We start from the raw sequence: 72,089 nt of genomic DNA, 5'->3' as shown, positions 1-72,089 counted from the left end.
TAAGTAAAAGTATGTAAGTATCATCAGGAAAATGTACTTAAAGTATTACAAGTAAAAGTACTCAATGCAAAAGAAATCCTCCCAGAAACTGGAAATGATCCAAACAGTTCTGTCAATCAACTAAGTGTTTAATCAGCGAATCATTTCAGCTGGACTTGTAGGTGTATATATTGTTGGGTAGTTTAATTTATAATAAAACATATTTTATAAACCACATGTGTTTTGTGTGGAAAACTTTTAATTTGTAAAGTAACTAGTCAGATTAATGAAGTGGAGTAAAAAGTACAATATTTCTTTCTGAAATGTAGTGGAGTAGAAGTAAAAAGTGGCATGGAAAGAAAAGTCTCAAGTAAAATACAAGTACCTCAACATTTGTACTTAAGGACAGTACTTGAGTAAATTAACTTAGTTACATTCCACCACTGATAATGACTATTGGTAGTAATGGGCTTTACTGGCATTTGTACCCCCCCAAAAAAATACATTTAGCTTGCTGCTTAAAACCATCTACTGTTGGCAGCCTTAAGTGTTATTGCGATAAATTAAAGACAACATTTTCATGTTTACTTGTATGTCTGACTAAAGTGTCATGTCTGTTGGGTGACGGTCAATAGTAAAAGCAGTTATTAGTGTGGAATTTTGGCCAAATGTGTATCAACTTTATATACAGTAATGTCTCGATAAGTTGTTTATCTTTTTATGGCATATAAAGTCAAACTAGCTGCTACATTATACAGTTTGTTGCCTCTGTAAGGTCCAGACTGTGTGGATGGGAAGAAACTTTGGAATGACTAGTGACAACATTTAGGGAAGGCAAATTACTGGTCAGCCACTGTCCCCATGTTCTTTCAGCTGTAATGATATGCTAGCTTTTGGGTATACAGAGACCAAATCTGAGCCAGGGTACACTTAGATGACTGAGAGTGCCTCCTGAGCAGAGCTAAATCTGGGTGAAACTGAGAATGGGTCCCGCATAAAGTATATAATTCAACATTTGAGGTTGGTTGTTCTTGCTTTCTAATCAGGGGAACATGTCAGATAAAAATATGTCAGACTAAGAGGTGTGCTGAAAGAAATGTTTCAGAAAGACATTGTCGTGGTGCCACTCACAACGGGGGATTTAAAACTTAATACAACAGCACATTTTCTTGGGAATTCTGCATTTCACATTAAATGTAAAGACCTAAATCATCATGAGCCATATTAAAATGTACTGTAGTGTCATGAACACACCTTGACACTTTGTATGTACACTTTAATGCACCTAAACAGAAGGAAAAACATAATATTCTATAACACAATGAGGAAAAACATATTGTAGTTACACAAGTTTGGGGAAGTTAAAGAAGAGCCCATTTAACTGACACTGCCCAAGTAAAAAGTTTAGAAAAGTCTGCATTAAATAGTCTATAAAAATGTGTTATTGGTGCACATTTATTTTTGACCCACTGTCATTCAACCATGATACTGATTGAGAATTGAGCTTTGATTATAAAGTGATGTGGCCTAGGTTTTAAGCTGCATTTTACAACATTCAACAGCTTCAACACTTCAAATGAATTAAGAAACCGTCCAGACTGATCTCATGAAGTGGCGTATGTATGACACGCCAATTCGTATGCCATTATTGGCGTGTTATCAAGACGCATACTCACTTTTTAACGTGTTTATCAACGCCATTTGGCCTCCATTGACTTATAAGCCCCTTGCGATTGCGTTTGAATTTACGCCGTAGCGAGTAGTATGAAAGGGTGAAAATCCGCATAGGGAGGTTGGTCGGGGTGGAGGATGTTTAAAACACAGGACTTTCACCCAGGAGACCGTGGATCGTGTCCTGCGTGTCACATTTCCTAAACTCAACCATCGCTTTCTTCTTTTACTAAAGCCAACCTCGTTCTTCTTTTCCTAAACCCAACTCGCGTGTCACGTTTCCTAAACCCAACCTGAGTGTCACGTTTCCTAAACTCAACCGTTGCTTTCTTCTTGCGATAACACGCCAAGTGGTGTGTATGTTTACGTCCGCTGTATACAACGCCGTCCCCTGTATACAGCACCGTCCGCTGTATACAACGCCGTCCCCTGTATACAGCACCGTCCGCTGTATACAGCGTAGACATACACGCGGATAGCTCAAAATGCGTACAGATAACACGCCACTTGGCTTAAGAAAGTGGGCGTGTATGTTTACGCAAAGTCATGATATCACGTTGCAGAGTCTGTGCAGCAACTGGTATTGAATTTAATCATGTAAAACATGCAGGAACTTTATTAATGACATCTTTTGTGTGTGTGCGGGAGCAGTGTACCTAAAAGGGGTGCAATATTTTAACTGGTAAGATTGCAATGCGCCACCTCTTGATTTCACTGCCATGACAGGAGAGGCTGTGCAGTCTGTGTGTGGGAGGATTAACGAGCTCTTGTCGGTGTGCCAAGAGTGAACGTGAGAGGGCCGAAATGTGTCAGCAAAGGGAAAACAGTAGATGTAAGGGAAGAGGCGTCCAGGGGAAGACAGAGAAAAAAGGAAGAGGGAGGGTAGTATTTTCATTCTGCAGCATCACAGCGATTTATCCTGCCGCCTTGGCATGTGCATGTTTTGTTCGTACAGTAATGGCCCGGATGTGACTGAGCAGAGATGAAAAGGTCTTTGAAGGCACTTCAGAGGACAGACGGACAGAAATGAGCTCATGGCCATAACAGCGCAGCTTGTTTTTATTTGCTGGTTTTCCCTGAACTCATTAACTGCCTGCTGTATCTGTGTACAAATGCTACAGCTCTGCATGTTCAGCCTCTTGTTTTGGAAATCAATAATTAGTTTTTTCTGTTTTTGATCTTTGGTGCTTCCGTCCTTCGGACAGCCGAGCCTCACCCCTCACACAGGGTCCTGATTCTGTTCTCATCCTCCTCCTCACTCCCTCCACTTTCATCTCCTTTGAATCTCTTTTGCCGTTGTATTTTGTCTGGCATTTATATGTTTCTTACTTTTTGTTATTTCTCTCAAATTTGTTAAGAAATGTATCTTCATTTATCCAGGGAATTTTCAGCAAAGCCCTGTTCGCACACAAATACACATGGAAGCTGCCCAGTACAACACAGTCGGTCACTGAGCAGCTTCAACTGGAGCTGTTGGGGGTTAAGGACTTTGCTCAAGAGTCCTCAGTTGTGTTTTTAATGGCAGGCATTGCTCTTGCACTTTCTCCACCCAGATGTATCCTGCCCCTGTGAGTCTGGGGATTGAACTGTCAAACTTTCCAGTCAAATGCCCACATCTATAACCTGTAGGCCACCGTTACTCAACTACTATTTGACTAACTATTCAGTGGACCTGCCTGTTTTTTGAACACTGATACCTCATTGTCAGCTCACTTTTGATACCTTGATATCATTTTGTCAATCCAACCATCAAATAACTTTTGTTCTGTACATCTGTGTCCTATAAATGGCCCGAGTATAATTGGGCCTTTTGTTTAATGCTTTTTTTCTGAGTTCATCCAAGGCACTCAACAAAGTTCAATCTGTAACTTCACCATTGCTAGTGTACTAGTGCAAATGCTTAATCTTGGTTATTGGATGTGTTTTGCTACAGAATATTTGGGGCTTGTATAGTTGACTATATGACGGACGTTGTTATACAGAGTTTGACTTTTTCTTCCAACGATGCACAATTTTTTAACACAGTTGCTACACTAATAATTCTACTAGGATCATTTTAATCCCATTCCAAGTGTTAGAAAGGCTCAAACACTCAATCATCCGACACTGGGTTTGCGTGAGTCATGGGAAAATTAAATTGTGGGCACTTAATATAACCCTTTCCACTTCTACTGTACACCGTATTCGTTCACATCCTGTAACTTGCATCTTGTTCCGTCCCTCAGCCCTCTTTGTCCCACCTCCCAGGTGTCTTCTTCTCCTTCATATCCTTCGCTCACTGAGCTTTCCTGCCTCCTCAGTTAACGTCGTCTTCATCCCCTCAGTCACATCTTTCTCATAATCCCATGGTTCTCTCTGCTCCACTACTGTACCCAGAGAGAGGGCCCTGGTCTCAGCAGCTTCATGTCTCACAAAAGACCCCTCTGTTTCCCCCCTCTGTGTTTCCTCCGCAGCCACCCCACCCCCTTCCTCAACACCCCTGTGGTACATTCCCTCCCTCTCCCCTGGTGCATTCCTTATTGACCTCGGCCGGCTGAGGAGTCCCTCTGTCAGTGGCGTCTGTGAGAATAGAGCTGAGCCTCAACAGGATAAGTCAGTCTAGAGAATTTGTCTTTAAATATGAGTTGAGTTCACTTTATTGCTATTACAACTTGCCTCGGTGAGCTGATAACAACAGGACATTTAACACAGCATATTCATAATAATATTAAGATTTTAAAATGTGCAAAGTACCATATGCAAAGTGTTCAAGCTCATTTAAATATACACAACATGACCAAACATGTTAAAAGTGTCACATAGAAAATCTAATATTTGACAACATGGAGGTCCGTTGGAGACATTTCTTAAAGTATAGAAATGATGCATTGCATGAAAAAAAAAAAGGTACACTCTACACAAATACAGTTTATTGATGTTTATCCACTGTTAGAACAGTTTTTTAAGGAATTGTTTTGAGGTGATACAAGAGCCAATCAGAAACGAGTGTTTTACACAGCAGTGGGATGTATTTGGTTGTTCTCAGTCCCTGCATACTGACAGACATACAATGGTATGTCTATACAAACTACAAATGTGTATTAAAAAAAGCTCTGTGTGTTAAAACAGGCCTACATATATCATAAACGTGTTAGTTGTTTTTATTTTCAAGGTGTATATTGTTAACCCATCCCACACAAGTAAGACTGTGTTGGTTCAGTTCAAATTATACTCCACAAAATGTTACGTCTTAACTGTTTAAAACAGATTATAGTTTTATAGCACAAAAACTCTTTCCTGTGTGTTTTGACATTAAAATATTTTCAAATGGAGCATTTTGTTACTTCAGGCAGAGCACTGATGTCCCGTGTGCATCAGGTCATTTACTACCATCATCAGGGCAACCATTATAATCTGACAAAAACACACTGCTTACTGCTGCAGCTTTCACCCCAAACGAACCTAGCGGTTAATAACTGATGTGTACCCACTCTGTCGTTCTCTGGGACATGTTTTCATGCTAATTGAATGTGTTTGTAGCTTGAAAGAAGCTAGCGCGGACCGCTGATTAGCTTACAACGCTAGTATTCAGGGCACAGGGAAAGTAAAAACAAATCACTATTTATACCACTAAAAAGGCTTAAAATATCACCACACTTCAACGGTAGCATAATGAGGGTCCCTAAATGTTAACCAAAGCATTGAGAACTTTGTAAGTGTACAGACAGTTTATTAAAAAGATTATAAAGACGCGTTCTCGTATACAGGCGGCCGTCGTCTTGGTAGCTACTGTCTTTCTAAACTATCTTTTTAATAAACTGTATATACACTTACAATGTTTTCAATGCTTCGGTTAACAAGTAGGGACCCTCATTATGCTACCGTTGAAGTGTGGTGATATTTTGAGCCTTTTTAGTGGTATAAATAGCGATTTGTTTTTACTTTCCCTGTGCCCCGAATACTAGCGTTGTAAGCTAATCAGCGGTCTGCGCTAGCTTGTTTCAAGCTACAAACACATTAGATTAGCATGAAATCATGTCCCAGAGAACGACAGAGTGGGTACACATCTGTTATTAACCCCTAGGTTCATTTTGCACCAGAATTGTCCTTTAATGTTAACTTTGCTAGTATCTAATGTTAATGTATTGTTAGTGCAATTAGTTTCCCCGACAGAATGCTAAGAAAAAAGCAAAGCCAAACCTAAAAGTAAATTCCTTGATGTGTCAAACTGAATGCCTTCTTACTTTGTGATCAAGTTGACACGTTTCCCTAATGATGGATATCATACAGTACCAGTCAAAAGTTTGGACACACTTACTCATTCACTTGAATGGGAAAGCGTGTCCAAATTTTTGACTGGTACTGTATTTCCAAATGAAACACTCTTCTTCTCTGTACAGTTGTCGTGAAACCAATTCCTCGCGATCGACAGACAAATGCAGTACTAATACCTCAGGTCATCTTAGAGCTCAGTTGAGCAGCTGGTGTGAAAAAGCTCCTGGCTGTTGCTCTGGCTCCTGTACAGTTCTGTGTAATGGTCAGCTGGGCCAGGTATAGCAAGGTGTCACGGCAATGGCAAAATGACCCACCTGACCTTCGCCTCGACCTCGCAGTGTCCAGCTGACCAGTCTGGGTTAAAGCCAGGCCTCACTGCCCTCTGTTCCTTCACTGTTCAACCAACTGAATACTTTTAATGCTTCACATACTTGCTGCTCCTCCGCTTTCATCCCTTACAATGAACCCACAAGACAGACCTGTTCTCAGTCAGAATCTTCTCCTTCTGAAAATGCTCTCCTGACCTGGCAGAGTCAACGTGGAGCTCTTTCTTAACCCAATACAAGTTTTTTTTAATGCAACCACAGCTTGTGATGGTGGGAGCGTTAAACCTCACCAAGTTCTAGAGTTCTAGAGAACACTAGTCAAGTTGCTCCTAGTCTTGCATTGCCAGACCTTCCTCCACAGCGCTGCGGAGGAGGGTCTGGCTAGTCCACACAGCATTGCGGGATAGGAGAAAAACGTGCTCTAGTTTATTGGCATTTCTTTAAACCAATCACAATTGTTTGGGCAGCGCTAAGCCCCGGATGGAGCAACGGTGCCTCTGCAAAATATCCTCGGAAAGGAACCTGTTTTGGTGGAACGTGTGTACATTCAGAGGTTGTTTTAGTCGTGCAACAGAAAACTCAGATTCTAGCTAGCTGTCTGGATTTACCCTGCAGAGATCTGAGGAGCAGTTAACCATAGTCCTCATAAATCCACCAGAGTTTAAAATGCCAACACAAAGAAAGAGGAAGGTAACGGGACATCCGGCCGAAATCAGGGACATCAGGCGGAATTTCTGGCAGCACCTGAACAATCCCGGAAGAGAAACGTCGTCGATATAAACTAAGTTCCTCCTGATTGATTTGACCCATTGTTTCTTTGTGATTATCACATAGGATGAGCTGTAGAAATTAAATTGTGTCATTGGAAGTATTCAGGATTAGGCCAGTTTGCTTAGTGCTCTTTTCTTGGTGTGCCGTTTTCATGTACTTTCTGTGTTTGACTGGGGGTTTTCTCTGGATTTTCTTCCACTCCAAAGATGAGCAGGTCAGGTGGCATGAAGAGTCCACCTGTCTGTCAGTTAGAATCGACCCTGTGTTGGAGTGGTCTCTGTCCAAGATAACCCCTTCCGTTCAGCTCAATGTATGCTGACACAAGCCCAATGACTCGGAGTATAAATATGTGGTAATTAACCCAACAAAGTACGAGTCAGAGCAGTTGGATTGTTCCAAGTTTAAGCAGGGTGGTAATATACAGTTTTACCTACCTATAAGATATTTTTGTCAGGTCTCTATTCGGCCAGGTATGTGTTATTGTTGCAACACCGTGCATCAGGATTGTTAAAAGCGGCCTTCCACTAGCGATCCGACTGGGCTTTTCCTTGTCAGAAAACACACCTCGAACTTGTGTAATTTGTGCACAGAGATGTGAATCAACAAACTTTCCAGAGTGAGCACTGATGTGGTGTGAAGAGGGCAATTTTTACCATTAGGTGTGCTAAAGATTCAGAGAAAATGTCCTTAAATGGGAGATCGACATAAGAATCATTTAAAGGACCCACAAAATGGAGTTGAGATCACAACTGTAATCCCTAGTTTGGTGTTAATAAGGCAGAACTTAACTTTATCCAAAGAAATTTGAACGACGACTGGAACATGGAAACTGACCTGAGGTGTTGAGGATTCCTCATTCCCCCTGTAAGATATTTTTATTTGTTTAGGTTTTTATTTTATTTTTTATTTTTTTTATATCAGGCATCATGTTATATCTTTGAGCCATTCATAGTAGAGTCAGCTGATGATGGCTATATTGCAGACTGACCAGAAAGTCCACACCTGAAAGATCGATCTCGATCACCCTAATATCACACGGGCTGGAATGTTTTGTATTTGCTCCCAAGTTCCAGGTGTGTCATCAACATCATTTTGATACATATGAGGAAAAGAAAAAGACAATATTGTAATTTTTATTTACTATTTGAACAATATAACCAGGGATACTAACAATACAGAAAAGGTGGTTTTTTTTATTCCATGGGAACTTCAGTGCCACCTTTAAACTGAGGTCATTCTGAGGGAAACTCTGCTCCAAACTTTACTGTAGGCTACTGTGTACTGACAGCTGTTAGTGACTTCATTTGTGGAAAAACCTGCGACTTTGATTATACAAATACTGTATGTTGCTGTGTCAAAGACGACAAGGTCCCACCCTGTGTTTTAGTCAGTAGGTCAGTTAGCGATGCTTTTGTCCATCCATCCATCCATCCATCCATCCACCTTTTCCCTCCCCACCTCAGTTTTTTCTGGAATCTCCATGTGTAAATACCGTTTGATCCCTCCACCCTGCCTTTTGCTCTCTTTCTCCCTCCCTTTCACCTCCATCCTCTCGCTCCTTCTTTATCAATGGCCTTCATTCATTCCCTCTCACCCTCTGCATGCCTGTGTGCCCCCCACCACCAGCTTTCTGCCCGCCAATCCTCCCCCCTCCCATCTCTTCTCTCTCTCTCTCTATTCATTCCTGTGATTTTTCCTGCCTGTACCTTTCCACGGCCCTAACGTCCCCTCGCAGGCAGCAGTTTCTTCAAACCTTCATTGGAGTCCTATCTCTCTCTTCCATCTTTGGCTATGTTTCATTTTGGTATTTAGATGCAGATCTTGATGTGGTTATTTCAGGCTTAGGCCATATTCATTGCCATTTATAAAAAAGAAAAATTGCTAGTATTTGGGGCACACTTTATAAAATTCCAGGTATTTTAGTGTTGGCTTGATATGGATCTTTTCTGCTAATGCTTCTGTGTAGCACAATGGGGGTTTTAGTGTGATGAATGTATGTTTTTTTATTTTTAAGAAATTAATATACTGTACTGTGTATATGAAACCTGCTCCTTATATATATATATATATATATATGCTGAAATAATTTGACTTTGTGGCTCACTATATCATATTCTCCTCTTTCTGGTTCATGCTATATCACCAGTCCTTGTAATTGCCTTTTATTAGTTCAGCCATTATGCACCATCTGGGCAAATTACCTTCTAACAGTGAGTAATTGTGCTAAATTGAGCAAATCTTAGAGTTCGCCTATTGCTATATTTGATGTCAAAGGGTAAGGAAGCTGCATTCAAACTCCCAAAAAAGAATTGCTAAGCGTTGAAAGCCACTAATGAAACACATGCACACTGAAAATGCTGAGAATGAGAGAGAAGGGAACACACACATTGCACTTTGTTCAGCTATCAAAAGACTAGTACACTTTGTCAAAATATACTGTGTGCTTATGTATAAACTCTGTCTCTCTCAAACACACACTGTTATACATCAGTTGGCACGCAAACTTCAGAGCTCACCCCACACAGAATAACACACCCACTTAGGTGTACCCTTACTGTGCCTCGTCCCTCCCTCGCTCTGCCCCGTAGTCACCCCTTGTCCTCCCTCCTCCTCTTCTCCTGCCTATTTCGAGGTATGTGGTTAGCTGGGTGTGTTCGGAGGGCAGATTCAAAATCACTGACCCATTCTCTTTCTAAATTCCCTTTTTTTTACCTGGCTTTGCACACCTCCAGCAGCTTCATGCCAAACGGAGTGTGTATTCATCACACACGGACACACATACTCTTTGACCCCACTGTAAGTGCCGAGAGTATCAGTCCACTCCCTTTCTCCGTTTCCTCCCAGGCGAGCCCCTGCTCTGATCTATTTCGGTGTGTTGTGGCTAGCAGGGTGTGTGTGCATTTGCGGGCCTTGCCCAGTAAAATACAGACTTTTCAAGGAAGTCAGCAATATAATATGGCCGCTTTATTGTAATTACAAGGTTCTCTTTTGGAAATAGCGCACAGAGAGAGCTGCCCGCAGGCACTTTCTGAGTCCGTCTCCGAGAGCTAATGCCATCTCTTGCTATCCTTCTGCAGACTCCCTGGTCTCGGCCTCATCCACCCTTGAAATCTTCTTTGCCTGCATTGACCCAGATGTTGCCACACCAGGCTGCTTTATCAGCTGGATACTAGTCACCCTTTGACATAACAGCCAGTTAAGATTCCTGTGCTGTTTGACTGGATGGAGTGTGAGACATCAGTTTGGTCGGTGGCCACGTCTGATGGATCTTCCCTGCAGGGATGTCTTGTGGTCTCTTGGTTCTTAAAACCCTTAAATTACTACCCAGCAAATTATAAGGCCTTTATTAATTCAAATATGGCTGACATTGAAGCTTATGGTGTAATTGAAGGGTTCACATTGACCTGTTACACAGATTTTCTTCTGGACTAGACAAGTGGAAGCACCTGCCTTTTTGATGTCAGGACATTTTACCCCGTCGTAACATTTTAGCAGCCTCACCTCTTGGTAAAGTGGTCACTGGGATGTGCCATAAGTCTGTTTGAGGATGATGAAGTAATGCTGCTGGTGGCAGCATACATGCAATTCCTGTCCTTTGGAATTTGTGGTACCTCCATAATGTGGATGCGCAGCAGATTGCGAGAATTATACTGTTGCTAAGGCAGGGTTGCTTTATGCTGAATTTGGTTAAGGGTGTGGGCCCTCATGATGAAACACATGGGATACTAAAACTGCACCAGACAAGGTTTTAAAGCCAAATTCTTCCATCTTACATGCTTAAACAGCAAAATAATAACCAGATGCAACATAGTCACCATATTAACCAAGCAATGGTGGTGACCCGAGATAACAAATCAAAAGTCTACATGTGAAACTGTTATATTGTAACACATTTTCTTTTGTTGTCCCTCCATATGAAACTGTCCAGCACAAATTTAATATAGACATACTTTTATTTTACCTGGCAAGTAGAGTTACAGATCTGAAGCAGCTATCCCCCATGTTACAAGACAAGGCAGTATTTGACGCCCCCATGCACTATTTGTAGGTGACCAAATGTCTGTGGATACAGGCCTCGCTGCCGCCTTGTAGTTCACAATACACTATTTGGCAATGTTACACTATGCAACTCTGGGCTGAGATAATCTGTATTTGAAATGTCCAACAGTCCAACGGTTCCAGGTTCTGATTTACTTGTACCATTAATTGCTGGTACTTTACTGGTAAGTCTGTAAGAACATTACTGTACAGTACATCTTTTTAATACAACTTGGATCATGCTGTCTGTGTTTTCTCCAGCTTGCTCTCTAAACGTCTCGTTGCAGACTGAATCTCCATCAAGTCCCGTGACCTACAGAAACCTACTACACGTCAAAGCAAATGGAAGCAAGCCCCAGGATCCCATTGAGAACAGGTAGGCACCTGCTAAAGCACCTGTTGTGAACCTGCTTCACAATAGAGACACACATAACAGTTAATGAGAATTGGACACTAAAACTTTCTATTGAAAATCACACATATGAAATTCTTTAAAAGCATTAACAACTCTTTAAAACCACACCTGCTCGTTGGTCTTTATAGGGGAAGCTGTTGCCTACTTTAATAATAATAGTTAACATTATTTCTACAGCACAATGAATGCATAACATTGAACACAATAGCACATGACCATGACATGTGATCAAAACAAACAAGGATAAATGCAATGAAATAGGGTACAATAAATAAAAATGAATAAGACAAAATAAAATAATTGTTAGGTAAAACCACTTTAGGAGAAAGCATGGTAAAATGGTTTTGTTTGGAAAGTGTGGACAGATTTACATTACCACCTTTAGATTAATCATTAAATAACTGAATCAGATTAATATGTCATAAATGTCCAATAAACCTAACCTGAACACACACACACGCACACACACACACACACACACACACACACACACACACACACACACACACACACACACACACACACACAGAAACGTCAAGACAAGCATTCACATACATGCCATCAAGACCGCCACAATCTGTAGAAAGAAAACCCATAATTATAATACTTGAAAATGTTATTTCTGAAATAAACAACAACAAACAAGGCATATTTTGGCCAGAACATCATTTTTTAGTGATGTCCCCGATGAAACCATGGATGCAACAGACTTGGTGATTACAATCCCTGAATATGAATCCTTGGGTTTAAGTGAATAAAAAACTGTAAATGCACAAAGTCTTGCACAAACACATACCACAGATGTCTCTTGGGTTGTCTCTTTTTACGACATGTGGCATCTACTTTCAGAGCACAAGGAGGCCAGAACCAAGCAGTCTCTTCTCAAAAAACACTCGATCCACTGTGTCCAGGCAGCCAAAATAAAAACCCAGATCTGCCACTGCGAGGGAGCGTTTCCTGGACTTTCTGATTTAGTACGTATAACCTTGCATTGAGAATAACATTTCAGTGAAGCTACATTGTGTACAAAAGAAGAAAAATAACTTCAACTAGGCATTTAGGTACATGAGAAATTCTGGGTTTATATTGTTTATACTTTTATTTCGATGTATTTAATGCTCTAATATTTGGTTTCTCTTCATCTCTTCTGTTGAACTCTTCAGTCCTCCTTTTGGTTTTTGCATTCCATCAAATACATCTTTTATGGTTTTTCTTCTACATTTGAGAACATGAGTTCAAGTCTATATTTGCCTTCTGGTTTCCATGTAGTAATATATATAGGTATATAAAAAAAACTGCCCTAGCCCTTTTTTCCTTATGATTCCTGATGGATAATTGCTAGATGCAGCAGCCTAGTTGATGGTTTCAGAGAGCGATCACACAACAGCCGTTCCTTCTCATTCTACGTAAATCAAAGCTCACCTTCTAGTTTCTTCTGAGACGGCAGTACAATTTTCGTCTTTTGGCAGCCTCGCATGCACACTCATAGACAGCACATTGCCGCTGAACAGAAAATAAAACATGGCAATCATACTTTAAGCGTGTCCCTTTTTTCTTTCTCTGGAAATTAGTATCCAGTAGATGTGTATTTTGGGGAAAGAGATTAGAGATGGTGGAGGCAGTCATCTTATGAACCCCTGGGTCCAAAAATATAATCCCGCATTGTATCAAAAGAAATGTAGCTGGCACTAGCATCCACTCTGTGGTTAATGGTATATGCAGTTCTATAGTTTTGTTTCTTTATTTACACATATGCTTCTTTAAAAAAATAAATACAATATATAGAATTGCCCAAAAACAACATCAAGAACACTTGATGCACGCACAATTCATACAGTAAACACTATCATTAACAGAGTTTTCATAAGACAATAAGGATAAAGGAGAAAATAAATACAAATTATGAAAACAAAAACTAGTAATAATCATACTAGGCCTTTAGATTTTTATGACAAGGGACATATGGTTGTATGGAAGAAGTCATTTCAGAGCTCTTTTAAACTGCTGTGAAGACAAATCAAAAAAATGTAAAGGCAGAGAATTCCAAATGTAGGACCCTCTGTAGAATATTAACTCAGAATCATTAACTGATATCGAGAAGTATGGGAATAAGGGGCTGTGTGTGGAATAATTATGAAATTGATAATTGTATGCACATATGTCATGCAAGGGGGAAGGGTTCTTTTTAAGGAACTGTGAACAAATACACCAAACTGGAATGGTTCACTTGATAAGTTCAACCAATGTGAAATATTTAGTCAATGGGAAGGATATTATGCTGATATCCTTAAATGTGGCCAACTTTACATCCACATATTACAAATGTTTCAAAGGTAAAGTAAAGGAAGACCATTAAGTTTTACTTTATTTTGCCTTTAAGGCAGCTACACACTGGGGAGATAATCGGCCGTTGGACAGTCTGGCGAGGTCAGTGACTCGAGTCTGTTCAGTGTGTTCCGTGCCATCGTCCGTTGGAGGAGCCGTCGGCCTTCATTTTGGCCGACCTGACATGCTCAGCCGGAGACAGGGCAGTCGGGACTCTCCCGGAAATGGCAAGCGGGATGACCATGACTAAGCCTCTCAAAATCTGACGAAAATCTTTTAAACTGATCTTTGTCGATCTGAAATGAAGACAGATTCAGCAACTGCATGGCCCATTTCTCGCTTAAAATGTTTTCAGAAACACATTTCGTGAACTACAATAAAAAAAATTGTATTCTGAATGAGTCGCTATTAATGGCCGGTTGAAAAATCCAAAATCCGGAAGCAGCAGCCAGACCCACGTGACGCGTTCATCTAATCAGCTGCCGGTTTTAATTTTTTGGGCTGTTATGGACACGTATTACGTCTCGTCGCTTTGGTGTGTTCCGAGGCACTTTTTTGACCAACTCGGGGAGACTGATCAGTCCAACTGCCTTTTCTGCCACCGGTCGGCCGTCTGGTTGGTCTCTAACGGCCTTTACAGTTTGTTTCCTAAGCCCCTTTAGAAAGAATGATAGTGAGGGGAGTTATCATGAATATGCCTCAGAAAGCAAACACAAACCCCATACCCCTCAGAGAATCAGACAGAAATGGGGGAGGAAAGGTAGTTAGAAAGTGTGCTATAGAGCATCAAGGGATAATTATGGTTAATTGCTGCTTTCTGCATGTGGAGTCTGCATTCAAAGAAAGTCACTAACCTTGGGCTTAGTGACTATAGAAACATTTACAAGGCAGACAGCAGAGCACAGGGGATAGCTTTGAAATATAGGAGATGCTTTTAAGTGTTTATGGCAGGCAGGGATATGAAACTGTCTTCGACAATTATGAAAGGAATGTCTCTTTGAGGTTCCTGCTAAAGTTGGTTTAAAGTTTGTCCAAGTGGTTTGATATCTTCTCAGTGGCAAATAGAATCGGTGGCTTGAAAACTAAACTTTTCTTGGCAAAGAATGTGGTGTGACTTTCTCTTACAGATGTGACAAAAGCATATATGCTTCATACATAATTCAATCCAATAACAAAAGTAAATACTACTTTTGTGACGCTTATAATGTTCAATTCCTATTGCCTCTGGTAATTCTTTAGTTTGTGTTGTTGGGATGGAGTTCAGTATCTTGTAAGGCGCCATTTCTTTGCCACAAAGGATGTCTGGTGATTTCCCCCAATTATTCCTGTTTGAGTAACATTTGCTTAAAGCTACAGTGCTCAGCTGTTTAGTTGCTGCTCAGCTGTAAATGGAAGTCAGAAATTATTGAGAGACAAATGAACATATTGTTGGTTTGGGCTTCTTAACAATAAGAAAAGTAGAGAACAACACCAGCCTTATCCCTAATAATTGGGGTTGCAGGAGACTTCTGAGACTGATTTAATGTATTCATTTATCGGACGTATTTTCAATTTATAGATATTAAAAAGGTCTGAAATATATCATTATTTCTAGAAAACCTCACCTGGACCAGGAAAAGCAGCCCATCCTGGAGTCAGACCTGGGAGAGGAGCTTGCAGGAGAGTGCATGGTGCCTGGATCTGTACCCTGGTTGGTCTGAGCCTGAAGAAGTAACAGAAGGCCATGTGAGTCCACCACCTGGGAGGTGTAGGGGTGTGGTGCATAGTCAGCTGAGCAGCAGGTGGAGGCAAGGGTCTTGGAGTGGGAGGAAGGGCCAGTTTGATCTAAATCTGAGTGGTGCTTAGTTATTGGACATTCAATGCCCTGGAAACACTACACGCCACTCCTTGGCATAGATTCTTTAAGTCTCTCTAACTCTAGGTAATGATTATGTCTTCTGGTTTATATTCTTTCCCTTGGTTTTGGTCGTGGGCATCACCGATTAATGCTAATTATTTTGACCAATTGTAAACCCCAAACTGTTTGAGCAGCATGTCAAGTGTTGTGTGTCATGTATCTGTATTTAACTTAAGCATAATAGACTCTTTTAACAAATCGATTTGTAAAAAACATTCCCTCCAAAGAATTGATAGAAGTGGACACAAGTTAATTACTCTCTCTCTCTCTCTCTCTCTCCCTGTCTCTAGGTCTCTCTCTTGCTATCTCTCTCTCTCCATGCACACCTGAGAGCTGATGCTGCAAAACAAGGCCACGTGGGACTGACCAATCAAAACATGAGGAGAGCTCCAAGGATTGCGTGAAAGGGGCGTGTTGAGTTGCGCGGACAGAAGCCTGATTGGCTGGCCGAACGCTCACTCTTCTCTGCTGGCACACAGCGTGGTGAGTGGTGCTGCTGTCTTATCTACCATCCGTTCTTCATGGTTTATAAAGCCAGTCTTTTCATGCCACAGATACAAAGGCAAGACAGCAGGAAGTAGAAAAGGTAAAGAGACTCTAATACTCTGTTTAGGATTAGGATTGTTCAGAGAGAATCAGAAAGAGAAAATGATGTGCATCCTGGGCAGCATTGAGCCACTAACTCACAGTTGAAAAGAAGGACGCAATTGCGGTGTGTGTCTGAGGTGAAATATTTGTATAGGCCAATCATTAAAAACTCTAGTTCATAATCTCCACAAAGACGTTCCTCCTTACACGTAGATCAGCATATATGCCCAGGGCGCAATTACGCACGCCCTCTCTCTCCCTCTCTCCTTTTGCCATTCTCTCTCTCTCTTTCTCTCTCTCTCTCTCTCTCTCTCTCTCTCTCTCTCTCTCCCCCCACACACACACATGTTCTCACTCTTCGTGGGAGTAAGTGTGTAAGTAAAGAAGGGAAGAGGGAAAGAGAGAGAAGGGAGAGAGAGCGTGATTCCAGGTCTCTCTCTGCTGCTCTCTCCACTTTGGGTACTCGTACCCAGTCTGACTCAATGGGGCTTTAGCACTAAGGGGTTAAACGTTAAAATAAAAGATATTTATTCACCCCAAACCCCCTTTAGTGTTTAGGTTTTGTGCATTAAGATAGACATACATAGGTCACTCATTAAGGAAAGTCTCCGGGAGAGAGGCAGAGACGTCTCCAGAGGCGTGCCTTTTTGTCTGTTGCCTCGCAGAAGGGTCAGTCGGGTCCCTCTCGTCGGCTGGCTTTCTGTGAGCGGATAACTTCCACCATATCCTACATTTACAGCTCAACCAGGCCGGCAAACTACTGCAACACTATGGATACCGGAGATTGTCCCTTCCGTAAGAAACGGAGACCATGGCGCATGGACTTCGCATCCTTTGCCTTGGTAATCGTGGCGCTCGCCGTGTGCCAAACGACCGTGGTTCGGGCAGGTAAGATGGGTTCTCTTATTAACAGTTTTGATGTTTATTGTGCTTGTTAAACGAGACTTGGTCGTATCCCCATCTTTAGTGGGTTTTTTTTCGTTTAAGGCGACTTTACTCTTCGCTGTCTGGATTTATTGTGCGTAATGAATGTATACCTCATCCATTATCGGACACGTGCGCACCTGCGTGCTTTTTTACATTTTATCTAAGAAATGTGGTCAAGTCGACAATGTCCAACAGCAATGGACCCACACTGTCCTAATATCCTATCTAAATAGTGTTTGTTTGGTTTTTTTTGCGTCGATACCTGCATATTGTATCTCAGCTTATGTTCTGCTTATTTTCTGTCAAATTCTTAAAGCATCCCAGGACGACTTGTATTTTCTGACTGGTTCCTAAAGGCCTTATGTGACTGTGACATTGTACCGACCATTTGGTAATTGACAGAAGTTAGATGGGAAATACGAATAAGTGATGCGATGGAAATCTAAGTGTCCGATAATTGAGCTATTTTAGGCGCTGTGTCTCTAAAGGTCCATCCCATAAAACAAATGAAGAATAAATCTGATTGTTTTTTTTGTGTTTGTATTGAAAAAAGTTATTTTTTTTATCGGGTAGCTGAATTCTCGCTATAGCCTTAACAACTCTGTCCGATAATGGACACTCTGTCACTATCAGCCACTGGCCATAGAGTAGAGGCGTTATAAAAGCACATTAATTGCTTTTTGCTGCAGGAAAACATACACACGCGTTATTACGTTTTCAACAAAAGTTTTTTTTTTGTCGCTTCTTTGGACATCATTTCCTCGACTGTCCCTCTGTGGGTGTGCATTGCATGCAGCCTGCTAACAGGTGTCACCTCGCCAAATATTGCGAATAGAGGCTGAGCTCAATCTTTCAGGTGCTGTTTTGTCATTTTGAACAACTTGTCTGCTGCTGACTTTATCTTTTATTATTTTCCTATACATTCTGTTTCACTTCTAAGGAGCCCGTTTGGTTTTAACAGGATGGGGCTCATTTTGCGAACTTCTGTGGCCCGTTATCCGCAGGGGGGCATGGGGTAGGACGGTGCAAAGAGCTGCTTCACTCGCTTTTGGGGAGGTTTTGTCGACTAAACATCCCGTTTATGAACTTTTTACTATGATTTTTTTGTCTCCTGAATTGCAACTGAACATTGGTCTGTGAGTAAACTGGGCTGTGGATACAGGCTGTTGGCTGAATGTTTACCAGCTCAGCCTGTGCACCAGTCCATCCATCACTGCCTATGGTTGTGCAGGGAGGAGGGATTTCTGTAGGACGTTTGTGGGATGTGACCATAAGCATTCGTGGAAAGTTGATTTAGCGTTTTTTCCCCATTGAAGAACAACATTCTATGTTTGTATTCCTTATAACAAATAGGTAGAATCATATTAAGAAGCCATTTGGGTTTGATTGCGAACATTTTCCCAGTCGGAATGTATCAGTATTATTTTACTTTAAGGTTTTACGTTCTTGTCCTCCCCCCCTCACTCCCATGGTTGTATTATATTTCACTCCGCGCAGTTTAGATCAGTTCGCCTAAAAGGAATGATCTGTATGCGCTGCAGTTCCCTGACGGACCTCTAGTCGTCTTGAGTTATTTTTAACACAGAGTCTCCATTGATTCACCTGAGTCCAGATCACTTCTGATCTGACTGAAGACTCTTGATGCGGAATGGCACGCGCCAAGGAAATAAATAAAATTAAAGAGCAGTGCATGAATGATTAATTTTTTGAAGTGCAACACGACTTTAATGGTGATGTTTGAATATATGCTGTCAGGTTTTAGGCTAATTAACATTTTAAGTTATGATATCGCTCAGTGGATCTGAGCATATGTTTTGTAACTATTGTTAGGCTATATGATAAGCGAAGTTTGGCTCCTTTGGCTGAGACACACCATGCAGATTATGATCAGAAACACGAAAGCAGGTTTGCTTTACACAATGTTTTTTTTTTTAGAGAGAAATAAATTCGCTTTAAGTTTCAGTGGACAGGTGGATCAATGGCTCTTCATTCTTCGTTTGTAGAACTTGCTGGGACAGTTTACGGACCAAGGGGGCTTTTGTAACATAAATTGCCCTCCTCCAGTGTATTCTTTGGCCCCGTTTCCAATTTCAGATTGCGAGAGGCGATTGCACCTTCCCGTCGTCTCCCGTGTGTATTTTGGAGGCGGAAGCCTGAGACATTTTTTGCTTTTTTTATGAATAGGTTATTATGCGGCGGAGCAGCTCGCTCACAGGGGTTTGGGAGTGAAAGCAACCAGTGTCTCCGTGTCTATGTGCGCTTTGTACAGTTCTGTTTGTGCATATGCGTCTGTAAGCTATGGATGTTTTTTTCGCAGTTCAGGGTGTGGAAATGTATACCACATCAATGTGAATGTGCCTCTGTGTGCTACACCTCGTGCAGATTGTATATCTCATGTTAAAGGATGCTTATAGACGCTGTGCGCGCGGACGCGTTCGTTGGCTTTCAGAAAAGCATTTTAATCACCTGACCCTGTGATATTGTCAGTGACGCAAATACAACACTCCTTTTACCTGTTAGCGCGTGCTTGCTCTTTGCGTGCACACGCATGCAGCGTCCCTTGGGCGCTCACAGTGGAGTTGGCCAGATGCGCTGGGCCACTGCGCGGTGCGACAGTTTGCGCGCTCCCGTGCTCGCAATGTGGTGCCGCATCACAGATGTTGGTGTAAACTATAACAGCGCCCCACCCAAGCAGTGAGCGACCGATTTAGAGAAGAAAGCGGTCAGGCTCTTTCATGTTTATTCTCTCTTCCCAGAGAGAATGAAGACTAGAAAAACGGGAGGAGGGATGGATGAGGCTCCCAGAGAGCAGTAGGCCTAGAAAGGCATGAAAGCAGAGTTGTGTTCAAAGGAGGAGAAAATCAGAGGGCAATATTTTCTTGACATGGATGTTCCTCAACCTCATTTCAAAGCAGAGCGCTCCTCAATGGGCAGTCTGTCTGAGTTTGGCTAAACATAACTTAACCCCACTCTCTCTCTCTCTCTCTCTCTCTCTCTCTCTCTCTCTCTCTCTCTCTCTCTCTGCTGGTGAATGGAGCTACTATGTGTGGCGGAGGAGCAGGCTTTTGACAGCTCATTCCTGTGACTGTATGGAAGTGTGTGGTATTTCAGGCTTCTGTTGCTAACATGTGACCCAGTCGGGCAGCTTTAACCTTGTCCCTTTGGTTTTTCCTTTGCTTTGTCATCATTTTCCCATGAGCCCTGTGGCTCTGGTGATCCACATCCATTCTGTGTCCTTTTTGTTTATCCATGTGTCCAGTTTGATCATTTAGTACTGGCTAGTCAGATGCCTTTTCCCCATCAGATTGCGTTGCACATATTTCTCATCACTTAGATGAAGAACTATGAGCCGTAACCAATAAGATTGAACTTTTCAGCCATGTAGTCATCAAATAATTTTGGTGGGTGGGAATTGGCAGTTGACTTTTTAACTTATTAATCAACTGACTTCCTTCTGCAAAATTAGATTTGGTTGATGCAGAAAGACTTTGCATATCACTAAACATTCAGCTGGCTGACCAGACTTTTTTTTTGCCAGGCAGAGCTTATACTCTCATTCTGCATTTACATTCTGCCTCCTTTGCCAAGATTGACAAACCACACTGCAGCCATAGCTCAACCCTAAACTTAACCATGAGTAATGTAAGATTGCTACGTTGGTGGTGGAACACCATGCCTGGAAGGACAGGCTGCATAGGCCTCTGAATTCGGGGCAAAAATGTCCCTTCTCTCAAAGTGTTCCATTTTATTTTCTTAATGCTGGTTAGCATATCATTATTGTCATCCAGTTTCCAGACTATTAACAAAGTGGACAGCTGAGTATGTGCACACTGGCACAGCTTTAGGCTCAGTTTACTGATGCCTATAAAATAGATTAGTTTGAGTGGGAATTTATATTACTGACATTTCCTTTTCACATTCAGCACTTCTCTGTGTAACTGCTGGTTTGAAGCCTACAAAAATGAACTCTTCCTTTTCAGAACTGCTGTTGAGAGGCTTAAGTATCTTTTTGACCAGGAGACTGTGATTGTACGCTAGACACACTCACCAACCCTCTCAGTCTGTCAATGGCCTCAACCACAGATACATTGATTAATCATTTGCATGGACAGATAAGACCCAGACTGTGGCTGTAAAATCAAAACACACAGAAGTCAAAGCTAAGATACACATTAACTTCTTCTGAGGCCTTGGTTCCAAACCATAACATCCCCTCAAACTGGGAACTTGTAAAAAGCCTTTCTCAGTCAAGACCACATTAGCACTGCAGACTTCAGGGAACACAGTGAGTAGAAGATAGATCTTCCTTCCTTCTTGGTTTCAAAGGTGATGATTTAGTGTTATGTGGATAGTTAGGCATCGTTCCTCCAAGGCATTCTGTTTCAGCAGAAGATGTACAAGGACGGCAGGATAGTGTGCCAACTTTATAATGACAGGCTGCCTGTATAGGATGCTATTCCCAGTCACTGTTATTTTGCTGCTTCTAGGAAGTCAGTGTAAGAGGGTGCGGAGACCAGCGGTGTGCTTTTGCATGTAATGTTAATGTACATCTCTTTTCCAGACATCAATACAGTTTATCCATTTGAAAATAGTTTTAAATGTTGGTTTAAGTTGTTTGCTTGAAATAGGATGAGCGGAAAGTTCCACAATTTAGTCTATCGTATATTAGAAGACAAAAGAGGGTTTAATATATATATTTCACTATTTATGTGGGACTATCTGAAGTGGCCTAATGTATCTATCCCCAATTATCCAATAATATAAGTAGCATACAACATTTCTTTATTCTTTTTCCATACCTGTTTTTTTCTGATTAGGCTCACAAGCAGCCTGTAGCCTATCCCAGCATGCATTGGGATGAAGTTACAGGGGGAAAAGGAAAAATGTATTTGCCAGCAAAAGCAACCCAATCATTGCACCCTGCAAGTAATGCCAACCTAGCTGTTTACTGTGCTCTTACTAACCTTCAGATATGGATTAATCATTCTAACTATGCAATGGACATTCATTAATAAGTGTTGGTGGTATTAGTGCAGCAACCCAAACAGATATTCAGTGAAAGGACAACAGGATTTCTATCTATTTTACACAGCGTAGTTTTCAGATATTTGATTTTGCATCTCCTACTATCCCACCATCTCCTCACACTTGTTTTTCCAGCTAAATTACACCTCTAAAGATCCCTGGAATGTAGTGTAGATTTCTGATGTGGGGATTTCCAACACTAAAAAGGTGTAGCTATAGACAGCGATAATGATTATTATGTGATGCAGGAGGCCCACTGCTGTTACACTTCTGTTTATTATAAGTCAGACTTGTCAACTCTGGCTAGACTATGAGATAAATGTAGGTTTTCAGAAACCATTGATAACTGTTATTAAATATATATAAATATATTGGCAGGAGTTTATAAAACATGTCATAAAAACTTTGTGGGATATCATTTTTGTTTTGCTGTAAAATGGTCCAGTTCGTGGAATCTCAACTATTGGTAGCTTTACATCAATTATAATGTCAGCAGTAAAATGTGATATCAGTTGAACCTAAACAAAGTTACAGTGACGCTGTGTAACAGCTAAACTAAGTGCAATCAGAGCTGAGCTGTGCAGTCTGGCCATTCAGCACAGGCACATCAATGGGTTTCTAATTTGTGCCGTCGCTGACTGTCTGCCCTATGTGATCGTACGGTACAGAGAACCACTGACTGTCTCCTGGTCAGGGCCCTGTGGTCCCATGTAGGCCTTGTGGTGTCAGTATCCACCCTCAGGTCCAAACTAAGACTGTGGCCTCCAGCCCTGAAACCACACGAGACTCCAGCATAATACACGTTGGCAGCATAAGCGCAGCACACACAGAGACTGGCACAGACTACATAATGGTATACAGGGGACAGTAGAAGGTTTGGGCATATGCTGGCAGCAGCTCCTCAATGGAGGGAATGATAAAAGGCTGCGACACAGTTAATGTTGGCACAGAACCGTAGTGACGGATAAACCACACGGAGGGAATGTGGAATTCATTAGTATTGACCCTATAAAATGAAGGCAGAACGAGGCAGGTGTAAAAAGCTAAAAGCATGATAAAAAGCTCAAGTATTGATCTTGTAGCAAAAAAGAATACTCTTGTAATAGATAAGTTCTTTGACTATGATAAAGGATTAAACCTGAAATACAGGTTTGGTGTTTATATACTATGTGAATTGATGGCATGCTTAGTTTCACTGTGAGATGAATAATGTTCCACTTTCCTTTAAGTTTTGTGTCCTTTCTAAAAGCTACCCCCAACAAGTAAAACCAACTTGCATATATTCAGCAATCTTTAGACTTTTCAAGTTCTCTGTTCTTGTAGAAAGTGCCTGCAACATTCTTTAAGATTGCTGTGTTGATGTGGGGACAACAGAGATGCTGTTAGATTCTATTCAAAAATGGTGTTTGACAGTTTTTTCCACTAGAATTAACTCGCTAGAGTTTCGGAATCTCTTCTCTCTTCAGTAACACTGCTGTCTGCATACTTTACTTTGATTATTTTACTCAGTTTTTAAGACTTTTTATGCAATGTAGACATTGTAATTATCATCATTAATGGAAATTCCTCATTATATGCAGCACCGTTTGTGTTTGAATTGCTCAAGTTGTTATTTCATTTTTATATTCCAATCTGTTTTGAACTTCCGACTTTATCCTTGTGTTGTTCTTTTACTCTGAAATCATTCATGTTTTGTATTTGCTATTGAGTCCTCTGGTATTACGGGGTGGACTCATTGAAACATCTGTGATGGCAGGATCACCTCACTGTCATTATGCTCCCACTCCCCTTTCCTCTCACACCTAGGTCAGGATTTACCTACAGTACTTTCATATAACACAAAGAATAGTTATGTATTGGTCTTTTTCCTTTCAGAGCAGCTGCCCAGCCACTGTCATATGGCTACATGATAATTAACACCACACTGACAAACCAAACTCTTTATTTATACCATATACATAATGTAAAGTACTCATAATGGATTTTCTGTCTGGGTACACAAGGCATTATAAATACATCGTAACTACAGAGCACCATGTTGAAAATTATAACCTACAGTAGCTTATACGCCTAGCCGTCGTGGTCAGCTGGGTGGATGGGGACACAGCTGGTGATTGAGAAACAACTGGAGTTTAGATTATGCTTTTCAGTTTTAAAATGTGTTTTATATTTAACTTTTTGTAATGTATGATGCTTTCTGGAGATCTTATGTTCATGTTTTTCTCATCTCAGGCCCCTGAAAAGAGCCACTGGCGGCATCTTTGTTTATTCTTGAAAATGCCAGGAGACTCAACTATTGAGACAGAAAATTTGGTGGTCAGATAAATTTGTGCATCCATGTGTGTTAATCTGTGGTCAATATTGCACTTCCCTCTTGCCCTGTGTGTCTTAACACTGTGGTCGTTGTGTAAAGGTGAGAGGTGAGGGGTCAACATGTCAGCTGGAGTGTGTGTCTGGTATTTTGCACAGCTGTACTAAAAGAAGAAAGGGCACACACACACACACACACACACACACACACACACGCACACATGCACACTTAGAAATAGTTACACAGAGCATCTAAGGCAGGAAGCCCAGGAGAGGAAATAAAGGTTTTCAGTTGTCACCTCACACAAGCATGAAGTAGTATGATGACCCCGGGCTCAGGGTTCGAGATGGCTGTGAGTGTTCATGCCATATACTCAGGTTTCAACATAGAAGCATATTCATAATATTTAAATCACCCAGAATTCTCTTTTTTTTAATTTTTTTGAGCTTGACCTGAGTGTCCTCTGCCTCTGACTCAATGCATGTTGTGATAGGCCCCAGTCCTAAATAATAATCAAGTATAAAAAAAAAAGGATGGCATATATATGGAATATGATAATTATATGCGACCCATCACAGGAGTCTATTATTCCTATTATTTTAGGAATTTGGAGTTGTTCAGTGTTTCATGTTGGCTTTATGAGAAACCCAACAAGCTGAATTCCTTTACTGTGCAAACTCTCTTGACCAGTGTTTCTCAGCTGATGGGTCGTGTGCATGCAGGGGTCTAATCTGTGTGTCCAGACAGAAGAGGTGTGTGTGTGATCTGTTAGTCGAGTCGTTTACCCTGTTAGCTGACAGAATATACAGACTCTGCTTAATAGTTACTTGTTCAGTAAGCATTAGCATTGCTTTTCTCACACTCCTGTGAGTGAGTCTATATGCATAGTGTGTGTGTGTGTGTGTGTGTGTGTGTGTGTGTGTGTGTGTGTGTGTGTGTGTGTGTGTGTGTGTGTGTTCAAGCCTTTCAACAGAGTCTGACTGTATGCTCTGTTAACAGTGAAGCCTGTCACCAAGTTAATTAAATCTCTTTGAGCTCCATCTAGTGGCGGCTGAGGTGTACTACAGTAATACAAACGGTGCTGAAAAGTATTGCAGTTTTAGCAGCACACCTCATCTTACAGTGTGCCTGCCAACCTGGGTATCACATGTGTTTTCTATCAGGTTGTATTAAGCTGGTGGTCTGCATGTTTGGTAATTTGTGGATGTGTGGAACTGAGTGGGTTAGAGTATAACAGTGATATGGTTGTTTCAGCCCTGGGGCACCTGCACATTTACCACAGTGCTACTTTATACACCAAACAGCATATCATTATTTCAGATTATTTAACATCCCTTTCAGGGATTTACCTACTAGACACTGAATCAAAATATTTTGCCTAAGAAATTATTTTGGGTTCAGTGAAGTCAAGCCATGGTGTTTCTAAATGTCTGACATGTTGGTATTTATTGAGCCTCAGCTTCATATTGTAGCATCATTACTTTATTAAAGCACTATTTAATGTTCTATCAGTGCCATTTTAACTGAAAATGGCCTTTTTCATTTCAGTCAGTGCAGCTGTCAGTCGGGCTAACTGTACAGGCTACTGTAATCTTTACCTACAGCGGCGGTTGTAACTGCCCTCACGTGCCTGGGAGCCCTGTTTCCTGTCTTAATGACAGCAGTGTGTAATTGGCCCGCATTTACATCAAAAGGCTGCAGCCATCTGTGAGCGCTTATGGTAAGAAAGACCGATGGAGTGGGAAGAGGGAGAGGAAAGAAAGTAAAGAGAGAGTTTGTTTCCCTGGCTTTCTGTTTTTCTACCTTGTCTAGTTTCATATTTGCCACTCCTCGTCTCACAAGGTGTGTTGGTGCAGTTTTCCCTGCCTGGGCTGTGTGAGGCTATGTACCTCTGTGGCCCCGTGTGTTATTTTTGTGGGTGTGTTTTTGTCGTGATTGTGGTCCTCCAGGCAGGAAGGGCCCCGGCTGCAGATGTGAGCTGGGCAGGCAGCGGGGAACAGAGCGGCACATTGTACTGGGGGTACTGGGGGAGCTCAGGCTGCAATCTGATCCAGTATCCTGCCATCACAGAACCACGCTGTCTACTGTCACTGCCCGACCCCCCCAAAATACACACACACATACACTCCACCGTTGCCTGAACCGCTCTCTCCCTCCTCCTTCCTCTCTCTGCCCTCCCTCCTTTTAACCCTCGACCGTTTTCTCATTCCCAGCATTCCTGTGCAGATGTGCAAAAGTCTTGAAAAGCATGGAAAACAAATTCAATGTCGCTTAGGTATTGGAAAATTTGAAAAGTTTGGAAATTGCACAGAAAGTCTGGGGGAAAAAGACAACCTTATTGTTTTCCTGTCCCTTGATAAAGATTCCTGATCATTTTGAATGTTACAACATGTCATGAACTAACTTACTTATGAAAATCTACAAGTCCACTAAAGACACTGACATCTGGGAAAACAGTTTTTTTCCCCTCTTCTTCATATGTGTCTTCATTTCTGTTTTCACCTGTCTCACTTTTCCACTTTCACTGACTAATCTCTGTTCATTTTCGCCTTCTTAGGGAGGTTTCTGGTTTGGATGGTTCATGTAGCATCATGATATCACTCAATCTAACTCAAGCTTTCCGTCCTCCTTACATATGGCTTATAAATCCTTCTCTTTTTCGCCTCCTTCCTCACTTCATGTCTTCCTCTTACCCCCCCCTTCTCTTCCTCTTTCTCTCCCTGGTGTAGAGTGACGTTAATGGACTGTGGTCTAGACACCCTGAGGCAATATCAATGCACCATTTGCTCTGTCTGACTAAATATTACCATCTGTGGGCCCATTTGACTAACTGTTGACTCTGAGACACTAGGTGTCACCTAAACACAAGTACCACTGATGGGATCAGTGTGAGTGTTAGGACAAACACAAGGAAACAGAGCATCATAAGTGGCTGTGATAACTTTGACGAGAAGAGTCGGCAGATTAATGTTAATGTGCGTGCATGAACTATCATTTAATTTTTGATGGACAGCTGTGCCTCCAGCTGACACACTGTAGTTAAATAAGAGTGGTGCATAAGCTGCATCCATCTGTGGCTTTGCACTTAACAGCTCCTTACTGTACCAGTAGGTGATATATTTAGCAATAGTGGCCCAAGTGGGGATGGGCTCCCTCATTGTGTTAGTGCCATGCTGTTCCATGATCTGTTGTACTTTTAAAACATGCGGAGGTGTGCATGATTACATAATTTCTGCGTACATATAATAATAGTTGATTAATGTACATATACATCCAAACGTGTAATTATACAGACTGCATCGCAGGAGGGCTTGGTTGTTATCTTTTCATCAGAGTTGTAGTTTTTATACAGGCAATGCATCACTGCCACCATAAGTTTATTATGGGAAGTGCCACAGCAGGGCTGGCTGTAAATGAATTTAATTGGCCGTTAAAAGCAAAGTTGGCTCTCTGGTGCACCTCAAACACAGGAAGGCTAGCCAAAAGTGAGGGAGGATAATGGAGTTCAGGAAAATGTGAATACTGGGTGTTGTTGCACAACGTAACTTTATAGTTGCCTCACTTCAAAACCATAGGGACCCATCAAGGTGTTCTAACTGTCTAAGATAGATTTTATAATTTCATACGATTTGGGTTCTCAGGATGCAAAGTATTTTTAAAGTGTATGCAAGCCTTCTGTTTTCAAACCTTGGCAGAATTTGTGTCATGCATATTTGTCATTCCACTTGAATTAGACAGCAGGGTACACAGCAGCTCGGCATCTTGGGAGAAGTTAAAAAAACGTGTAGCATGCAGAGGTGAAATAACAAAAATTATTATTTCAACAGAAACACGTTGAACAACCAATTTTTAAAGAATGTAAAATGTAATGTCTACTGTGGTGAAATTAGTGCTGACATGAGTGTCAAACTAACTGTAAATTATGTTTAAGATTATCAGTTCATTCAATATGTTTGCTTCTAAAACAGTAAGACTTTAGAGGGCATGGAGCTAACACTGACCATTGAACATCAAGTAGCACTTCTTTTTTTAATAGATGCATATAGCGGGACTGTGACTTACTGTAGAATTTCCTTCTGTCTCTGTAGTATTGCAGCTTTGGATTTCCTGCTGTTTAGTATCCCATGTAGGGAAATTAATTCTAACATACGAAATGTTCAAACTGAAACACAGAGACTGACGCAGTGCCTTTGAGCAATGTGAGAAAGCCAACAAGGCAAACCACAGTGCAGACGGAGGGTGGAGAAACAGACCTCAGCGTGTGAAAGTGGAGACAGGATGTGAGACTGGGGGTACAGTGTGTGTGTACATTCGTGTACATGTATGTGATGTTGTGTGTGTGTGTGTGTGTGTGTGTGTGTGTGTGTGTGTGTGTGTGTGTGTACCTGCGATTTTTGTGTTTGTGCATGTCATGTGTATCCTCATATTCATTCGACTCAGCACTTTCACATCAACAGCCACTTGTTTCAGTTACTTGATAAATGTGAGCAGAATAGAGAGAACTGTCTCTGCTCTGCTTTAAACTGAGCTTTACTGTACCCGCCCTGCAGTGGTTCATGTATGTGACTTGGACTCTGGCCCATTTGCTCGGACACAGTGCTGCCTTTGTTACATTATACCTATATCTACAGTGCTAGCCATTGTGGACATCACCTGTACCTGCTCCTATATCGCATTAGTGCTGCAAGAACATTTTAGATTACTTGCAAGATTAACTTTTTTGATCCTCTGCAAAAAAGGCTGCACTGAAAAATAAAACTGTCCTCTACTTTGGATTCAGCAACATTGGAACAAGTATAGGAGTAAGCTTTAAAAAGTCTTGACCTTTACATTGATTTCCATACAGCCTGTAGGACCATGGGCCTTCTGAAAAGCTGTTGGAGAAGGCGCCAGAATATATCAATGCCTGCTGTAGGGTCATTAATACGTTTTTACACCAGCCTTATCTGTTTAACTCATAAAGTAGAGCTGCAGTAGAGATTTATTTCCATCAATGTAGACATGGCAGATATGCTGTACTGTACTTGCACCTCTAAATCCACAGAAAGTGACTAATGAAAAACTGGAGAATGACATGCAGGACTCAAAGTTAGATGTTGAAGTGATAAGTGTGTGTAATTCACTGATGATTGAAAGTTTCAGCTTTGATAGTTCACTTGTTTACTTAATAAACTGAGTTGCTGTGTCACACACCAACTATTCTAATGAGTTGTTTAAGAAATATGTAATGCCAATTTTTTTCTCCTCCTCTCTTCCTCAGACCCAGTGGATGTGTTGCGTGCTCTGCAGGTCCCCTCTCTCCCCGAGGGCGTGAAGAAAGTCCCCGGCTTCTGCACATCCCGTCGCTCAGGCACCCCCGACCATGCTTACCGCATCACCAAGAAGGCCCAGATCTCTGCCCCAACAAAGCAGCTCTTCTCAGGTAGGCTTTAGCTAGACGGGACTGCCGGTTGTTTGACAATTTGGAGAGACTGCTTGCTACTTGATCACTGTTACTATAAACGCCTAAAATTAAATCTTTTGTTGATCTTCAAATTCAAAATGTAGCTTTATTGTTAGACTGTAATTATGAACAATATTACCACATCAGTTAGTACAAGTTGTACAATATAAATACGTACCCAATGAATCAATCAAACTTTATTTCTATAGCACATTTCATACAAACCAATGTAACACAATGTGCTTCATACAAAAGGGACATAAAAAATGTGTGCAATAAAAATAAGTAAAATATATACAAACACGCACGCACATGCACGCGCGCGCACACACACACACACACACACACACACACACACACACACACACCCCAACCAAAGCATAACATAGAACAACAACAAACTAAGTTATTAATAGACTAGTAAAAAATAGGGTTTTAGCCTGTTTTGTGTGTTCAGTGTCAGAGCCTGTATTTTCTTAAGAAAAAAAGAGAAACAAATGGTAGGCTATGTATGTTACTTCATTTTATACTGTAGTGAAATAAAAACAAACTATTGAAATTCAATAACTGGTTTTCCCTCAGGCTGTTACATGCTGTGATTAAATATAGTAGGTCTGATAGTGTCTCAATTTGATTATATGTATTTTGTTCAAAAACTTGGTCATTTCAACAAAAAGTTATGTATTATCAAAAAAAATATGTTTGTGCATGTATGTATTTTCAGACATATTAATGTTCCTGTGTTGTACTTTACACTAGTACACTTTAGGATGGGCTTAATATTTAACTTATTTACAATGAATTCCAGAGTGCAGAAACCTATAATTAGAAATACAGGTTGCAACTTATGTTTGGAGGTATTTTAAATTGAGCTCTCTGGAGTTTAGCGAGGCTTTGGTGCCTCATGATAGATTGCTCATGGATATAACGTATAATTATGTGTTGCAGTGCACGAGCGGAGTTAAACTGGGAGAGCCATAACAAATTAACTTAAGAATACCGTCTGACACCCTGGGATAAAGGAGTGACAAGGAGAAAGCAGCACTTTTGTGGTTGTTAAGAAATCCTCAAAAGTCAGAGCTGATGTTCAACTCATTTTCTGAGGCATAGCATATAGCCTTCCTTCTCCAGCTCTGCCCACCTGTTATAATGTGTCCTCATCATCTATGCCAGCTTCACATGGGACTAACTGTGATATTCTGTAATCAGCTGATCTTGGCACAGATCCTCTTACTTTAATCACATTAAGCTCCTTACTGGAGTTATTTTCACATTTTCTTCTCCATTCCTCATACTGCACTATGTATCCCTGATTCTCCCTTTGTCAGCCATCACTGTACTATTTTAAAACCTATTTATTTTGCCTTCTCGTTCTTTACCTTCAACTTCAATACGTGCTTTGGTGCAAGGTCCAGATCAACTTACAGTACAGCTTTTCTCAGGCTCTTTACTCCATTACTGCCTCCTTCTCATTTTCTTCCTGTCCTGAAATACCCACAGACCAGTCGAGCAATGACCCATCTTTATGATCTTACCCGTTTCCGTCTTTCATTGTCTCTCTCCTCCCATCCCTCCCTTCTCTAATCGATAGGTCCATTCCCAGAGAATTTTTCCATCATGGCTCTGGTTAAGGCCCAAGCTGGCCTCCAGGCCTTCCTCCTCTCCATCTACAGCGAGCAGGGCATCCAGCAGCTGGGCATTGAAATGGGACGCTCACCTGTTTTCCTGTATGAGGACCAGAACGGCAAGCCAGCCCCTGAGGACTACCCACTGTTCAGAGGCGTCAATCTGGCTGATGGCAAGTCAGTAAACGGCAACAACCAGTTTGTGACTGGTTGAGATGACATGTTTGGGGTCATGTGGGTGTGGTGGTGTGTGTGTGTGTGTGTGTGTGTGTGTGTGTGTGTGTGTGTGTGTGTGTGTGTGTGTGTGTGTGTGTGTGTGTGTGTGTGTGTGTGTGTGTGTGTGTGTGTGTGTGTGTGTGTGTGTGTGTGTGTGTGTTGGAGTGTATATGTGATTTGAGGGTTGGTTTGATACCTTTTTAATCAGGCCTGTAGTCGCAGTACACATTTATTCGCCTTCGGTTCCTCCTCCTTGTCACTAGGTGGCATCGCATCGCTATCTCCGTTTCAAAGAAAAATGTGACACTGCTGCTGGACTGCAAGAAGAAGATGACCCGTGCCCTGCCCCGCGGCAACAACGCGGAGGTAGACACCAATGGCATCACAGTCTTCGGAGCCCGTCTGCTTGATGAGGAGGTTTTCCAGGTGAGGGCCTTTTTAAGAGACAAACTATGGGCTTATTGGTTGCGTGGCTGATAACTGGTTAAATGTCTGTGAATACGTAGTAGCAAGTTCTAGTCATAAAAGGTAGCATTGATTCAAGTTAAAAACACATCATTACTTAATAAACTTAATAAACAGGGATCTTCAAAAGGGGGTCTGGGACCTTTAGGGGGTCCTCGGAGTCAATACAGGGGGGCCTCCAAATTATTGTATTATTAAAGTCTTAACATGAATCCAACATATTATTAACAAATATAAATAGGTAGTCACTAAGGTAGCCATCCCCAGATACATTAATCCTAAGGATTAATTGCACCACATGTATGTTTAACATTAAAACATGATTTATAAAATCATGCCAACAATTAGAAGGCTATTTTATTAGCTTAGTATTCTTTGCAAAAAGGGTATGTATAAAGGCTTTAGGCCGCCACACGTTATTGTAGGCCCAGTTTATTACGCAACTTAATTTTATACAATATACTGTATGTAGTAGGGGGTCCCTGATCCATCTCACTCTCAGTTAAGGGGTCTTTGGCTTAAAAAAACGTTGAAGACCCCTGCTTTAGAAGTGGTCATTGAGCTCTGTAATAGAAGATGTAGCTGTACAGGTTTTTGTTGATCAGTTTTTTATCTTCTAACAGGGAGACATCCAGCAACTGCTGATCGCCTCCAACCCCCAGGCTGCCTATGACTTCTGTGAACACTACAGCCCTGACTGTGACTCCCCACTGCCCAAGACCCAGGCTCAGGACCCCAACACATACGTGAGTAACATCACCACAACACATGTTCATCCACAGACGTATGAAATCAGAATTGGGTCCTCCGCACATATGTAACTTTTATCAAACAATGAAACCTAAAAACCTTCCTGCAGGCTACAATAACTCCAGTAGCCTTTATATTTCCCTCACACTCTTTCACCTCTTATGAAAGTTACTGTTGGATGAGGTCTCAGTTGTTCACACAAATCCCATAGCACTCACTAGACGACTGAGTAGCATCTATTACAGAGCGGATAACCTCAGACTGACATCACTATGCTAACACAACTCATTCATAAAATTGTAGGCTCATCCGTAGCTCCGATAAAGCAGGCCCAAACAGAATCTGTGGACTTTGTTTTCCTTTTCTTTGGCACTTTTCTAAATGATGGTCTTGTGTATCCCACAATAAAGGATTTTGGAAGTGGACTTAAGCACCTTACATGCATAAAATTGAAAGAGTTTATCCCGCTTTTTATCATGGCTGTCACTTATTAGATACTTCTGAGTCAGTTAAGATAATTCAGGTCCTTGAAATTCCTGCTGTCCGGAGTTTGCTTCAAGCTCCTCCTAGTGTGCTTCCCTCTCACAAGGGGTTAATCAAAGGGAAATCAACTCATTTAATTGCTGATTCATCAACATACTGCAATTTCCCTTAGGATAAATAAAGTTGTATCTTCTCTTTCAGAAGACTAAAGACATTTAGTCAGTAACAAATATGATTTGTGATAGGAAAGCTACTGCTACATCCTTTTACTGAGATAGTTTGTAAAAACAAAGACCACATAAATGCACCATTCCTCTGAAAATGAACAAAAAGTCCTCAGGCTCAGTTTGGGTCATCTGATAATGTCATCAAAGTGCTGCTCTCCCTTTCTGTCTTCCTCACGCATCCCTGTCAACAGTTTGTATCCATCCACTTTCCTCCTCGGTCTGTGTGTCCCTGAGGTAAATAAAAGAAAAGCAGAGACATTATCATATCATACATTTCCACGACTATAACTCTAAAAATGGGCACATTTCCATCATTAGATACACTTTGCGTTCGAGACACTTTAATTATTTCAGCAGTTGATTAGTTGTGACTTTTTTTCTGCAATGGAACACAGAAAGGTAGGGGAAAGAGGATCATACAAGCCAACGTGTCTTTCCCCAATTTTCTTACCATGGATTGAAAGAAAGAGAACTTATTCAGTTCATAAAACATGCAAATGAAGTTAAATTCTGATTGGTTTTCTGGTTAAATAGAGACATATAAGCATTTGACATGAAGATGGCTTAAGGTGGAGCCTCTTTGCTTTCTGAGACTGGTTGTGCACATTACGTACATTATAAGCTTTGCAAGCTCTCCCTCCCTTTTTTTCTCTCAAAAACATGCTGATATTTGGGAGCTGACAGTTCCCTGACACCAGCTGCGTCACAGAGCTAAAGTAGCAGGTGATTTCCATCCGCATTCATCCATCCAAAGTACATGATCTTTGTTTTATAAGCCTGCATGCTGGATCAGTCAATACAATATGTGTATCAGTCACTGTACAGAGCTCCAACACTTTGTGTCCCAAACCCTGTCATGTTGACGCTGTTGAAATGACTGCTTTCTGAATGAATATAAATCAGTGTGGTTTTATTCATTGCCTTCACCCGTTGCTCTATTTTTTTTTGCTGTTTTCTCATTCATCAAGGTTGTCGTTGTTGTGTATGGGCAATTCTAATATCAACACTTTTAAAACAGCAGCACAGACTCCTCTGATGAATGGAAAAATAAAAGCTAAGCATTTTATTATTATCTCCTTTGCTGTCTATCACCCACATTCACCCCTTCTCTCCTATATTTTTCCCTCTTTGCCCTCTGCAATCTCTGTTCACCTCCCATTTGGAAATCCACTTTCCCCCTTTTCATGCATTCCTCTCCTTTCATTCCTCTTGCTTTCATGTCCCATCTGCCAACCCATCCCTTCGTCCATCTTTCCCATCTTTCAATCCTTCCAATCTCTCTCAGTACTTTGATGAGGAGCAGGATGACCATGAATACCCCTATTATTATGAGGAAACAACAGGCATTCCCTCCTCCTCTGCGTCCCCCTCTCCTCAACCTGGGGCCCCCAGTCAACAGGTAAAGAGGGAGCATGAGAGAGGGAAAACAGGAGCGGGGTTTGTGGAAGGGAAGGAGAATGAGAGAGAGAGGTATTAAAGGAATAACGGAGGCATAATTCATAATATAGGTTTAGCTTGCTAAATATTTGTGTGAACAAGATTTACATTCCATATTCCCTAAAATGTTTGTTTGAAGAAAAAAATTTAAGCATTTTCACTTTTAGCATTCCATATGCCTCTCTCATCCCTCATCATTCCATACCCCCTTTGTTTTATTCACATTTCACCTTTTCTGTAATCCACATTGACCTCTCACACGTCCAACTCGTTTCCACTGACTTCGTCACACAGGAGTACCTTTCTTTCTTATGATTTTTTGTCCTCGTGTCATTTACATGTTGTCATATATGTGTGTGTTTGTGTGTGTGTTCAGATGTGGCCAAGTAGGGGCACTGGGGTGGTGTAGGTGCAGCTGTGTTGTTATACACACATGCACACTTTTTCCTCACATTCATTTCCACTCAGTTCTCTATACTTCACCTCCATATATCCTGTTTAAGGAGAGCACGTTAATGTTTAAAAAGGGATGTCACAAAGGTTTTTATCACATAATGGACTCAACAAGAATTCTTTGAGACTTGAGACTCTGATTTTATTGTGGATCTGCTGACATTTCCATATCAAACCAATGGATTATACATGATGATTGGGTGATTTGTATTTGATGCCAAATACAAGTTAGCATAGGAAACATACGTAAGAACGTGCCACAGTAGCCTTTTCTTTACCTGATCTTGGTCAAATCGTCTTTGTAAATATGTTTTGTTTTTATTTTCGTTGTGTACAAGATAGATGGAGTTTGTAACACGAAGTGGCTGATCACAGAAGTGCATAATTAATTGACTTTCAAATGCTTTTCTGTGATTGCACCTCATTTGTTTATGATGAACTCTACTCAGTTTAACAGTTGATCACAAAAAAACACAGCTAGATTTGCAATGCTATTTGACCAGGGCATGTGTCTGTGTTGTCTTGATACTTGCATGATTTCTTAATTGTCTTGGAGGATCACCGCATGCACCTACTGTACTTCTGGGTTATCAGTTTCCATACCAATTTTCCAGTCAACATGGGAATATCAATGCACATATTTTCATCTTGGTTGTAAATCTGACCTTTGTATGGCATGCATGTATGCCACAGTATGTCTCCTTTAAGTCTGTTTGTGTTCTGTATTGCATATTTGAGGAGTTTATATTCATGGCGATGGCCTGTTTTACTCAGGTGAAATTTTGTTGTTGACAATGTTAATTTGCATGTAATTTCTTAATAGCAGCATGAAGAGTAAGAATTAACTGTGAACTGTTGTTTTCATTTTGTGATTTTATGTGACTAACATGCATTTGAATGCTTGCCTGCCATCCACGCTCTTTCCTTTGCATGGCTAAACAGCAGTAACCTTCCCTGTCTTGCAGTGCATTATAACGTGTGTGTGTGTGTGTGTGTGTGTGTGTGTGTGTGTGTGTGTGTGTGTGTGTGTGTGTGTGTGTGTGTGTGTGTGTGTATGTGTGTGTGTGTGTGTGTGTGTGTGTGTTAGAGAGAGAGAGAGAGAGAGAGAGCACAGCAGGTCAGTGCCTTAGTGATGTGTATGTTTTGTGTGTGTGTGTGTGTGTGTGTGTGTGTGTGTGTGTGTGTGTGTGTGTGTGTGTGTGTATGTTTAGCACCAGCTTCACCTGACCAGTCACACACTCAGTGCCTCTGCCAAACCACAGGCTCCAGTTCATGTTAGCGCAAAGATGCTGCTTTGTCATTTAATATTGGGAATGGCATTACTGGAGAGATCAGCAAAAACTCCTCTAAATAACTTGGGTCAAAGATGTGAAATTCTCAAAATGTCGATTTTCAATTTGTTTGAATACTGGTAGTTTTTTCAGTTTTATTTTTCCTTACTGTTTTAAAACTTAATCATCTGCTGTATCCAGTAATGCCTGTACAGTCTCAGTAAATCATCCAAGCCTTGGCCATCTTTATGTCATTGTTTCTCAAAACATCCACTCTTGTCTTTCTCTCTCCTTCTGTCCATCCCTTGTTTGTGCTTTTCATCCCCCTCCCAACCCTTCCATGTATCTGTGTCGTCCTCCACTCTCTTTTTGTCAATATGCACTTTTACATACTAAACAACATCTCAACCAAACAATAATCACGGATATTAGAAGAAGGAGCTCAATGGAAAAGCAGCCCCCACTAAATCCACCCCTGTCAAACCGAAACCCACTCCAGCTAAGCCGGCCAAGACCGGACTATCCAAACTTGTAGTCAAGTTGCCCATGCCCACCAAAGCTCCCAAGTCTGCAACAGCCAAGCCATCCAAAGCTAAGCCCACTGCAGTAGAGATCCTTTTGTCTAAGATCAAACCAACAGCAGCAGCTAAATCTAAGCCTACGGCTACCCCAGCTAAGAACGGCAATGGTAAACAAGCTGCTGAGAAGAAAGTAAATGGTGCAGCTAAAGCCAACAGCAATGGCAATGGAAAAACAGCTGTAACAAAAATGAACAGCAATGGCAAAGCTACAGCTGATGCCAAGCCTACAGCTCAGGCCAAGGTTAATGGAAATGGCAATGGCAAGGTTGTAGCTGAGAAGAAAGTCAATGGAAAATCCTCAGCAGAAAAGAAAGCCAATGGAAATGGAAAATCGACTGTTGTGTCTAAGACTAATGGAAACAGCAATGGCAAAGCTACAGCAGAAAAGAAAGCCAATGGAAATGGCAAAACTGCCACCGAGGTTAAAGAGGTTAAAGTCAAAATGAATGGCAAAGCTGAGAATAAAGTCAATGGTGAGGCTAAGGCTAACGGCAATGGCAAAATTATTACTGTGGTAGAAAAGAAAGTCGTTAGTAATGGTGCTACAAATCAGGCAAAAATTGAAACCACTACAAAAGCAAAGACTGAGAAAATTGCTAAAGTAGAAAAGACTGTGGTCAACGCAGCTAAATCAGCTGCCAAAGAAGAAGCTACAAAGGCACCTAAACCCACAAAAGCATCAAAACCTGAACCTACAAAAACAGCAAAGGCTGTGGCCACCAAAGCTCCAGCAGCAAAAACTCAAGTAAAGACAGAAGTCAAAGAGGTCACCAAAGTTAAAAATGTGGTCACCAAAGTCCCTCTGGTCAAACCAACGGTGAATAAAGTTGTGAAGAATGTGGTCGAAAAGGTTTCCACCCCGAAGAAAGTACCTACAACATCTGCCCCTGTCCGACCAACTCCACCTAGACCCACGAAATCCAAGGTGGTGGTGGAAAATGTTAAATCCCAGCACAAACCATTCCCACCCTTTGGCAAGACTGTGCTGAGTGGAACTACAGTCCCAGCGAAGAAAAATACCAACGGTTATCAACAGGTACAACAAGAGGGTCCATGTTTGGGTCACAATGTCCAGAGTCGTATGATCCATCTGCCCCATCTGGTTGCCAGTTCTGTCCACCATCCAGGGTCTGCAACAACATTTTATGAATAGTTTCATCTTTCAATAGATGGCTTGCAGTGCAAATTTTGAGGTATATCCTCGATGGTGGACAATCTGGTCTTCAGAATGGAAGTTGGTTCATATCAAGCTGAGTGCCTTCTCCTCTGTTTATATATCATATGATCTTTATGATCACCCCAACTTCTTCATATGATATCATAAAGCGGTGCACATTGAAGCATGGCTAATTGTACAGTTTCATTGTTCTTTACTTTACTTCATTCTCCTACTCAAGCTAAAACTGGATCTCAGAACCTGAATGCACTTCAGCACTCCGTCTCTTTCTTTTCAGGGGAAACCATTAACGTACCAGTCAAATGAATGAGCATGGATTTCTGTGGCACAAAAACTAAACCTGAGAAAACACAAATACTATTACATTCTATACACAAGCAACACAACAAATCTCCTCTGTCACTCTGTCACTCTGTCATTGCCTCTCTTTGTTTTGTTTTTGAAGTACCTGTGTTTTCTCTCTGACACGTGTCCCTTTATCTGGCCATATTTTGTATCAAATATGAATAAAGCAGCCTCACAGAAACTAAAAAGCAAGTGTGCTTTCATTACAAGTTACATTGAATTCAATGTGTAGTGTACTATGAAGCTGCTTCAAGGTAGAATGACATTGTAAGGGTTCATGGTAATTAGTGGGTTCTGGGAAATTCTTAGAATGTGTTACATTTAATTAACTGAATTATGTTCTGTGAGGCTGTTAATCGGGGTTGTCTCTCTGTTTTCTGGTCTTGGGTTACACTAGACATCCCAAAGCATCAAGTAATGATGTTTTCATCTTTAGGGATGGATAGAGGCTCTCAGTCCTACTTACTTCCAATAAGAGCAGACTTCACCCTTTCATGAATATTGGCTTTGTGAGCTTTAAAAAGCAAAAAAATGTTCAACAATACAATAAAAAGAAATCTCAGCAAAGTAGTCTCAATGACTCCCTAAATCTTGCATATGGCAACATGTATAGTCATTGAGATTCTACCTGAAATTTCTTTTATAAAATGGATCTTCACAACTTTAAAAATGTGAGTTGCCAGTAAAGACATTCTTTGGCAACCACAATTTTAGGATGTGTTCCATTTTTTTCCACTTTTAACTCATCATCACTTACAAGCAGACTTTGAACTAACCACGCTTTCCCATTAAAATCTGCTTACTTCCTCCCTGCTCCCCAATTCCTGTCAACTTGACCAATCAGGATGTAGATACTGAATATTCCGAGGCTGGCCACACCGCTACAGAGACTGATTATTACTATGAGGAGACGGTGCCAGAGGGTGAGGTGATTGGACAAGAAGAGGTCCCTGTACAGGTAATAAGAAAATTACACACTGGATAGTGACACAGATCAAGAAGATGAAATAGTCAAAGAAGACTGATAGAATAAATAAACCTTATAAAGAACATAAATGTAAGTCTCCAGATGTATTTGCTTATAGGTCCCATATTGTATAAAGCCAGTCGAGGTGCTATAATACTGTGAAAGTATCAAAACGCTCTATTCACAGAGAAATGCACACAGCCCGTATTTAGAAACAATGCCTTTTATCAAGCCGTCAGGACTTCCGTACAGTTCTGATGTCACAACTATAGTATATATAGGTAGAAAGTGATGCTACAGTGCCGTTACAGTTATTACCCGGCTGCAATGACGGTGCAGCGACGCAGAGAGCGCAGATACAGAAGACCCGGTAGGGAGCTTAAAGAGACAGGCGCTAAAACGAAGCGTTTTAGAAAGTGTGAATACAGGTTTATTCAGACCAACGGAATGAGCAAAATAATTTGTATTTGAACATTAAAGCATGTAAACATGTTCTAGTAGAAACCAAAAATACAAGTATGCACCTAAAAAAATGTGTAATATGGGACCTTTCATTTACTCAGGAAAATACAAAAATAACAGAAGTTACCAATTAGCACAAAGTGACAAAAACAAGAATAACTCCTCACCTCAAAACAAGAAACAGCCATCAACAAAGGAAGAAGACAGTGTAATAGCTGTGTGGTGGTGAGCCCAGTCTTTGTAGTTTTACCAAGTAGTTATAGCTCTGTGTCTGTCTTTATACTTTTCTAACCATACAACAATGTTTTGTTGGCACCGATGCCACATGACAAGACACACTTTTTCAAAAAGAATGCACCACATTCATCTGCTTGTATCATCAAACATTTTTATGTGGATCCCTTTTCCCCCTAACAACAAGATTCCTGTTCTCATCTCAAGACCCTTGGTTGATCAGGTTGTGATCTTGACATAAGAACAAAGAACTTGTGACAAAGAGATACGCATACAAATATTTGATATGAAGTTTTAACCACAGCAACAAAGTGAGATGAATATAATGCATTCTGGTTTGAGAGAAAAATCTAACTGAACTAAAGAATACAGTCATTGCTGTGGCTTACTTTACAGCCCTAAACTGTCAGAATTTGAGACTGAGTTTCTCACAGTTCTGATCTGTTTCTCACAGTTCACTTATTTTGGCAATAATCCATATTGTCATCATTAACATTTTATCATCTATATTAGCTGAATTTGATGCCTTTGTTTTGTTTTCCAATTCTGATGTTTTTGCTAATGTTTTGGTGAGAATTGTGTCAGTTCTATATGGTATATATTTTTGTAACAAATATACACATTATTCACAACTTGTTGTAAAAGGGCTTCAGTTGGATTTACTTAGTCAATTACTGCATTTTCATATGAGATGACGGTACAGCATAATTCCACTGGATTCATATTTGTTTTTAAAACACCCATGGTAAGTAAAATAGAAAATAACATAGTTTTTGCTTCGCATAGCATAGCACATAGCAGCAGCTTGTTTTCACAAAGTGCTTCATATCAGTTCTGTGTGCTAACGCTTACAATGTCAGATAATATATTTGAGCAAAATTGGACAGGTCATCACACACAAGCTGATGAGGATATGCTTTAGTGGAAACATACTATTATAAATTTAACAATAAATGATTAACAGGAGATCTAAAGTCGCAGGATTATCCTGCCAATCGGTAATTCACCTGAAAAAATCAGACTGAAGTTAAGCATGAAGGACTGATACCACAGTCTGCCAGGTGTCTTTTTGTTTTCTGTCCCTATGTCACTGTTTATTTGCAAAAGGTAAGACTCACTTCTTTCTATATATGCCCCCTTCTTCTACTCCCCCTGGTGATTCATTCTATATTTCTCTTTCCTTTACTAACGTTTCCCCATCATTCATACATCTCCCTCTTCCTTCCTTCTTCCTCTTGCATCTTTATTTCCCTTTGCTTGATACATCCTCCCGTGCCCCTCTATCCACCCCATTGCGGCTCTGATAAACCCAACCCAGCCCCAGGTGGAGACAACGTTGGTGGGAGAGGAGGTAGATACCACCAAGGCAGGCGGTGTGGGCGAGGAGGCCTTTACTGAGGAGTATGTGGACGTGGGCCTTAAGGAATACGACTATTCCTACAAGGACTACAATGAGCCAATGATGGAGACTGGAGAGGTCGAAGCCAACATGGGCCCCGCCCTGTCCGCTGTGACAGACGAGGGAGGCGTAAGTCGTTTTGCTTCAGAGGCAAAAAAAACCCACAAAATCAGTTTCAACCAAATCTGAATCCTAGTCTTTGTCAAATTGTATTCAATGTCCTCTCAAATGACTTGTTTGAGTTTGCCGTCTCTCAAAGGCCGTTATGGAAACACATCATTTACTTCTGTGTGTTTAGTTTTTTCACCACTCTGGGACCTTCTTAACCATGGTGGCTAATTTGAACACACCTGGTACTATATAAATCTTTACCTAAAAGACTGGGATAGAGAATGTAGCCATAATTACCTTCACTTTAACACATACATGTGGATTTTAGACAAACCGAAACGTTATAAAATCCGTTTAGAAATCTCAGGAGGACCAGCTACAACTTTGACTAATGTTACCTATTTTGACTTGACTCTAAAAATTCAAAATGACCAATATACCATATAATATTCATGGATTCAATTGTATGCCAGGCAAGCTCAATCAGTCACAGAGAAACCTGTATTTGAATGCATTTCAAATACTTTAAGGACCAAGACTTAGTCCCCATATCAATGGTTGAAATTGGTTTTATTCTATACGGTGTATAGTGAGCAACTCAGGACCCTTGGATGAATAGCTATTGGTAGTAGAAGCTATTGGGGATCCTAAAAACATAAACGATAACTTGAACTGTCACATACACTGCATAAAGCGGCATTTGGAAGTGCAGCAGTAACCAATTGCTGCATCTTTTGTCTTGAATGCCGTTTATCTCAGTGTATGGCTTCATTTAGCGCTGCTAAGCCAACATCATTCTCTGTATCTATGCAAAAACAAATATACAAGTAATGGACCAACAGTTTGGAGAACACTGGTGTAATAATGTTTTATACAATGTTGCAAACTAATGTGGTTGTCTTGTGTAAGTGTGCACCTGCTGTCCAAATGCATGCAGCCAAATCTGCATTCTGTGTGTGTTTGTCTTTTTTGTTTTCGATGTATGTGTGTGAGTACCTTTATACTGACTATGCTGTGTTGTTGGCTACATGTGTGTTTTCCTCAGGCCGCCGTCAGAGGCCAGAAAGGAGACAAAGGAGAACCTGCTGTCTTGGAGCCTGTGAGTCACTGTCTTTAAGAAGCTTTACCTCAGCAAGTGTATTTATTTAAACTAGCTTGTTCCCAGTCACTTTTCCCAGAAGCTCCATGGGTTTGCACCAGTAACCCTCCAGTCAACATCTTGCTTTTCTAACTGTAATTCAAGATAGATTTGCCACGTCAAGTTGAGGGTGTGATTCAACACATGTTCACCTTTTAGAATACCGTTTTGGCTAAAGAACAATACCTATTCTGTTATAAAATCACAGGACATACCTACAGCTGGTTACCTACACTGTTGTGCAATTGTTGCCAAATAGTCATTATACTGTTTACCAGCTGTTAATTTCCAATGAGGAGCTTGACAAACATCCTATAGATTAGACAGCTGGTAGTTTAAATGGCAGCAACCATGCCCATCCAGAGACTGAATGACAAACTAACTTAAGCTTCTTGTCCTCGTAGAAAAGGCTAAAAATGTTTACATTTGTCATCTAAGCTGATTTTCTTTTTTTAGTGCATATTTCAGTCTTAAAATGCTAAGATAAGTTATTTAACCTGAAATGCAGCTGGGACAGATCTCTCCAGTAGGAGCCAAATGTGTTTTGCATTTTTAATTTATAACAGCGGAGCCTTATAATGGAGTAATGACTTTCTACAATGTACACACTTGTATGTTCTTTTTGTGAGATTTTTCTCCTGTGTAACATTTCTGACTTTATTTTGATTTTTGCAGGGTATGCTGATTGAAGGACCTCCAGGACCTGAGGGACCTGCTGTAAGTAAATGATAATTATTCCTGTGTTTCTGTCCAAAAGATACTTAACTGACCTCTTAACATTACATTTATACCCCTGTAGTTTAATCTTCTAGATTAGTACTCTGCAATCAGAACACTTATATCCTTTTCCCCCTACCTCTTCCAGGGTCCTACAGGCCCCCCCGGCTCCTCTGGACCTCCTGGCTCTGTTGGCGACCCTGGCGAGAGGGTGAGTGTTTCATTTTATCTGAAGAAGTGCAGGTTTGTAGAGAATGGAATCTGTGCACAGACAATTCTGAAACATGATTGGTCATTGCAGATGCACTATGCAAAAGAAACATATTTTACTCTTTCCTTCAACACGCCAGCTCACCCTTTCCTCTATACATCCTGCAGGGCCTTCCTGGTAAGGCTGGTCTACCTGGAGCTGACGGAGTCCCTGGACCTCCTGGAACCTCAGTCATGCTGCCTGTGGGTCCCCCTTAACTTTTGATCCTTCATTAGAAAGGGATACTGTCTGAATGGCCAAAAATGTGAAAAGAAATGTGATTGAGATGTGATTTTTGCTCCAACATGGACATTTTTAACATTGGCCCTGGTTCAATATTCTGTATAAGTCTGTATGTTCAATACAAATACCTGTTATAATGCCTTGAAGCTGTATTTTCTTTAAATAGTTGGAGACTGCCCATTCAAAGACCGATAAGTTGGAGGTTCCTCACTGATCTAATCATTTTTAATTTGTTTGTCCTCTTTATTAGTTCAAGTAATTGTTCAACCGTATGTTTTGTTAATAAATTAGAATCAATTTCTCCAACAGTTATCCTCTACTATTGATTAGGCACAGCATCCACTCAGATGTCTAAATGCTTTTTTCTTTTCTTTTTTGCAGTTCCGTTTTGGTCAGAGTGGAGGAGATAAGGGTCCTGTTGTTTCTGCACAGGAAGCCCAGGCCGCAGCCATCTTGTCCCAGGCCAGGGTCAGTCATCACTTTTACTTCCCATTTCCAGTGTACGGTTAGTTTTCCTCAAGGATCCATCAGTGGAGTCTTGATGCTTCGCCCATTGCCCCAGAGTGTTGCCATCTTTGAAAAATGTTGTGTCTGTAGATTGATAATAACGTGTATGCACATATGATTCGATAGACATTAGCCTTACTTTGCTAATGATATTAAAAAAGGCACTTCCCTTACCGAAGTGAGTGCAAGAACCATAACAACATGTAATACACTAGAGAAAAAAGAGTGCACATAACACAAACAGAGCAGAGAAAAGCTTCATAACATCTTACTTTTTACATTTTGATTTTAAACATGTAGCTTATGTTCTCATCCAGGGAGATTCATAATGAGTGTAAAAGGAGACTTTTATTTTCTTCATCATCAACATTACAAGAAGCCATGTGCCTTCATCATCATTGATTTTGAGATGTTGTCTCTAGATGGCCCTGAAAGGACCTCCTGGACCAATGGGATTCACTGGACGCCCTGGACCACTGGTATGTTATTTGTCATTCTGAACCTTAGCTGTTCCGAGTCTGCTGTTGTCATTGCTAACAAATGTCACAATGCACTACACAATACAAAAACATGGACCTAAACAAGGATTCAGATCTCATTATACCGTAGGTCTCTTGAAGGTCTTTTGATATGTCCCATTAATTACAAAAACAGCTTTGATTTTTTTCCTTTTCTCTGATCATTAAAGTGCTCATATTATGCTCATTTTCAGGTTCATAATTGTATTTAGAGGTGTGTTGATAGTTAGGTTTTAGCTACTGAGTGAGGCATCGCACTGCGTACCTAGGTCAGCACTACAAGCCAGTCAGAAGCAGAGTATGAGGGCGTGCTACGCTAGCAGCTAGGCGAGCATTATAACGTTTGTTACAAAGTAGATGTTAGGAGCAGTTTGTGAACAGTGTTTTCTGTTGGAGATGGTAAGTCCCTTTGGGGTGGACTTTGGGCTTTTTCACTTTGTAAACCTATAACATGCACGAAAAAATATATAACACAATAAAGGAAAGGGAAAAAGCCAAAAAGCATAATATGAGCACTTTAAGGGGCGTGCAACAATAAATAGTTTTGCTGATGATGATGGTGATGATTGTTGTCACTTTTTCAGGGAAATCCAGGAAGTAATGGTCTGAAGGGAGAGAGTGGAGACCCTGGCCCTCAGGTAAAAACACTGAACTCTGACCTCAAAATCAAATAATTAAAATAATGTGTACGTCAGACCACAAAACAGATATCCTTCCTTTTACAGTACAGTATTGTGTATGTTATTATTGAACTTATAGTTCTATGACAAAAATGTATCACAGACATGTAATTCATTTCTCAGGGCCCCAGGGGATCCCAGGGTATAATGGGACCTCCAGGCAAAGCAGGAAGACGAGTGAGTATGAAAAATGGATGGTTTGTTTTTAAGTTGTTTATTGTTTGTTTGACTCAAAGTACACAGGACATAACTGCTGTTTCTCAAAGAGACTTCGGAGTAAATTCTAAGTGAATGGTGTAGATGTTTCGACCAATACCTCCAGATGTCTTTTAGACAAGGAATCATCTATTTTCATACGTGGATCTCTCCTATAGCCTGTTAAAATTATATCTATCTTTATCAAGCATTCCCTGTAAAAAACAAACAAAAAAAAAACAGATCATGGGTGTTTGGCAAGTGGTACAACTGTGTCTGATATACAAATCACTTTTAAAACATGTTCTTCCTTTGCTTGTCTCCTAACAGGGCCGTGCCGGAGCTGACGGCGCCAGGGGAATGCCAGGAGAGTCTGGATCTAAGGTAACCTTTCGTTTGTGTCATTTCTTTATGGACAGTCGTCAAAATGAACTCTATTGGCTTGAGATTTTCACTCTTTGTTCGTAGCTGACCTGGCATTTTATTTTAAAGTCCTGGAAAAGATCCCCCTATATGAAAAATGAAATGGTGGTGTCTTTTGAGTGCACATTCATACTGACAGTAACTGTGATGTTGCCTTAAAAATTAATCCTATCACTCTCGAGTCTTTTAATGCTTGTAGTTTTTTTCCTTGTGAATTTGTGAAATGATAAATGTACAACCTGGTAGGCTACGCAAGAATATGATTCAGCCAGTCTTGCTCGGACAATAAAGTCCAACTGAGCATCTCACGCTTTTATCTGGTGTGCACAGCTATGTACATATCAAAAGTTTAAACTTAGGGTTAATGCATCGTCTCCAATTGTGATATATTTCCATATCTACTACAATTCATTAGTAATACCTTACATGTCTGTTTGTCTCTCTCAGGGTGACCGTGGTTTTGATGGCCTTCCTGGTTTGCCCGGTGACAAAGGACACAGGGTGAGTCGAAAAAAAAAAAATACATTATTATGTAAATAAATATAATTAATTAAACATTATTTAAAAGATTTCTGAATCTGCTCTTTTGATTTACAGAATTTCAGACGAAGGCTTTGATATGTTTAAATGATAAAATAATTATTTAACTACAGCAAGTTTTGTGTTTGCTGTCCCTTCTTGCTGTAATCAATATAATCAGAAACCAGATAAGTGTAAACTCACTAGAGATGGAACTCCAGCAATCTCCGGTGTCTTCACGGAGTCCTCGTCTGACAATTTCTTCTGTACTGAGCTTACTTTGGGCTCTCACGTAGTCAGCAATAAATAACTTTACTTCCAGCTTTAAGTTTAAATAAATAAGTAAGAGTGAACTGGCATACCAAGAAAACCACAGCATTAGTAGTAGGAATAGTGGTAGTAGAAAGAAGATTTTGCATGTTCTTTTTTGTTGTTGTTTATTAGGATTTCCTTCATTTTTTTACACAACATAGAAAACATACAATAACAATACAGCCATTTATAACCAGACGTTACCTAGACATACACAAGTGTTTAATATGTATAAGAACCTTAATACTTGGGTATCTGTTTGTAAACAGAGCTAAATCATGTTCGGATTCCTCACTCTGCCATTCTTTCATCTCCCCAGGGTGACTCAGGACCAATGGGACCCCCAGGTTCTCAAGGAGAGGACGGAGAGAGGGTACGAATATATGAGAAAAGAAAACATCCGTCATTTTGTCACTCCATAACTGATAATAATTGGCATGTTTACATCCTTGACATGTTGTTTCTGTTTGTCTTTCCAGGGAGACGACGGAGACATTGGACCCAGGGGTCTCCCAGGTGAACCAGTGAGTGTTTCAATGACAACACAGTCCAATTTTAAATCTTTCCCTCATGTCTATATGTCTCCGTTATAAACAGCATCCCAAAATACTGTACATCCCTGTGCATCCATCTTTCTACCTTCCCACCTGTTGTTTCTCAGCATAGCAATAATTCCTTAAATAGTTGGAGTTCTTCACTGTAATTATGTGTCAGGCATTGATGGAGGGGTAGAAGTGCTGCCAGGATCACTCACAGTTTATAGTGCAATGATTTCTACAAGGAAGTCTACAAGAAACATGTGCAGACTGAAATGTAATAGTTTGCAAGAAATGGATGTTTGGATGTAAACTCCTGTCAGCTTCATTAATAACATCAACCCTATGAGTAAGCCAGAATAAAAAACGTTCAAAATGTTACAAACTTTATAAAATAAGACTAGTTACATTTTTTTTCATAAAATGAGCCACTTTATTAGGTGCACCTGCGCAATCCAGTACAACAGCTCGGTCAAAAATTCTATCTTTGTAAAGTCTATAATGTTCTGTTTTTGTTGACACTGTCTGAAATGTGTACATTTAATATATTTATTACAGAGGTCATAGTTAGAAGTGGTGTTCTACTGGACTACATTATAATGAGAGATGGTTTTTAATAGTTTTGTCCCTATTTGCACATATAAGGGGGGGCGTGTGGGGAGGATCAGAATTTTAGAAAGACCTCTCAATATATTGCAGTCCAGTACAACAACACCACTAACTATATGACCTCAATTCTGAAACATATAACTACATTAACACCTCTCTGACAGTGTCAAAAAAGACCCTGAACATTATAGTCATCATAAAAGTAGACTTTATGGCAAAACAGTTAGATTGCCATCACTTATAAAGTGACCACTGGAGGTATTTATAAGTGGCGTATGCTGTACATTCAAATAAATCAAACCATTTAAAAAAACATCCAGACCTAGACCTGACATTGATGCCCTCTAAAATAAAATGATGTCTGACAAACAAATGAAAAGCCACATAAGTTAGACTTTCTTTTCCTCTTCACGTCAAAAAAGTGTTGTGCATGTACAACAGTATTTAACACAAGAGCACTACCATTTTTGAGGTCTCCCAAGTATTATTTTTTTGTGGGCACACTCTCAAGGAAATAGAATACTAAGCGCTATCTCTTTATAATCACCCACAACGCCTCAACATGAGGACAAAACCAAAATAAACGCATCATACTATATTCTCAATATCAACATTTCTGCTCATTTTCTTAAACCCCATCTGAAAATCTTTTGTCTTGTGGGAAGAATGTTAAAGAAACGTTTTAATTTAAAATGAGTGGTGGTCAAAGACACAAATTTAAAATCCAGCTACACACCTGCCTCCAAGAAAGTAGTATATCAAACATTTCTCACCAGTAGAGATGGCATTTAAAGAGAATTACAATTAAATAATAGACTTTTATAATAATAAGAATATACATTTCTATTTATATCAATCACACACATAAAAAAACAATTCCCTTAAACAAAAATTATTTTTAAAAAGGTACACCATCTACCAAATTATTGTAATCTGTCCATTTAGTTTGTTACAAATACTTGTTTTTTTTAAATCAACAAACAGTAACAATCATTACAATATAATCATTAGTTTGTCACGATGGTAATGTTGCAGCTGTAGCTGTTGTTGACCTTTGACCTCCCATTTTTATTCATCTATATTGTGATTTTTTCGATAATCAAAATTGTGAGGCTGTTGGAATATGACTTGGATTACTGACTGATCTGTGTGTGTGTGTGTGTGTGTGTGTGTGTGTGTGTGTGTGTGTGTGTGTGTGTGTGTGTGTGTGTAGGGACCTCGTGGTTTGCTCGGACCCAAAGGTCCTCCTGGAATCTCTGGACCTCCTGTGAGTAAAAACAAATTTTTTTTTTAAGATTATTTTTTGGGCATTTTTAGGCCTTTATTGACAGGACAGCTGAAAAAATGAAGGGGGAGAGAGAAGGGGGGAATGACATGCAGCAAAGGGCTGCAGGTCGGAGTCGAACCCAGGCCCGCTGCGTCGAGGAGTAAACCTCTATATATGGGCGCCCGCTCTACCAACTGAGCTATCTGGGCTCCCAGTAAAAACAATTTTAAACCACATTGTACTGCTTTTATTTTAGGAGCATTGTTTTATCCGTCTGTGACCACTGAATACCCACACCACCTCCTGAAACAACACCATGCAACCTGATATAAAGACGGGGATATCCAGTGATCTAAAAATGAACATGTAATGTTCCCACAATCACCTCAAAACGATACCAAGACACCCAGTATCACCCAGGATTTAGGCAGCCATTCCCAAGTGTCCATTTGACACTCATATATTTATATGTACTAGAGTTGTTTGGCTGTGGTTGAGGCCTGCCCTAAAAACAGTGGTACTGTACCAAAGTACAATTGTATGCTACTTTATACTTCTACTCCTTTCCATCTCAGAGGTTATTATTGTACTTTTTACTCCACTACATTTATTTGATAGCCATAGTTACTTTGCAGATTTAGATACAAATTTTGAATGAACTAATAAATGATGATTTATTATTAGTTAAGCAACCCCGCAATATATAAAGTAATTTAAATTAGCTCCACTTATACCAGTCAAAACATTAAAGTGATGAACACATATTAATGCATCAATAATTATAATCCAGTAATATTCATTCATATATGATTCTAAAATGGGCCATTTTGTATAGTAAGTACTTTTACTTTTGGTAAATAATGCTAATACTTTTGTTCTTTTACTTTAAAATTATGTTGGACTTTTACTTGTAACAGAGTATTTCTAGTGGTGTTGCTATTTCTACTTAAAGTGCTCATATTATATTCACAAACTGCTCCAAACAGCTCTATTGTAGTCCAGCCTTTACTTCCGTGACGAACGTGCGTCACTTTGTAACACACGTTATAATGCTCGCCTAGCTGCTAGCATGGCACGCCCTCATACTCTGCTTCTGACTGGCTAGTAGTCCTTACCTAGTTACTGCCCATGTGAGACTCCCAACAAAGATGGAATAGAAGTGAGATTCAAACAGAGAGCTCAACACACAGGGTGAAAAGAGGAGCTGCAGCAATGTGCAGTACAACAAAAATATGGTGTTTTTTGAAATTTAAACCATGTAAACCTATTCTGATATAACCTCTAAATACAATTATGAACCTGAAAATGAGCATAATATGAGCACTTTAAGTAAAACATCAGAGTACTTCTTCAACCAGTATTTAAAAGAGTACTCCAAAGATTTAGCAAGGCACTCCTTTAACATTGTCTGAATCACAGACAGTTTTTTGAAAAGGATCCAAATTAATGCAGCAGAACCAGAGACATAGTCAGGTTTTTTTATATTCTTCTTCATTAAAACCTGGTGCCCACATTCCCCACAATGCAACTCGACCGCTAACGGTTGGTCAGAGATTCAGGTGTGTTATGCTAGTAGCAGCTAATGTAGCCTCCAGCTGCTAACCTGAAGCGGAGCTGAAGAGCGGGCTACAGAGGTCTGGCGAGCCAGCATCACTTGAGGACATTTATCAGCTTCAGTAGCTTTTACTACTTAAGACCTGTAAACAGACATGTATGGGTAAAATCAGTGGAGTTCCCCTTTAAGCTGCAGTTTTTAAGTGCTGATTCCCACAAAGCCAAACCACACACTCCCATCATCACCAAAATCTATAATTTGCTGTGAGTGGCATTGAGCAATAAGGCACTAGCAAGGATCGTATCAGTTCCTACAGCAGGCAGCAAAAAAAAGAATTGCTTTGAATATAAAAGTGAGTTAATCATTAGTATGTGCATCTGTGTTTGAATTGTTGACATCATTGTTGTTCAGATTTCCATTCTGATTCTTCTCTGTTCATCCTCTTTCCTTCTCAGGGTGTACGAGGAAATGACGGGCCCCACGGTCCCAAGGGAAACCTGGTCAGTGTCACTTTAAGTTGTCTACTATGTTATCATTTAACTTTTGAATCAGCTGTAAGTCAGTGGCTGTAATTGCATCACAAAAACTTTTATTATGAGTAATTCTAATATGTGACACTCTTTTCCTCATCTGTCCTCCACTTTGTCATCACTTTATCTTCTTTCTGTGTCTCAGGGTCCCCAAGGAGAGCCAGGACCTCCAGGTCAGCAGGGAACCCCAGGAACTCAGGTGAGGCCGCGGACAGTTGGTCCCTGTCACATACTGTACTTGTGTAATATTAACCTCTTTCACTAAGTAACTGTGTGTGAAAGAGCAAAGGTGTGCATGCACATGCACACAAAACAAAAGGAAACAGTAATGTTGAGAGTGTGCATTCATTCATTTATTGTTTCTTTCCAGGGAATGGCAGGACCTCAGGGAGCCCTCGGACCCCCAGGAGAGAAAGTAAGATACCAAGAATATATACACTTACAAAAATACTGCAAGATAACAGGAAGTTAGCTCAGGGAAGTTATACAATTGAGGATGAACGTTTACACCTTTTATCTCTTTATTTATGAAGGATAGATGTCCAAAAAGCCCTTTAACCCTGTGAGGTATTTTGGATAGCTAATATCGCAACATGTAGAGAGCTTTCTACATCCGCAATTTGTTGTATTTGTTGTATAAAAAAAAAACAAGCAAGTAGATATTAGACTGTTACATAATGCAATGAAAGATATTACAAAAGTGAAAACCAGCAATATATCAGTTTGGGAGACTTGCAGTTCATAAGACAAGTCCATAAGAAAACCAAAAAATATTTCATAGTCCATATTCTAACATCACATTTTTTTGTCCAGAAAGTATGTAGGTTTTTAAGTGTTTCAAGTAAATGTATGTATATATATATATATATATATATATATATATATATATATATATATATATATATATATATTACATTAACAAATAAGTGTATTGTTTAATGATAATTTTATTCACATGGTCCGGAAATTGTGAAAAAGATGAAGTTATACTCAAGACATGAGATGAGATCTGATTGGATTAGATTAGATGTAACATAACATGCACTGTATATCATATGTTATTATTCTTGATTTCAATACATAAAGGGATGAGGAGGATTGCTTGATGATTACTCTTTATTGATGTCTTTTTTCTCTTGTAGACTTTCAAAACAACAGTCCTTTTGTGTGCTTATTTGCTTTCTTGGCAGTAGTAACGTGAGAAAACACTCTTGTATCTCTTCGTTTAAATATGAGCTATAGCCAGCAGCAGATTATCTTATTTTAGCTTAGCATAAAGTCTGCTAGCCAGGCTCTGTCCAGAGGTAAAAAAAGAATCCACCTACTAATAATGGCAGTTCAAGTAACTCTGCAATCACATTGGAATTACACATCCTTCTCTCTGGAACATTAAGCATAGAAAGGAAGCAGCTCCCACTTGTCAGCTTGGTAACTACACCGTTATTAGCACTGGTTATTTCTCTTTGGGTGTTTCAGGGCAGTTACCAAACAGTTTGAAGTGCATTACCACCCCCCTCTGGACTCTCACTCATGACCACCTTGTCTTCTCCTCCAGGGTCCCACAGGAAAACCAGGCCTGCCAGGAATGCCTGGAGCTGACGGCCCTCCTGTACGTTGAGTCTCTTCCTTATTTTTCTTTGATTATATCATTAAAACTGAATTAGGTTGAATCTACCAACACTGGATGTCCTTGCTGAGACTTGAGCTCTCTGTCTTTCCTTCTCAGGGTCACCCAGGGAAGGAGGGGCCTTCTGGCACCAAAGGAAACCAGGTGGGTGTCAGTCATCAGCCCATCACACCCCGGCCATGGTGTCCCTTCCATCGAACACACTCTTACTTTAAGGCATTTATTGTGCTGTTAACTCATACTTCTTTCTTTGACCTTCTCCAGGGTCCCAACGGTCCCCAGGGATCTATCGGCTATCCCGGCCCTCGTGGCATCAAGGTCAGTTCAGTTCATTTTTTCATTAAGTCTTCTTTGTCAGGTCACTTTTGCACACTTTAAATTACTTCTTGATTTTTTTTAGGATTTTGTATTGCATGTGCAAATAAACATAACGATTTAAATGTTCCTTAGTATATCAGTGTATTGATTATGCAATGCTTTAATTGCAGGGAAGTCAAGGAATCCGCGGACTGAAGGGCCACAAGGGAGAGAAGGTAAGTGATGCATTACAGTATAATACTTCCACTTAGTCAAGATATACCCTCACTTAAAATCACAATTGCATAGTGTACATTTTTAGTTGACACACAATAGCAAAAACAAAAAACAGGACATGTTCACGTCTTTGTCTAAAATGATTTTGAGTTCAATTCAATAATAAACAGGCTGATGTAGTCTTTTGATGTTTGCTTGTGTTTCTAGGGAGAAGATGGTTTCCCTGGAATTAAGGGAGATTTTGGTGTCAAGGGAGAGAGGGTAAGATTGATTGATTGATTGATTGATTGATTGATTGATTGATTGATTGATGATTCATTGATTCACTGATTCATTAATTGACTTATTCATTGTCATTTCATATCTTTGCCATATTGTCTGAGTTATTACTCTGTGTATCTGTATATATTTTGTTGATTTGATCTGATAGTTTTGCTCCTGCTGACAGGGTGAGCTTGGAGTATCAGGGCCCAGAGGAGAGGATGGTCCAGAGGGGCCAAAGGGTCGCGTCGGACCCCCCGGTGAGCTCGGACCAATTGGACTAGTTGGAGAGAAGGTACAACCAGATTACATGATTGGCTCTGAGTAACGTGAGATAGGTTACTGATATTCTTAGGAGCATCATTTCCTGCTTTATGTATTATTCACCAAAAGTGAAATTCTTCTGAGACTGAACTTTTGGTTTTTGTGTTGCAAATTCTGATATTTCCTATAAATTTACCAAGATATTTCCATTTCTTAAAATTAGGGTGAGGCTTCCTCTTTGACAACATTAGGCAGGAAATATCACTGTGCTGCCCTCTGGTGGTTGTACACATATGTGCACTTAAGTGAAATGTGACATTTACACATTACAACAGTATTTTATAATTATATTACAAATTATAAGTATATTTGAATGAAACATGGGCATTTCATTTTCACATATGTTTTTTTTATTATTGTTGTGTAAGTTGCTGTGACTAAACCTCTGATATTTTGCCATTCATGTTATTGCATGTTAATATCACCGTAGCACACCTGAGCACAATATCAGCTAATTCTCGTTTACCTTCATATTGTGGCATATTTTTCTGAATTGGAACAAATCATCACTGGCACGCTTGTGATACAATTTGTTGTGTAGCAGTTTGGTAATATTTAAAACACAATTACAGATGGTGTGATCCATTCACATTAAAGGATAATGATTAATGACATCATCACATCATTTCAGGGTAAACTTGGTGTACCTGGACTTCCTGGATATCCTGGAAGACAAGGACCCAAGGTAAGAGAAACACACATATCATCCTCACGGGCACATTTATTCATCCAGGATGACTTTTTTTCACACAAGTGATCACCAGGCCTTACAGTGCTTATGTTGATTTGTTTTTTAGGGATCTCTTGGATTCCCAGGATTCCCCGGCTCAAACGGCGAGAAGGGAACAAGGGTAACTCGATGGCTCTGTTTATTTTGCTTCTTAAGCCCGACTATTCAGCTCCTTAGGGCCATAGATAATAAGTGATCAAAGCAGTGATCAATGTCGAAGTGTCAAATGAGGTAGCTGATGAATGATCTCTACACAGATAAGATGGACTGATGGAGCCTGTATTTATCGTCAGTATTGTACGGTTCACTTCTGTCTGACTGAGTCTGAAATTGTGTTTTTTGTTTGTTTTTTCAGGGTCTTGGTGGCAAATCAGGGCCTAGAGGACAAAGAGGACCAACGGTACCATTTCATTTAATTATTTATTCCTTCTTTTAGCCAGTTTGTAAAAGCTATGCTCGGTCTGAGGATGATGATCTTTGATCCTTCTTCTACTCAAGCTGTTGAGCACAGATGGACAAAAACAGTTTTTGTAGGCTCTCGATATTTTGAGAGTAACGTAGCACCTGAGCAGAGTTTTACTGCCCTCTCTGGTTGACAGTGTCTAGCCTGTTGCAGCTCTGACCCTTTGGTTATGATAGTACACCTGTGCATCACTGCAGCAAAGTGAGATATTAAAGCACTGGAGCTCAGCAAAAACAAGATTTTCAGGGGGTTTTAAGTTATTCTTTAAGCACTGATTTGATGTGATTTAATTAATTTAAATCTCTCGTAACATCAACGTAGTCACAGATAGCGTCACTTTTGCATAGTTTTTCACTAATTCTGCTCACTGTTTGTGTCCACCAGGGCCCCAGAGGGCAGAGAGGACCGAGGGGCGCGACTGGGAAATCAGGAGCAAAGGTTTGTTTTGGGAAATTGTCCACATAATTGCTTGGCGAGTGCTTATTATGATGATTATGTTGATGATTATTTTGTGTTGATGATAATGTTTTGTCATTGTTATCATAGTAATCATCATTGTACATTTATATTGATGGAACTAAAACTTCAAAGCTGGATGTCTTGTTTTTTTTTATTTATTTATTTTTTTTTATAACTCAATCACTCAATTTGAATTTGACTCCCAACAATTTAAATAAAAACACGGCCCGGTATTTTGATATTTAATGAAAAGGCTTATCTTCAGTGCTTTGTCCCTGTACTTTGTCATCTGTTTTCTTTGATTCATTTACATATTTCTAACGGGTCTTTGCAAGATTTAAGCCTATCTCAAGAAGCAAAATATATTAAAGAATAATAGTTTGAGATCTGAAACTTTTCTCTTTTTTATTTACTGTGTTGTTGTTTTGTTGCCTGTTAGGGAACTTCTGGAAGCGATGGCCCTCCCGGTCCTCCTGGAGAGAGGGTGAGCGCTTCATTTTTATTACATGTCCTGCTGCGTAGCACTCTGTCAGACCGCACGTTCAAATCTGTGCCTCATTTTTTTAAGATTTTGGTTAAGACACTGATGGCTCTATTGGGGATTTCATATTATATCATATGTTGTTGTCTCATCAGGGATTGCCCGGACCTCAGGGAGCCAACGGTTTCCCCGGACCAAAGGGACCTCCCGTAAGAAAACGTTTTGATACCAGTTTCTTATTGACTGATTGTAGACACGTCAGAATCAGAATCAGAAAAGGTTTTATTGCCAAGTACGTTTTTTACACATACAAGGAATTTGTCATGGTGTTGTTGGTGCATGTCACACATTCTGTAAATATAAGAAGGATCAGAAGAATATAAACAATATAAGTATAAATATATACACACAGTATGTATTAACTAAAATTAAATTAAATAAATAAGTAAAAAGGACCGGTACAGCAGAGTACATTGTGTATAGTCAAGGTAGTATCACTGGCTGCTCATAAGAGAATCGTAGTACATTGATCCAACAGCTTGTAGGGAAAGCTCTCATAAGGTGGAGATTGAATTCAAATGTGATGGTTGATTGATGTTTCGTTACAGGGACCACCAGGAAAGGATGGGCTGCCTGGACACCCTGGGCAGAGAGGAGAAGTTGTGAGTTGTGGTTTTTTACTACTCTTAAAGATGGTTCACCTGTTTACACTGATGAATTTAAGACTTTTACACTGATTCCAGTCATGGCTTTCTTATAGGATCCAGTCACTCTTTTTTTAATATACCTGATGAAGATGCAGTCACTCAGAAATGTTTGTTACAGATCATTCATTATAATGTTTTTTTTTTTGTTGTTGTTTTTTTAATTTTTGGGCATTTTTAGGCCTTTATTGACAGGACAGCTGAAGAAATGAAAGGGGAGAGGGGGAGGGGGGGATGACATGCAGCAAAGGGCCGCAGGTCGGAGTCGAACCCGGGCCCGCTGCGTCAAGGAGTAAACCTCTATATATGGGCGCCTGCTATACCAACTGAGCTAGCTGGGCGCCCGATAATTCATTATAATGTGGAAAAATATATAATTTATGTGTTTTACACTATTTTCTGTTGATCTTTGAATTACATTTTTAATGACAGCCTTTGGAGGTGTGTTGGATTCAAAGAGATCTTAGTAGTAGTTTTTGTTTGTGTTTTGTTTGTCCTGATAATTTGACATCATGACAAATTAAATACGAAGCTTAAAGAAATAATGTGGAAACGCTTCACGAATTTGCATGTCATCCTTTCGCAGGGGCCATGCTAATCTTCTCTGTATCACGTGCTGCCTGAGCAAGCACATTAGTTATAGTTTGTTCAATCTCAATTAACCCCAATAATGTTCCTACCCAGGCTTTCTTTAGATATCAATATCGTTTGTAGATTTGTTTGTTAACTGAGTTTCTCTCCTCCAGGGTTTCCAAGGTAAAATGGGTCCACCTGGGCCTCCTGGAGTCGTTGGACCTCAGGTGAGTCTTCTTAATCATGGTGCAGAATTCTTCATTACCGATACAGTAAATCATATCAGTTTCCATAACAACAACCTCTTTTCTTTTCTTCTATCCCAACATCTTCTTCCCCTCTGTGCCCTGTCCATCTCCATCCTCCCAGGGTCCATCAGGAGAGACCGGCCCCATGGGCGAGCGCGGCCACCCTGGACCCCCAGGTCCACCTGGAGAGCAGGGACTTTCTGGTCCCTCAGGGAAGGAGGGCACCAAGGGAGACCCTGGACCCCCCGGAGGCCCCGGTAAAGACGGACCCCCAGGACTGAGAGGTTTCCCTGGAGAGAGAGGACTGCCTGGAACCCCTGTGAGTACAACCAGGAGAAATACTGCGTAGATCATCGGGCAGATATTGATCACTTTGATAGCAGTAAATTGACCTTTTGGATAAAAGTGTCGTGCAGAGGTGAGGTGAAAGAGTACTGATTAATCCCTTCTTGTCTTTTCTTTCAGGGAGGAGGAGGACTCAAGGGAAGTGAAGGACCTGCCGGACCTCCTGGACCTGCTGTACGTTTCAAACCATATGAAAATTATTATTATTTTATTATAATATATCTCAGTGCATCCAACTTAAGAATGAAGTACTGACTTAATGAGCACCAGCTGTAATCGGTACTGTCTTTATGATTTTGTACCTCTGTAGGGGTCTCCTGGTGAGAGGGGCCAAGCTGGTACTGCTGGACCTGTTGGACCTCCTGGTAGACCCGGCCCTCAGGGGCCTCCTGGACCCTCTGGAGAGAAGGGAGTTCCTGTGAGTATTCTGGACATTTTTATCCAATGTGCAGTACAGTAGTGCTCGACAATCAGACGAATATTCCAAAGACATTGTCAATCTAGCCAAAGTAAAAAACTATCAACTACTGTATTGATTCTCCTCTTATTTCTTTTTCTCCTGTCAAGGGTGAGAAAGGCCCTATCGGCCCGGCCGGTCGTGATGGAGTGCAGGGTGCCGTCGGTCTGCCGGGTCCTGCCGGATCACCTGGAGTACCCGGAGAGGATGGAGACAAGGCCAGTAATTCTAGATAACAGTTCCAACACATCATTAGTTACATCATTATTCCACCCTGTTCTTATCGGGATCTGATGATCACTCATTCCTGAGCTTTGTTTAAATCTTGTCTTTGCTGTAACTTTGTCGATGCAGGGTGAGGTTGGAGAGCACGGTCAGAAGGGCGCCAAGGGAGGAAAAGGAGAGCATGTGAGTGACGCCGACGCGCATCAAGCCCTAAGATTTCTTTCTGATCGGAAATGAGCCGAATTGAATTTGTGTAAATGAAAATGTTGTTGCTGCTGTTTCTCTGTTCAGCGGATCACTGCTGGTTGTTCTTCTCATTGTTTGTATGCTTGTTTTGTGTCTGTTGGTAGGGTCCTCCTGGTCCACCCGGGCCAATGGGTCCTGTCGGTCAGCCTGGTCCTGCTGTAAGTACAAACTTGAACACTTTGAAGACAAAATCAGACAGTTTGCAGTGCCACTTCATTGTTCTGTGGTGTTCCTGATTGCATAAACTTGCAGTTTGCTGCATTTGGACCCAGTTGAGTTTCTAGGCGGCACTCTTCTATTTGTTAAGATATGGTGATTGTCATTGCTCACGCTGCAAACTCTGTCTTTCTATTTATTCCCAACAAACTAGGATATAAAATACATAACCGCCAGATACATGAGCTATCAATATGATAAAGGGTTTAGCAAAATGGAAATAAAAAATAAACTATCAAATAAATAAATAAATATACGAACATGTTAAGGCATTGAACATTCAATCACTATCACGAATATATGGAGACAATGTTTTCAGCTAACTTATTTTCATCTCGTGTCTTTTATTTATTTTTTTCTTCTTCTGTGGTGCAGGGTGCTGATGGAGAGCTTGGACCGAGGGGCCAGCAGGGGCCTTTTGGAGCTAAAGGTGACGAAGGAACCAGAGGATTCCCAGGAGCCCCGGGACCAATCGGACTGCAGGTAAGATAAAAGCTATGTCACTATTGTGCTAGGCTGCTAAGCTAAGTTCATTGTTTGTGTAACTGTCACCTGTGTCCTGCAGGGATTGCCAGGACCCCCGGGTGAGAAGGGAGAGACAGGAGATGTTGGACCTCTGGTGAGTTTCAGAAATATACATGACATCAATCGTAATGACTTGGCTTCAGTGACTTATTTTATAAAAATAAAAATCATAAATGACAATAAAAGCATGAGCCTCTTTATGTTTCCAGGGTCCCCCAGGCCCTCCAGGACCCCGGGGCCCCGCTGGACCCAACGGTGCTGACGTGAGTGTTTATTATTTATGAAATGACAACAACATGTTATCTGCATGATTCACGCTACAAAGAGCTGCTGTGGAGCTGTTACACCGACTGACAGTGGTAGCATGTTGAACAAAACTGCTCCAAAAACAGCAATAGTCTTGAATTTTGTTTTATGAATAACACACAGACCACCACACTGCCATGGTTTGCTTATTAACAATTATGTGAAATGATTATATCACGTTACATTCAAAATGAATAGTGTTAGGTAGGTAAATGTAAAAGTAGAATAGGTCTTACTTTTTTTGCCCATGATAACCATTTTGATGTGAATTATTTAATCTTTTTGTCTGATTTGTTTTTGTGTGGGTTTTTTTCAGGGTCCTCAAGGTCCTCCTGGTGGTTTGGGTAATCCTGGACCTCTTGGAGAGAAGGTGCACACGTGTTTTTTTGCTAACATCAAAGCACTATTTCTGCATGAGTCTGATGGTATCCAAAGAAATAAAAACTGAAATAATTTCAACTCGTCCTGAGAACTAAAAGCAATACTGTCTGCTTCACAGGGAGAGCCTGGTGAGGGTGGACCACCTGGAATCGTAGGGGAGCCCGGAAAGAAGGTGAGTGGCTGACCCTAACACCTTGTGGAGTGAGATATCAGGAGACTGCGCCTTTTACTGACTGCTTAATATCATCCATGAGTTAACCGAGAGTTCTGCGCTCCTGTTGGCAGGGCCCTCGTGGAGAGCGCGGAGAGAAGGGAGAGGCCGGACAGCCTGGAACAGCTGGACCTGCTGGAGGACGGGGACGACCGGGAGATGACGGACCCAAAGGAAACCCTGTATGGCTCCCATGATGAAATATACACACACACACACACACACAGACACACACACACAAAGACATTGCCATAAAGACCGATAACTTGAAACTCCACTGCACTGACAAGTGTTTTTCTCCCTAAATTCTTCTTTCCCCTCATTCTATTGTCATAAATTCAGACACCATTTTGACCTCTGTCGTTTAATCTGTGAGTTTTGTTTTTGCTTCTAACTTCAGGGTCCTGTTGGTTTCCCTGGTGATCCTGGTCCCCCTGGTGAGCTTGGACCCCGAGTAAGTACCCTATTCTGAAGAATACATGTCAGTATCATATTTAACCACCATAGCAGTAATATATTCTGTTCTCTACGTGGCTGTACAGCTGCCGACTGTTCAGCTTACATACATACACATGTTGTCTTGAGCTTTTAACTTAACTACTGTAAACAACAGGAAGAAAACCCCCTAACCCTGATCTGCTTTACTTCAGGGTCAAGATGGCGCCAAGGGAGAGAGAGGAGAAGATGGCGAAGCAGGCGAATCTGTAGGTTCAAAAGATGCAACAATGTGAACATTGTGTTCTCAATGGTGTCGAGACTATCTCTCCACAGAGTTACATATTCCATATGTACGGGGGACTGACCCACTGGGGTAGTTTACGTGAATACCACTTTAAGACACACCACTACATGGCCCATGCTTGGGCATAAAAGGCCTAGGTATGCATGGGTTCACTGAGTTACATTGATTGGAATGGTATCCGAGCTGCTTTTCCCTAGAGAGATAGTCTCTTCACTCAGAGAACCAGAGTTACCTTGTAACCGAACGTTATAAAAATGCCTCAGTGTCGTCACTCTGCTGTTTCTGCCTCCTATCGCAGGGCTCACCTGGACCTCCTGGGGAGAATGGACCTCCCGGCCCACTGGGAAAGAGGGTAAGGTCACCATCTTTATCTGACAGCCACCTGGTCCCACCAAGAAGTGTTTTAAATAAAAAAGCACAGTGGCAGCCATGGAAGCATCCATTCTGCCTCTAATCTCCAATGTCACTGGCCAAAGCATTTCTTTTTGTATTGTGAAGTGTTTCACTAAGTCCAACTCTTGTTGTATGCTTTGGGAGTTAAAGGGAGAAGAAACATTTAACACACAATTACTTGGTTTTGCTGCAGTAATGCAGTCACCATCCAATAATAAGTGCAGACACACTATCCACACTCATGCATAACATGTTTGCCAACTCCTTTCAACACGCTAACTGTGACCACCCAATGTGAATCACAGATCATTCTACCCAATCACTAATAATACGTCCCTGTGTTTGTCAACTGTCCTGTCCAGTCCCGTCTTGTCACGTCTCACTTTCCTCTGTTGTCTGTCTGTCACCTTGTCACGTTTTATGTGTTATGTGTTACACTCCGTATGTGGTGCTTTAATCCCCCCTGCCCTTATATACATCCAGGGTCTCGCTAAAACAGGGTGGTTATGGTAGGACAACAGTTAATGCACTGAATGTAAATCTAAATCTGAATGTTGTTTTGTGTTGAATTGTGTATCTAAATATATGGTGGTGGGCCCAAAAAAAAAATAATAATAATAAGTGCAGACAGAGATGTTGTATTCAATACAGATTCTCTCCAGTTTTAGAATTGCCTATATTTGACATAATCTAGTAAATGTATTTCTTGCTACAGATTTGATGAAATTATGGAATTTGAAAGTACATAATATATTATTATTATTATTATTATTATTATATATATATATATATATATATATATATATATATATATATTGTTGTTAATGTACTGTTTAATTTTCCAGGGCCCTGCTGGAACCAGAGGACCAGAGGGACGTCAGGGAGAGAAGGGAACTAAGGTGAGTCTGGAGCTTTTTAGTACATTATTCAACTCCCTGAGGTTCTGCATAGAAAATGTTAAATCTAAACTCATGGGCAAATGATACAAAAATGGTATAAATATACAGTACCAAAATTGACATCAGATCACTGTCTCACTTCCTGGTGATGATAGTTTCCATTAATGATCCCAGGATAAATCACTGACTCTGCTTTTATTCTGAATAACATTTGCACCCTGATAATGTATTTCTCTTAGTCTTTGATACGTTATTTCTGCAACAAAAGTTTTAGCAGCTAACTTCTCATCTCATCTGGTTTTCTTTTGTTCTGCAATTGTGATACACAACTTATACTGTTACATAATGCACGCGATAACTTAAAACACATTTTTAATCGTGTTTCTCACAATCCTCATTTATAGGGAGACTCAGGTGCTGTCGGCCCCCCAGGAAAAACCGGCCCCGTCGGCCCCCAGGGTCAACCAGGAAAACCCGGAACAGAAGGTCTCAGAGGACTCCCTGGATCAGTGGTCAGTAGAGATTTTGATTCATTTAAGTATTTGTTAATGCAACCAATAAACAAAACAATATTTCACGAGTAAGAAGTGATTATTTGAGGGGGGGGGTGCCCCTGTGCTAATTATGTTGCTAACTGTGTTTCAGGGTGAGCAAGGATCTCCAGGACTTGCTGGACAGAAAGGACCACCTGGACCTCTTGTAAGATAGCAATGCCTTTGCACTTTGACATACACTCCATTCTGTAAAATAACTTTGAACAGCAGTTCTTTGCATCTACTGCCTTCTCATTCAATCCTCCATTTCTCTTCCTGTCTTCCATCTCTTCCATCCTCTCTCTCTCTCTCTTCATGTTCCTCGACTCCTCCACCACCTCCTCACTGTCTTCTTCCTCTCCTCTTCTTTCTCTTCTTCTCCTGCAGGGACCTCCCGGTTTGCCTGGTCTGCGTGGAGACCCCGGTGCCAAAGGAGAGAAGGGACACCCAGGTCTTATCGGTCTCATTGGACCCCCTGGAGAGCAGGGAGAGAAGGGAGACAGAGGTCTGCCTGGGCCTCAGGGAACCTCTGGATCAAAAGGAGAGACTGTAAGTCTGACCGCTTTCACATGTGTTCGAGAGGGGCAACTCAACCACCCTTATTCACATTCATTTTGCTAATAATGTACGTAAACTATTCTCATGTTAGACATGTCTTGTGTTTTATTACAGGGAATGGCTGGAGGTACCGGACCCATCGGCCCTGCTGGTCCTCCTGGTCTGCCTGTGAGTGCCCGTACTGTTTTATTCCATAAACGTGCCATCTCACTTTGTTCTTCCTCTTGGCTCAGTTCCATAAGCTGTTATTAAGTACCATTGTAATTAGTAGCAGTAGTAAGACGCTGAAGGATGGTCACCAGCATTAAACTAAAGCCTCATATCTTTTACAGGGTCCTCAAGGTGTCAAAGGAGCTAAGGGCTCTTCTGTGAGTATACTTTAAGAGTGTTTGCACCACACAAAAATAAATGAAATTGTTCACGAAAAATGCACTACTGTGGATCTGATGCAGTAATGCTTCTTGGATCTTCCCTTTCCTTGCTGTGTTTAGGGAGGATCTGGTCCAAAGGGAGAAAAGGGTGTGCAAGGACCTCCTGGACCTCCTGTAAGTACATTTCAATTCTACTCACTTCATTGCACCTCACAGTTTTTTTGTCAGTTAACTGGTTAAAATGTAAACTTGCTTCCCAGGGCCCACCAGGCGAGGTCATTCAGCCCCTGCCCATCCAGAGGAGTCCCAAGTCCAAACGTTCCATCGACGCCAGCCAGCTGCTCCCCGAGACCGACTCCGACATGCCTGCATCTGACGCCGCGGGCACTGAGTTCCTGATCGGCACTGAAGGCATGGAGGAGATCTTTGGCTCTCTCAACTCACTGCGACAGGAGATCGAGACCATGCGTTTCCCTCTGGGTACCCAGGACAGCCCTGCCCGCACCTGCCAAGACCTGCACCTCAGCCAGCCAGAGCTCAAAGACGGTGAGGGAATTAACCTGAACAATGTAGCTTCTACCTGCTCAGAGATCCCTCTTAATGATCCCTCAGGTTGATTGAATATTGGCAGTGTTTTTATGTTTTTTCCACCTTGCTTTATCTCTCTGTCGCCCTCTGCAGGAGAATACTGGATCGACCCCAACCAGGGCTGCTCCAGAGACTCCTTCAAGGTCTTCTGTAATTTCACCAGCGGAGCAGAGACGTGCCTGTACCCCAGCCAGAGCATCAACACGGTCAGTCCACCCAATCAGCTACACTGTAAAATCTGCTGTGTTGTTGTAAAAATAAATTTGAATGTATATTTTAAATGTGGGCCCCAGGAAGACTAGGTGTGCTTAAGGGCACAGCTCATGGGGATCCTATAATAAACTAAACGAATGTCTGAGTGCCAGTTAAGAAAACCATTAAAAATGTAAGGGATAGGAATGATGCATTTGTGTGTACTAAAAAATAATAATTCAAAATTGCATTTGTACATCGTTTTTTCACATTTGTAATACAACTAAGAAGATCCCAGTGCTATAGTGGCTCAGAAAAACTCTAGGTTGATGTAAAATGGTCTTATTCTCCAACACAAGCTGTATTTATTTCTTTGTGCAAAAAAATAAACATATCAAAATAATGTGTGATTTGGACCATTCTGGTGGCAGGTGAAGATGAGCTCCTGGGACAATGAGACTCCAGGATCCTGGTACAGTGAGTTTGCCACTGGTAGTAAGGTTAGTAACCCTCTGTGACAATAAGACTGGTTGTGTAACTTGTTTTTAAATGATAGTTTAGTTCTTAATTTTACTTAATTACCTTTTTGTTCTCGCCATCTGTTTTCTCTTCCTGACTCCACTCATTTTTCCTTCTTGCTCCCTTTTTCCTTCACTGTCATCCCTTTGCGTGCATTCTCTCCTTTTCATCTTCCACCCTTTCGTCCCTATTATGTGCTTGTCCTTCCTCCAAATCCCATTTTGTTACCTCCTCTTCGTCCTCTTCACGCTCCTCCTCCTCCTCCCAGTTCTCCTACGTGGACGCTGCCGGTGAGCCTGTGGGCGTAGTCCAGCTGGGCTTCCTTCGTCTCCTGAGCGTCCAGGCCCGCCAGAACCTCACCTACCACTGCCACCGCTCTGTGGCCTGGGCCGACCGAAGCGCCAACAACTACGACAGGGCGCTGCACCTCCAGGGCGCCAACGACGACAAGCTGAGCTACGAGACCAACCCTTACATCAAAGCTTTGGTCGATGGCTGCTCTGTGAGTTTAGAAAAAGACAATGTAGTGCACATCCATGTAGCTGCTGGTGCAGGACAAAAAAGTAAATGTAGAAAGAAGGTAAAATCCGCACAACAGCTCAATGCTCCGAAAAATACTTTAATAAGGCACACATTTCGGTCCACAATCTGGCCTTCCTGACACACTTGAGGAAGGCCAGATTGTGGGCCGAAACGTTGTGTGCCTTATTACAGTATTTTTCGGAGCATTGAGCTGTCGTGTGGACTTTACCTTCTTTCTGCTCTGTGAGTTTACACACATAGACTTATTCTACCCTGTTGAAGACTCCATGTTATTGAGTATTCCTAGAAAACAGTGTATATTTGATATTGATCCCATACTGCACTATAATGATAATAATATTAAACTTAATTTATGCTTTACATGCACTTGTTGGCATAACCCATCCAACATGTAGCCAGTGAAGCCAACACATTTTTTAACAGTCTGCCCATCTTCCTTTCCTATCAAATGAAACTGCCTCTCTCTCTCTAAGTGACATCCCATTGGTTTGCAATGCAAATTGATCCCTTGTGTGTTATCTCCCACCTTATTATTATGTTACGGGAAAGGCATCACATTAGGAACATAAGTATACCGTTTCATGGGACCTTTAAGGTTATGAACTTTGGAGGGTTCCCCACCTGTCATCTACAATCATTCAGCAGGCTATTGATATTTGCTGACTACAATTTGATAATTAATATGTTGTCTGCTTACACTGTGTGGTCACATATTATTAAGTACAATTACTTAAAGTACACAAAAGGTTTTTAAAACATGTGATTCCCTCATTTTGCTGCAAGTCCCAGTAGAAACCAAACCACTGCAACTTTTACACTGATTGTCTACGATATTATTTAACCTTGAATGCTCTTGAAAAGCCCAGAGTGCTTCCAAAAATATGTTGTTGTCTCTAAAAACTACCTTTAAATATTTACCATATTTAATATTTAACCATATACAATATTTACAGTAAAGAATTTAGTTTAACTTAACCTGTTTGGATATACTGTCTATTGAATATATTGTCTTGAAATTGTAGTGGCACACAGGAAGTGCTTTCTACTTTTCACAAGTATCAGGCTACCACATATTGACTGCATCAGAATTGTTACTCTATTTTTTATTCCCCCTGTTATTATGCAGATAAAAAATATGAAAATATTGAAAATTATACATTAAATATTTTTCCACAATCATGCCACATGTAAATATCTTGGTTCCAACACGTCTCTCTCTCTTTCTCTCTCTCTCTCTCTCTCTCTCTCTCTCTCTCTCTCTCTCTCTCTCTCTCTGCAGTATCGTAAGGGCTTTGACAGGACAGTCCTGGAGATCAACACACCTCAGGTGGAGCATCTTCCTCTGCTGGATATCAAGGTGTCAGACTTTGGGGAGAGCAACCAGCAGTTTGGCTTTGAAGTGGGACCTGTCTGTTTCCAAGGCTAAAAAAACCACACACACACACACACACACACACACGCATCATGCAAAGAACAACACGTGCAAATACTCACGCACATACACACATGCACTTAGAGACACACTTTTATATAATAAACATACATGCCCAGTAATTTGTAAATTAACTTGTAAATGATATGAAACACACACACACAAGCCCACAGACACACACACTAACACACGCAGATGCTGTTGTGAGACAACCACACACTCACACTCAAGTACGTGCCTGGGGAAAGCAACATCCTCCCAACAATTAATGGACGTCAAAAAAAAAAGTGAAGAGAAATAAAAAATACTCGCGGAGAGGAGACCATCGTTTGGGTGCACGACCGCGAGAAAGGAAGGAAAAACCAGGAGAAGGTGTTCTTCGGAACAAAACGGTGTTTTCTTTACCAGCAGCGAAAGGGACCGCCCTGACAAAGAGGGCAAGCCGGTAACCTGAGGCCTGAAGCCCCCCCCGTCTCCGATCCCCCTCTCACTCTTCTCTCCTCCCCGCTGTCTCTTGTTTCCACTCATCTCACCTGCTCTACCTCCCCCCTCCTCCTCCCACAAATGGGTCACACTTGGACATTATTTCCATTTCTTTAATCCCACGTTCAAACTGCGAGCAACGTGGTCGTGACAGTCACTTTTTCATGATCAACAAGAGGTGCAAATGGCTCCTATGTAGCTGTCTGCATCTATGACGTTTCGGACGGTTAAATGGTGTGTTTTGTTTCACTGCTTTGGCATTTAATCCTTTAGTCATTCAGATAAAAAGTAATTCATAATTGAAAGTTTGAAATCAACTTTTTATCCGTTTTGCACTTGCCAGAAGTTATTTTACTTCTGAACCAAAACTAAATGAAAACAATAGACACCAAACTGTCCGGTAAAATGACGGCCAGTGGTCAGAAATGTTCAGCTGTTGCCAACATAAAGCTTTGGGCCATCTCTGTAAAAGGGCTAACTCATCTGGTCGTCTAGTTTTGTAAGAAATATGCGAAAGTCAAGTGACTTGTCAATCATGTTGCTCACATTGAAAACACAGAGTAACTCTCAGCTTGTATCTTATTACATCAAAGAATACAACTAAAGAATTAAAGCCACCAGTTTCCACCCAGAATAAAATGAGGGTTGTCTTGTTTAAGCTGCCAAGTGAATTTTCTATTATTTGTAATATTCTCTTCATAGCCACCTTGCAGTTTTATTAAAAAAGTCTAAAAATGATGATTAAGAATCCAGTGTAATGCAGGATTTAGTTTTTTATTTTTTTCAACTGGACAATCTTTTCTCAGCCCTGAGAGCAGCAGAATCTCTTGGAATTTGTTAGCATTGAACAAAACCTGCTGCATGCAGAGGCAGGATAGAAGATCCTAGATCAGTGAATTTAAAAGCCATTATTTTTGTAAACTGTGCTGAACTTGATGCTATTGTACTTGCATGTTACTGGTGCCTTTTTAAAAGGGCTGATTCCTCCTCTTTAGATCATGGATCAGGCTACCAGGGTCGCTACCACACACCAGTCCAGTATTTGCTGAGTCACTTTTGGGTACTTTGATTATTGTTTTCCATCCAGAATGCATTTTCTGATTTCGCCTCCAAGCGCAGAACATCATCAGGGTTTAAATATGTATATGAGATTCAAAGTTCCCTCCTTTTTTTCATACAGCAGTGAATAAAATGTATGCTTTACTGAAAGAAACTGTGTGGCAAGGTGCTAATTATACCAAAGCATAAAAGTTTTAGTATTCACTTTGAGTCCTTTATTTTTCTTTAGTCTCTTCATGAAGCTTTAACTGGGGGAAAATGTGCATTACATTCCATTTGTACAGAAATAGTGATATTCTATTGTATTTATTTAAAACAAACAGGGTGCTTTGAGATTAAAGAAATACACAGACCACCAAATATTCCAGTCAAATGTGGTATATTTCATTTGTATTTATTTCCTGTAGCTGACACTTGAAGGTAAAGTGAAGCGAGTGACTCACATGTTAAACTCACTGCTAGCCTGAGTTATGGTGCTTCTGTCCACGCCCTTTCCAAACTCCTTTTGTAGAACCAAAGAATCTGTGGCCATATTTTATTGTAATATCCCTTTTTAGTGTTTTCAACAACTGTACTGTGCTGTTAAATTTTGCTTCCTCTGTAATGATTAAATGGTGACTCTCCAGTTCTGTCACTTTTCCTTGTTGTTGCTACTGTTTCTACTTGGCGTATTTTAGTTTCAACATCAGGTTATTGCTTTGCTAGGCTTTGAAATGAATCCCAGATTTACAGTTTACGGAGTCAGCCCCTGCATTGATATACATTGAGGTGCTAAAAATGTTGACACACAATCCTCTTATTTTTTCAAATTTCTGAGATTACAGCGGGTAGGAGAAAGGTTATGAGAGGGAGGAGAAGATTATTGTTTGTAAGTATAACGTGGCTATGGGTTCTGGTTTTTTTATTTTTTTCTCACTACAGCAGGGAAATGGGGTGGGATGGCCAAAACCTAAAAATTTCAAAATAAATCTGACTTTGAGATTCTCCAGAGAGAATGACCTCAACTATTTGCTTTTATTGTGTTGAAGACAAATGTTTCAACAAAAAATATGGTGCTGTAAAGAGAAAAAAGTATTATTTTATAATGTGTGTAAGTAATTTTTCAAAATTCTTGTTTCTGTAATATATAATCTTTTAAAAAGAGCTGCTTGACTCTTGTTTTTCTTCCAAACCCCTGTCATCAGTAGTTCTCTTCAGTAGCAGGTAGTTTTAATAATAGATATGACATGACCTACCACTTGGAGTCCATATCAAAACCTTGGTGTGAGTTAAAGCAGTTTTCCAAAACTGAGGGAACTATAAAAATATCCCAAATGGCATTACTTGGATATACAATCTTGTTTACAGAACTTTAAATGCAAAAATTATAATACTTTGATACTTAAGGTTGTGCTATAGCCTTTTATTGTCAAGCTTGCTGTACAGACAAAACTGTGTACAGTACAGCTGGATGCCGTAAAAATGTTTTGGTATAGTATGTCAAATAATAAGTTAAAAAAAATCAGTATGTCGAAAACAAGTCATAAACAAGTCATGGTACTATGTGTCATGATGATGTCATTTTACAGTCCATGATCATGATTGTGGGTTTAGTTTAGTTTACTGCTTTATTTTGTAGGGTCACTTCTCACGTGTCATATCCTGCCTTGTGTTTTTTCTCACCTTTGTAATTGTCTGCCCTGCCCTGGTGTGTTTCAGCTGTTCATCAGCCCTCAGGTCACCTGTCTCTTGTTACAACCAACAGTGAGCTCCTAGTAGGTACTAGAGGCGGCTATAAGGATTATACACCGGAAGACTACCTCAAAGCAATGGCACAGGAGCTCATTGCCTGAGTGGTTAAGGAACTTCTAAGAACCCTTGATTCCAAGAATAAAGCTTGCTAAATTAAATAGATTTTGCTCACAATTGAGTGTGCTGATGTTTTTTTAATTATAAAAATGTTATGTAAAAGGTCATAGTATAGAATGCCATAAAAATGTCATGTTAAAGGTCATTGTATAGTATGTCGAAATGTAAAAAGTCATATTATACTATGTCGAAAAAAGTCATAAAGATGTCATAGTATAGTATATCGTATCAAAAAGTCATAGTAGTATGTCGAAAAAGTCATGAAAAAGTCTTAGTATAGTATCTCGAAAAAAAATGGTATGGTAAAAATACCAATGGTAAAAAGCATAGGAAGTCATATTATAGTATGTTGAAAAAAGTCAATTAGTCATAGTTTAGTTTGTTGAAAAGGTCATAAAAAGTCATAGTATATTATGTCAAAAAAGTCATAAAAATTCATAA

The 72,089-nt window shown here is 40.6% G+C and overlaps 1 protein-coding gene and 1 pseudogene across 7 annotated transcripts; one reads left to right on the top strand and one right to left on the bottom strand.

Annotated features, from left to right (window-relative positions):
- Positions 1-16,647: 16,647 nt before the first annotated feature.
- col11a2 (collagen, type XI, alpha 2) lies at positions 16,648-70,943 on the top strand. 7 transcript variants are annotated; one of them, XM_035991354.1, is made up of 65 exons: positions 16,648-17,152; positions 29,788-29,949; positions 31,562-31,772; positions 32,075-32,237; positions 32,900-33,022; positions 35,022-35,135; positions 39,845-39,958; positions 41,982-42,191; positions 43,219-43,272; positions 43,987-44,028; positions 44,177-44,239; positions 44,407-44,481; positions 44,903-44,989; positions 45,451-45,507; positions 46,131-46,184; positions 46,350-46,403; positions 46,752-46,805; positions 47,292-47,345; positions 47,995-48,048; positions 48,155-48,199; positions 50,034-50,087; positions 52,098-52,142; positions 52,318-52,371; positions 52,543-52,587; positions 53,728-53,781; positions 53,899-53,943; positions 54,064-54,117; positions 54,288-54,332; positions 54,541-54,594; positions 54,782-54,889; positions 55,550-55,603; positions 55,716-55,769; positions 56,004-56,048; positions 56,496-56,549; positions 57,010-57,054; positions 57,207-57,260; positions 57,660-57,713; positions 58,502-58,555; positions 58,698-58,895; positions 59,042-59,095; positions 59,232-59,339; positions 59,489-59,596; positions 59,733-59,786; positions 59,954-60,007; positions 60,441-60,548; positions 60,631-60,684; positions 60,800-60,853; positions 61,213-61,266; positions 61,396-61,449; positions 61,563-61,670; positions 61,889-61,942; positions 62,139-62,192; positions 62,529-62,582; positions 63,469-63,522; positions 63,927-64,034; positions 64,168-64,221; positions 64,443-64,604; positions 64,728-64,781; positions 64,946-64,981; positions 65,105-65,158; positions 65,245-65,530; positions 65,666-65,778; positions 66,196-66,264; positions 66,552-66,785; positions 68,106-70,943. In XM_035991354.1, exons 1-65 carry the CDS (start codon positions 17,035-17,037, stop codon positions 68,250-68,252), a joined length of 5,421 nt encoding a protein of 1,806 aa, XP_035847247.1. In that variant the 5' UTR covers positions 16,648-17,034; the 3' UTR covers positions 68,253-70,943. The 7 variants fall into 7 exon arrangements, with proteins under 7 accessions (XP_035847247.1, XP_031151403.1, XP_035847248.1 ...); XM_031295543.2 differs by lacking the exon at positions 35,022-35,135 and having other exon boundaries at positions 16,649-17,152; XM_035991355.1 differs by lacking the exons at positions 35,022-35,135; positions 39,845-39,958 and having other exon boundaries at positions 16,649-17,152.
- Positions 58,297-58,368, bottom strand: LOC116047518 (annotated as a pseudogene).
- Positions 70,944-72,089: the final 1,146 nt, after the last annotated feature.

The sequence above is a fragment of the Sander lucioperca genome, chromosome 14 (assembly GCF_008315115.2).
Source record: "Sander lucioperca isolate FBNREF2018 chromosome 14, SLUC_FBN_1.2, whole genome shotgun sequence".
In the NCBI taxonomy this organism is placed as follows: Eukaryota; Metazoa; Chordata; class Actinopteri; order Perciformes; family Percidae; genus Sander; species Sander lucioperca.
This window is presented reverse-complemented; position numbering and strand designations above follow the sequence as displayed.

Bases quoted from the DNA above. Each gene is read 5' to 3' on its own strand.
- col11a2 (XM_035991354.1), top strand. From the start codon at position 17,035: ATGGATACCGGAGATTGTCCCTTCCGTAAGAAACGGAGACCATGGCGC. The intron at 35,136-39,844 runs GTAAAGAGGGAG...TTGACCAATCAG, and splicing joins CTGGGGCCCCCAGTCAACAG to GATGTAGATACTGAATATTC. The intron at 52,372-52,542 runs GTGAGGCCGCGG...GTTTCTTTCCAG, and splicing joins AGGGAACCCCAGGAACTCAG to GGAATGGCAGGACCTCAGGG.